Source organism: Xiphophorus maculatus, chromosome 15 (genome assembly GCF_002775205.1).
Source record: "Xiphophorus maculatus strain JP 163 A chromosome 15, X_maculatus-5.0-male, whole genome shotgun sequence".
NCBI classification, from domain to species: domain Eukaryota; kingdom Metazoa; phylum Chordata; class Actinopteri; order Cyprinodontiformes; family Poeciliidae; genus Xiphophorus; species Xiphophorus maculatus.
In genome coordinates, this window is record NC_036457.1 from 11577052 (window position 1) to 11645898 (window position 68847).

The 68847-nt window shown below is 40.9% G+C and overlaps 1 protein-coding gene across 2 annotated transcripts; it reads right to left on the bottom strand.

Moving 5' to 3' along the window:
- Positions 1 to 7249: 7249 nt before the first annotated feature.
- Positions 7250 to 42991, bottom strand: prox1 (prospero homeobox 1). 2 transcript variants are annotated; one of them, XM_023347663.1, is made up of 5 exons: positions 40594 to 42991; positions 36086 to 38119; positions 32475 to 32582; positions 26724 to 26918; positions 7250 to 12043 (listed from the first exon to the last, which is right to left on the bottom strand). In XM_023347663.1, the coding sequence occupies exons 2-5, from the start codon at positions 38051 to 38053 to the stop codon at positions 11858 to 11860; spliced, it is 2457 nt and encodes an 818-aa protein (XP_023203431.1). In that variant the 5' UTR covers positions 38054 to 38119; positions 40594 to 42991; the 3' UTR covers positions 7250 to 11857. The 2 variants fall into 2 exon arrangements, with proteins under 2 accessions (XP_023203431.1, XP_023203432.1); XM_023347664.1 differs by having other exon boundaries at positions 40339 to 42991.
- Between the last annotated feature and the right edge of the window lie 25856 nt (positions 42992 to 68847).

Below are 68847 nucleotides of genomic sequence, written 5' to 3' on the forward strand. Positions count from 1 at the left end.
GGTATATAGAGCACAAGAAGCTTGATTTTATTTGCTAAAATAGCTTTGTGATGTCTAAAGCTAGTTGTGTTTCTATTTTTCAAGTTGTATTCTTGCTTTAGATGTTTGGTGCTGGTAAAGAGCACTTATTACAGTGTTTGCAAAAGTATACACGCCCCTATGAACACCCTGATTTTGTCCCATTACAACTACAAACTTCAATGTGTTTTATTATGACTTCATGTGATTGACCAACTTGAAACCTTACATAAAATGTAAAAAAAAAAAAAAAAAAAAGTCTTGCAGGTGTATTTAGGCTACTTTAAACTAACACCCCTAAAAAACAAAATAGTACAAACTGCCTTCAGATATCACCAAAAGACTAGATAGAGTCCATGATCTCACTATAAGTAGAACTGTTCTGTGACGACCTCAGATGTGTGTTGGAGAACATTTGTGAACCAACATCATCATGAAGACCAAGGAAAACAGCAGGCAGTTAAGCTTTAAAGTTGTATAGAAGTCTAAAGCTGTTATATGTTCTAAAATATTATTCCAAACGTTAAAAAAACTCACAAAGAACTGAAAAAGGTATAGGACAACTGCAAAACATCCTACAAACCCACCTACACTAGCACACTGGGCAAGAAGAGCATTAAGAAGCTTTGAGATGTTATGGCTAAAGTCTGATCAAATGAGACCACAATTTAACAAACAATATGTGGAGAGGAACTTGAACTGTAGATCAGCCTGAACATACCCTCTCCATGGCGAACCATTGTGGGGATGAGTTTCTTTAGGAGGAGAGAGAAGCTGGTCAGAAGTAATGGGAAGATGGACTGAGCTGAATACAGGGTAATTGTGAAAAAATACAAACAAAAGAGGAAAATCAGTTTTCTCATAAACCAATTTTCTCCAGTCAGGTGTGCCAAAAAAGCTTTAGGGATTCTGGACAAAAGAAACAGACATTTAACCATTGGAGACAAAGACACCACCATTTAAAATGATCAAATCAGTTGAACACACAACTGGCAATTAAAAGTGAGAGAAACAAATCAACAATGGTTTAAATTAAATGATAAACATTATAAAAAGTCCAAAGGTATTAGTTTGTGGCAAGATCTGAAAATTGATGTTCACAGATGCTCTTCATCTAATTTAAGCAATTCTGTGAAGACAAATTGACAGAATTGGACATTCATTGCAGTGAAATCTGGTTTTAGAAAGTAATGACTCAGGATGGGTGAACGCCTCCAGATTATGTAAAAAAATAAAATAAAATAAAATAAATCAATTGCAACATTAAATCATGTGTTCAATGTGAAAATACTCTTGCATTCTGTGTGTTTGTGAAAAATCTGTCCAAAGATACTAGGATTGTATTTTTGGGGTCTCTTTGGTTTATAAAAAAGTTGTTTTCCCTCAGAGTCCAGACTTCACCTGTAAGGCATCAACAAATGGTCTGATATAGAATAAATATCTTTTGAATTGTCTACCTTCAGCACTCAATCTCATAGGTGCATAGATTCCCCAACCTTCGCTTTGCTTCTTTTTTAAGTTTACTTCCTCCCGCCTCAGTTTGCCCCCCTCTGACTCTTCTTGGCAGTCAACGGGAAGGTTTGCTTTGGGAATTCACAGCTGCTGTCCTCTCACCTTTACTGTCTAGAATAATTTGGAGAATCAGCACGTGTTTGGCATGTTGTCTCTGTGTGTACGTGCGGTTCTGGGTTGACAAAACAGACAGAAAGTTTATAGAAGAACCAAAGTTTACATCTTTACCTCATTAGCACATATTTCTTCACAAAGACAAGGCAGAAACATAAATTTTAATTATTTTATTCAATAAAGAAATAAAAGACAAAAGCACCCTATTTTGACTTTGATCAGATTTATTCTATGATTTGGCTCAAGTATGTTTGACAGCAATTTGAAATATTCTTGGGAGTAATTGTGTAAAATTAACACTCCTCTTGTGTGGAGGTTAAGCCTTGTAATATATAAATATATGCACAAATATTAAACAGTTCATTCTCTGTTGTACTCATAATTCACTTTGAGTTTTTATCTATGAGATGTGCAACAGGACAATGATCTAAGGCAAAACAGGAAGTACACATCTGAATGTCTCAAAATAATAAAAACAATACAACGGTGACAAAAAGGTTTTGAAGTGGCCTAGTCAAAGCCTTGTCCTGAATTTGCTGTGGTGCGATCTTCATGCTCAAATCTGATCATTCATGCTCAAATTCTGGCAAACTCTTGATGTCAGTTGTTGCTGGTTGTTTGTTTAGGGAGCAATTACTTTTTATATAGGGCCAGACTGGTTTTGAATGCTTTTGTCCTTCATAAATGAAATCATCATTTGTTTTGGTGAATATGAAAGAATGTGAGCATGCTGTCCTCTGCAGCATGATTTCCGTCTCTGGGTGTGTGTTCTGTGTGTGTGCTCTTTATGGTTTGTGTTCCTCAAAACAAGGGGGTCCAAGTTGACACAGTGACAGTTCCTCGCGGAGCAACAGAGGGGCCCTGCTCTCCAACAACAGAGGCTTTGTTGCACTGCTCCTCTTGGCTTGTTCTGGACTTCCTTCTCCCTCTCTTTCTCTCGCTTTTTCCTCTCCTTTTTTAGTGAGCCCATTTTCTTGTCTGAAGTCTTAATTTGGGGCGCTGGCCAGTGGAGAGAGGGAAGTGAAGGGGGACCGAGGGAGGGAAGAACGGGGAAAAGGGAGAGGAGGCGCGGAGTGGTGATTGCTGCAGACGGACGGCCCTTTGTTCCTTCTTTCCCAGGCTCCTCTCTTGAGCCTCCGAGGCTCCAATTGCGCTGAAGCCTTCCAGCGAGAGTGGCAGAGGGAGGGAAGAAAAAGAGGGCACAATGATCTGTCCAACTGGAATCCTCTATTAACAAATATATACACACACACACACACACGCACCCCCACACACACATGCAAAAAACAGATGAAGAACAGGGGGAAGAAAGAAGCACAGATAAGAAGAACTAGTAGAAGAGGAAAACGGGGAAACAGGATGAGAAAAGGCTGAGGGACAGTCAAAAATGTTGTCAAGGTACACATAGTGACCACTAGGTGTCTCCAACACTGGTGTCACAAACGGGTGAGCCAGAATTAACACCCTACTGTACCAGGAAAAAAACAAAAAACAAACAAACAAAAAAAAAACTTTTCAAGATCTTCAATTAAAACTGGATCAGTTTGAGCAAAAAAGGGATTTTTGCTAGAGTTTCACATAAAATAGAAATGGAGCAAGAAAGTATGTAAGCATTTTTCTCATGGTCCACAGGACACACACCCACACTCAAACCCAAGAGTAGGTGATAAAAACCTTAAAATGTCACACAGAAAGGGAATAAAGCCTTTACTAGGGACGACCCAAGGGTGTGTAAGGCCCTAAAGAGAGGTTTATTTGAGGCTCTCACTTTTGATGAAGCTCATCTCAGTTAATATCAACTTGTGAATCTAAGTTTAATCTTTCCTTTACAAGAAACAACTGGAAAAAAAATACTGTCTGTTGGTCTGATTTATAATATGCACTACATGTAACACAAGCTGCAGAAATTATTACATTATCAATCAAACATGATTCTAACTTTCAAATAGTGAACAACTTCCTTAATATATAGAAATAAGGGTTGCAGTGCCTGATCATCTTTGTGTCATAATGTCAACATCATTCTGTCAAGAGGAGAATTTTAGTCAACTTATAAACTTTTAAAATTACTTTAGGGCGTGCTGTGGTGGCACAGGGGGTTAGCATGCCCCACATTTGGAGGCCTTAGACCCGTGGACGTCGCGGGTTCGACTCCCGGTCCCGATGACCTTTGCCACATGTCCTCCTTCAAAAATGGCGCCGGCTCAGCTGGCTGCCTGCAGATGCAGCTCCCATCGTGTGTGTGTGTGTGTTAATCTGTGTATAAAAAATTCTTGCTGTAACTACGAAATAATTTCCCTGCTGGGATGAATAAAGTAAGTTCTTCTTCTTAAACTGAGCCCCTGTTGGAGTATACAGGAGTTTAGATCATACAGGTATTGAGGTAACTAGGTGTAAGGCTTCTTGTTTTATGGCAGCACCATAAGGGCAAAGAATAAGCATCAAACTTATAAATAATAAATACAGGTGATAAAAACGATTCATACCATATTTTGTGTGAAAATTCTTTATTACTTCCTTAAAAAAATCTTTGTATGAGAAAATTATTTTCCATTTGTTTGTTTTTTTCTATTTTAGAGAAATATTTGACATTCACATCTTGCAGAATATCCAGGATGTTTTCTGTTTATTTACGCAAAATAATAATTTTATCTGTTGTGCTAGAGTTGACTGTTCTTTTTTTTTAATTTAATGTGCAAAAAAAAAAATGCTACATGTTAAAAACAGTGGCAACCAAATATGACTACAACCATTTGTGAACCCGTTCTGTATTACTTCAAGTGCTCCTTGGGGCCCCAGACCAGCAGCGGGCCCTAAACTGTTGAAACGTTTGCGTATACGTAGTTCTGGCTTTGAATTTTAGTATCCTCCCTTCTACAAAATAATTTATGAACAGAAGATCTGTCATCTGTTACGTACTAGCTGCATTGAAACGTCGAAGCAAACCTGTCTAACTTGTAAAAAAAAAGGCCTTTTAAGGATAAACGCTCTTGAACCCGAGTGTGCGATAAAGAGCGACCACGGAGGGAGGAGGGGCGCGCCGAGGGACCTTGGGGAGCCGTGTCAACGTTTTGTGTGCCGGAGCAGGGACAAACTTTGGGCAAACATTGGGAAAGGCTGGCAGACCTTTTGAGATAGTCGGCCGTTGATCTGAAGACTGGGAAGCTAAAGTCCGCTATCTCCTGTGTGATACGGCAGCCAAGGTCTTGCTGACACACAGAACAAACATGGATACCTGAAGACAATGACCTTTGAACCACTAGGTGAGCGAGATGAGGGGAAAAACAGGAAGTGGTGAAAGTGACTCTGGTGACTTCCACCCTGCAGGCCAAGAATGAACCAGGTGTAATGATTGTAAGTACATGGGTCACTGTACATAAAAAGCTCACTCACACACACACCTTACAAAACACAGATGTGGTGTGTGGGAGGGCGTGCATGTGTGTGTGTGAGATGCAGGAAGCGAGAAAGTGAGTCTTCAGATGTAGCGACAGATGGTATTTGATTACAGAGCAGACGGTCGGTGTTGTACAAAGATGCTGTCTCAGCCCAACCTAAGGAGCTGTAGCCTCCGGTTAAGGTGAGCGGAGGGAGACGGGCGGAGGACGAGAGGGAAAAGGAACATAGGAGCAAAGGAGGGGGGAGTAGAAAAGAATAAAAGCGAGCAAGAAAGACACAAAAGAGGCAACTCCAAAAAATGAGCATCAAAGCAAAAAAGAGAAAAGCAAGTCAGGAGAGAACAAAGGAAAAAAAGGAACAGAGCGATGGGCTGGCATGCTGGAAAGTACAGAGGAGGTCACGATAAGAAAACAGCAAAATGACGCAGAGAGAACAACACCATACTTTTTTTTTTTAAATAGCCTTTTTAAACAATTCCCAAACTACTAACAGAAACACCCCCCCAAAAGGTAAAGTCTGTAGGCGAATCTTAAACATGTTCTCTTTTAAAAACTTTAAAACAATTAAATTTCTGGACAGCTATCATTGAGGGATCATTATGCATTTTATTACAACTTTTTCTGGAGTTGATAAACGGATCAAACCAGAATATAGTTACTGTCACTGTAAATAAAATGTAATTAATAAGTCTTTGGAAAAACAATACATAAAACAATATGTATCTAGTTGTTTTTGTATGACCACAGTTTTTTGCTCTACTATACCTTCAACAATTTTAGGCGACTTTACATCGATAATAGAATAAAAATAATTTCCTCCCTTTGCAGTAAATAAGTATCAGTGTCATGTCAAATAGACACGAAAATACCATGTCAATCTGTTTTGCTAATATGTGAATAATTATATATTATAATAATCAAATTCTTGAAGTCCATCATTGCAGTCTTTCAGAATAAAAGTCTTCCTTTTAATCAAGGATAAAAACCTATTTCATTAAAAACAAAAAAACTTTTTTCAACTCTTATTTGCCACATCATAGAGGCTTGTTCTCCACAATAACAGAGGGCGTGGTTCATAAATTAAATGCATCGGAGCATTCAATGCTGGAGAAACAAGTTTGGAGATATCAGGATAATAAAATGATTTTCAAAGGTCAGTTTCTGATCTGGATCTGGGCCAAACTGCCAGTCAGTCTGGACCCAGTCAACAGGTGTTAACTGTGGCCAGACAGTGTACAAAGTGTATGGTAAGTTGAAGTTCATTATGAGTGTTATGCTGCTATGACAACATAAAAAATTAAGTACGTATTTATGGTACAAAAAAAAGTAAGAGGCAGAAATTGCCATGAGCATATATCTCAGGAGGAGTAAGATGAATGTTTGCAAAGTATTTTGTCACACAGTCTGAGAAATAAATTGCAAAGTTATGTGCATTTTTGGTGAGTTTGTAGTTCAAATACTCCAGTTAAGATATAGTTAATTGCTGTCAAAACAAAGTAAATCAAGATCACCAACAAAGCATCCTGCAGATTCTTATAATGAGTAAGCAAGAGCACAATCGCATTGCATTTCAAAACATTTAGCAAAAAATAATATATATTATATAACTGATATGATTGTTTAAGATTGTTAAAAACCATAGCAGTAGCCCCATAAAATGTGGGTTCTTTTACTTTGTAAAACAAATTTGAAAACAAGTAACTCTGATAAAATAATAGGTTAAGCAGCTCACTGAAGACAAACAGGCTCATATTTTAACACTGAGATTCTGTGTGTTCTGCTTGGGAATCTGTAATCTGTGTTTGGTGTGACAATGTCTTGTTGCACTTACTTTTTTCATTGTTATGTGTAACAAAAATATTTGGTATTGTCATTAAACTAATCAAGTAGATTATTATGAACGTTTTTTTAAAATCATTATTATGACTGATTTTTAAAAATCAGTCATAATAATTTGGGTAAAGGTAACAGATCATTAAACACAACACTTGTATGTTGAAAGTGAATGTATTAAAATGAAATTATTTCTAGGTGATCTGGATATCTGATTTTTTCCCCTAGAAATTAGATTTAGATCTTTTAAATATTAAGTTAGAGAACTCCTGGTGTAAAATATTGTTTTATAATTGAAACGAATCATTATTTTTCAGTGTCAGTCTTTACAATCTTGTAGATGCTTTGAAAAATAATAAACAAGCCACATGCCGTTGACATTTTCCACTCTCATTTTTTATTTTTGTTTATCTTTTTCTGCATTTAGCACAAGCTTGCATATATACTGCACATACATTCAGTTCATAGAGGGTGAAGGCACAAAAGGCAATTTGACTACTGGTTCTTTGTTGGGCTGGGCCAAAACAACACAGGGGGAAAAATAAAACATCTCAAAAGAAGAAAAAAGTCTTTAAACTAGTTTCAAGCTTTCTAGCTCCACCCTCTACCCAGTCAAACCCATTATCTAGCCAGTTCCATTAAGCTGCCTGATCTTCATTCAGCATTTCCATCAATTACATAAAAAAACTTTGAAATTCACTTTCAAATAAAAAAGGCTGAAATCTTTTAAATTGATTCAGCTTGTTTCAATGCAGTGCAGCTTTCACTGGATGGAAGGAAATCCAAAACGAACAACATGAAATAAATTAGGATAAATTAAACCAATAAATTACACAAAATCTGCAGACACAAATAGACACCAGTAATTGGAGAAAGAAGTACAGCAGCCACGTTATGAGTTTTATTTTACAACCTGTCACTATTCAGACTGTAGAAAAACATGGCTGTTCCAGTTGGAATCACTGCACTAATAATGTCATAGAAAAAGCATGAACAAAACACTATTTACATAAACATATTGCTAAGTTATACAAAGGCTGTATTTATCAATGTAAGCCCACGTCATTATTATTTACAATAAAAGAGGAGCAGTGTAATAATAATAATAATAATAATAATAATAATAATAATAATAATAATAATAATAATAATAGTGATGATGATTTAAAGAAAGGATTTACCACCAAAAGCCTTAAATCAAAATCCTCTTTCAAACAGGTCAGAAACAGATCAGAAGAAATTATCACAACACACACACACACACACACACGCCCACACGCCCACACACCAAAACACATGTTGCCAACGCTTAATGAGAATCGTTTACATGTCAGGATGGTACTCCCAGGGGTGGGGGAGGGCACACAGTGTTGAGAATTGTGTCACTCAGTGGTTCACAGGTTCTCATAATCGGTCTTTTCTTTCACACAGACGCAAACACTTGTATACAGTACATGTCGCAAACAAACGTACGGATGAGCACACAGAAAATCCACAAATATTTACCAAACAATAAAAAAAATGGCCCTACATGAATTTTACGTCTGCCTCCAGCCTCTTTAATCAAAGCATATATGTACAAATTTCCTTTCCATGGCTAGTCTGACTGCAAGGTCCTGTCTATTTCCTGGATTCGGTCTAAGTCTATGTTGGCGACCACCTGTGCCATGATGGCCCCATCGCTCGGTAAAAGAAACCACAACGCTGGTGCAACTTCAAGAGTACTGCCGATGGGAGATGGGCAGTACTCCGCTAAAGGCCTGGCAGGGGTGTGCGTGGGTGGGGGACCCAAGGGGACTGGCTGTTTTTGTATTTTTTGGAGATTTATCCCCACCCCCCCAACTTAGTCTTTTAATCACTCACTCCTCTCTAGCACTCTTACCGATCATATAAAAAATCTGTACAAGTATTTTGTTTCATCCTGACATATTGACATTTGCCACAATAGTTCATACTCTTGAAATGTGCCTAAAATTTCTAAACACATTTCTTTCTCAACAAGATATTAATTCAACTCGTAGCAAGAAAAATAAAGACACATAAAAAATTAAACTGTCCAAAAAAGGTGTAAAAACCTACCCCTATTCCTCCTAGTTGAGAAATTTCCAAGTATTAAATTCAATAAAATTGCCACCTAAATTACCCTCATTAGCTGCTTTATTAAACCTTTTCTTTTCAAAGATCCTTCAGGAACTGAAGATATTTTCATAAATTACCAGAAAATGCTAGAACAGAACTTCAATATCTTTTTATCATAAATATCAAATGACAATTGAAAATGAAAACTTGACAAAAATAATAATGTTTCACAATCGTTAGGCATAGAAACTATATTACATCAGGGTGGAGTTTCAGGAAGGGCAGGGAGGGGAGCGATAATAATCTGCGCATCAGATAAAAGTCTTTCCTTTCTCCCTTTTGTTTGTGACGCTTTAGAGCCCTTGGCTGGTGCTTTGAGACTCAGGCATCCTTCAGTGCGAAAAGTGTCTGGGTCGTTTTCTCAGGGCTCCCAATCTTAAGAAGAAACACTGTCCAGGGAGGAGAAGGAGAGGGGGACATAATGAAGGGAGTAGCTCTAAGTCTTTTGCTGCTGCCTTTTGTCAGGTGCTTTGTCTCGCTTAGACGAGTCAGCAGGTCAAGCAACCTGGTCCTTTTGATCTTTTGTGAAACACAAAGACATCCTATAAGATAATGACTCCAAGGTGAGATCAACAGCTAGCTTGCACGCACTTTCAAGTCAACTTTTTCCTTCACGTTTATTAAGCCTGAGAGAGGGTGGATGAAAGCACACAGTCACACACAAATGAATAACTAAAAATATGTGCAATTAAGGAGGGGGAAAAAAAAATCTGGGTTATATTATCACAGGTAAAATTCTGTGGACCGCCATTTAGCAATCTGGGCACTGTGGTTTTCAAGCAAATTACACTTTGGGTCTGAAAACGAAGCCGCTTTGAGACACCGGGGCAGAGCGGAGAGCTCCAGGTGTGCGTTGTACAACGCTCTGCTCCATTGTCCCTGATCTTTGTAGTGCTGAGAACTTCTCCATCTACCCTCAGGGTGAGTGCTCACCTCCGACCTTGAACTGTTACTTTGTAGAAAAAAGCAAGATCACTCACAGGCAGATGAACAAGGAAGAAAGATGCCACTGCCGCATGTGTCCATGTGTCAGAAATAATGAATGGGTTGGTTTTCGCCTGTTGGATAATTTGTATACCTGGCAGATTTTGGTTTAAAGTAATTATCATTCAACCAAGAAGTTTGTTTATGGTAGGCAGAGTCTCACTCAAAAGAGAATAAAATGATTTAAAAGGAGCACCTAATTAAAACAAAAAGGAAGAGACATCTTTATTTGTATTACATCACACAAACCCTTCTTATAATTGCTGACCAGTTTTCATAGGATTCCGTTGGTATTTGATAATATATCTTTGGTGGTGATCAACTCTGTCTCTAGGAGAGGAAGGCCTTTTAGTTATCACTCTAATTTTTAGATTTCTTCATAGGTTCTCAATGGAATTCAAGTTTTGCCTAAATCTAATTGGTTAACATCTCTTCCAGTCATAAGAAACACGTTGGTAAAAGATTATTTAAAACCAGGAATATGGATAATTTTGACTGTATACACCACAAAACAGTTGGTCAAATTGTTACGGTTGATTTGCGTGTGCACACGTGTGTGTGTTGCTTCAAGCTAAGTTTATCTACAATATCCTGAAATATCCAAGTATCATCTGCAAATAAAGCAACTTTAGCATGTCATTTTCACTTCACATAGGATTATTTAGTAGAGCAGAAGCCTAACTATTAATCAGGCTGTCCTCATCTTATAAGAGCTGGATATAAATAGTATACAAATACAGATGAGCAGTTGTACACTTTCAGGTGGAGCACCATCTGAAACGTTGCTGATTTAAAGATGAGTATGAAGAAAAAAACACAAATATAATGTGTTCACTTTGTATTTCTGTACTCTTTTATGTGAAGTGTTACTGCAACATTTTTTAGACACAGTGTTACTAATTAGGGACATTTTTACTCCAATTAAACAGAAAACCTGACATGATTGCTTTTATGAAGAAACTTGAGCAAAGAAGTTGCAAAGAAGGATGGAGGGAAATATGGTGGAGAAAGTATTTAGGAATCTAAATGCGCTTGGAGTAATATTAATAATAATTTATTTTTCTTCTGCAACGGCATCAAGGGACAAACAAATCTTGAAGTGCCAATCTTCAGCAAGCAAAAAATGACAAATAATCATAAACAACAATAAGAATATTAATCAAAATAATGTACACCCAATAAACACAATGCCCTGCTTTTAAGGGAAAATACACTTCAAAAGGTGGTAGACTTCAGTAGCCTCTTAAAACCAGTCCAAGTTCTGCAGACCAGTGCTGACCAGTAACACGAGTCCAGTTTTAGTCCAGTCAATAAACATAGTAGGTCTCAATTTTGTGTGCATGTGTGTCTTCTTCGTGACATCTTATAAAGCAGAGTCCATTGGGCAGCCAAGCAGGAAACGGTTCGTCAGGATGCCCCTAGAACTGGAGGGATACAGTTTCTTAGTAAACCCTGCCTGTTTTTGTAGTGGTGTAACTGCAAAGTCCCTCCGCACACTCAGGTAGTATTGTTCATAAAACAGGCCATACAGGTGAGGGCTCACACAGTCCAAAAACACCCAGTAATAAAAGTCTCTTCACTTCAGAATGTTAGAAAAACAAAACATATAATAATATATGAACAACAACACAATAGCTAGATCATTTAGGAAATGCCACAGAGGCCTTAGTTTGGGAATGCTACTCCATAACTTTTATACATTCAAAAATAATAATAAAAGAACAAAAAAATCAAACGTTTAGTTAGAAATAATAATAAAAAAAAACTAAGGGGGAATTTTTGAAAAATTCAATTAAATCAGAAACGACAAACAAAATAAGCGCAAAGAGAAGAGCAGAGCTGGAGGTGTAGAAGGAATTTTACTCATGTAGAAGCTCCTGAAGGCAATTTGGGGACTTGAAGATCTCAGGGACCTCGCTGTCCAGTTTGCAGATGACCTTGTAGATGGCCTTCTTCCAGGATGGGTCCACGTCTTTGCCGGCCACAATGGCATTAAAGAACTCCCGCAATGTAATCTCAGCCACCTCCAGGAAACGATCAGGGACCTTAGTGGACAAAGAGAAGAAGGGAACATTAGAATTTAATTTTTGGGGTGATTTTCTCAAGTTGCCTGCAGCATCTATCAGGTTTTCTTCCGGCTTGCCCATCATTTAGCTTGATTCATCTTTCCATAAACTTCAACCAACATTTTTATCTTTATCAACAAACAGCATTCTCATAGTAAGATGCTGCCACCACCATTTAGGACAAAGAGTTCAGTTTTAGTCTAATCTGACTAGAGCGCCTTCTTTAGAAAGTTTACATGTGTTGTGGAAAGTTTTAAATGGGATTGAAAAACACACTTTTCCATTAAGGTCAACTGATGTTTCTGGTTGTAATAAAGCAAAATGTGAAAACATTAAAGAGTTGTAAATACTTTTGCATGCCACTGTGAATTGAATATCTTCTAGGGTAGTGTATCTTGATATCTTCACTGTGGATGTAAAACCATAAATCTCCTCTGTGTACTTCCTTAAAATGCGATTGAGGTGGCAGCCTGAGAAAAAAGTAACTTCTTGTGTATACTCAGGTTCATCACGCTTCTCACTCCCCGCCCCCTCTGCAGCAACATGGCACATGTGACATGTTTATGGCTCTCGCTGCAAATCTGTGACCAACTGAGAGAGCGGAGTCGACTTGAAGAGCGACAGAGAGGTGCTGGCGAAAGAGGAAGTACTAAATGCTCTGGGAACGGGGAGACACGCCGCCTCTTTAGTGTCCCTGACAGCAGCGCTCACCGACACCACGGAGATGATTAGTCTGGCAAAGATCTGTGACACCTTCCCCCAAGCCAACACTCTGTCACACATACACACACGCCCACACACGCCTGCACACGCACTTATGCAGGCGTGAGCACACACACTAGCGCACACACCTTCTTGTGCCAAGGAGATGACACATCCTGTATGGTGACACACACACTTTAGCTACCCTGGTGTATTTGGCTCTTTCCTCGACTCAGAGCTCAGGGCGATGCAGCCTTCAGGGGTCACCTGCTTGGATAGTGCTGACTGTCTCCCTGCCCGCTTCTCTTGATACACACACAGACACATATTGTCCCACACACACACACACACACACACATATATAGATACAGCAGCAGCTAGTCTAAACGCCTGACAGTGCGCGCTCCTCTCCTAGTGTCCTGCAGATACTCATCAGGAGTGTCAGGACACAGCAAGGTTAGTGGACACACACGATGAACACACACATGCAGGGTTTATTCACACTCTTAGACACACATGGGACAGCCCACCCACCCCCTCTTGGGGTGATGAATGGTGTGTGGTGTGTATGTTATTCTGTGGAAGTGAAAAGGTGAGTCATGAATAAGGAGCTTGGATGCTATAACCCAATTCCCTAAATATTGAATCCCCCTGTCCAGAGGAGTGGAAGAGGATATAATTCATTGTTTGGGCTGTTTGTAGCTTCCGAAATACTGGCACAATAACCCTGGCACGAGGGCAAGGTAATGCGTGTGCCACGGCATGTTTGTGCAATTGCCTGCGTACGCTGTTCCCCATAGACTCCGCTGACTGGCCAAAGGAGCGCAGCACCCTGGCCGCTGGATGCAGGCAGTGCTGCATTACTAAGAATATTCCTGCATGGAATTTCTCCTGACGTTTTGACTATAAAAGGACAGCAAAACGCTGACTGCAAGGAGAAAGCAATGTCAAGGAGAAAAGGGTATTGGTATTTCAGATCCTCTTGACTGTGAGAGGGGGAGGGAGGGAGCGATGGTGAGGGAAGGAGGGGCTGAGAAGAGTCTAAGGAGAGAGGGTGGAACAACAGAACAGAGGGAGTTATTCCTGTCCCACAAGCCTTTGTTTTGCCACTACATGTGAGGCGCATATGAGTGAACTGCCCCCTGACCACCAGTGAGCCCTAACTGTTTGCACCCCCCACTCTTTTACCAGACTCTCCGCTTGTCTCCATCCTTCTCTGTAGGGTCAGCTGTTGGGCCTTTGTTCCACAGGCATTGTGGAGGATTATCCAGTGTGGCTGTTCATTTGCTCTGCTGTCCGGTAAATGGGGCCAATCGCGTGGCTCACAATCCTTCATACATATTTCATAGGGCTTTTTAACAACTTCTCAGCAGAGCCCAAAATTAAAACACAGATGCAAGAGGAGGGGAGGCGATAAAGGATGGAGAGTTTTTTGTGAGGTTTGCAGCAGCACTTGGAAAAGGCAAACAAGGTGATTGAGGCCTAGTCCTCTTAACACACACACACAAAAAAAAAAATTCTGGTGCATTTACAGCCTCACATGTGGATATAAACTGAGTCTTAGATGACAAAACTCCCCAAAAAGACAAAAAAATAAATTAAATAAATGGTAGGCCTTTTATGACTTTCTTATACTGAGCTGACACTGTTTGAAGCTTCAAATCAGGAAATTATATTAGAGAAAATAAAGGGTAAATTATGTCAAATAAGACAAAAGTGTCACTGCTTTATTTTCAAAGCTGTTAACATAGGTGTAAATACCAACTGTGGCCAATTGCAGCATTTTTTGATGATAAATACAACATAGTTTTTTCAAAAACAGGAAGGAGCATTAAAAAACGATCTAGTGAGGTGTGGACTAGTCATCCAGATGTTATTAAAACCATGCGCATAAAGGCCGACTACCACAACAACTCTCTTTTCAGAAAGCTGCCAATGTGAGCTCAAAAAGTGACTTGAACCAAAAAAATGTCAGGCAAGACAAAAAACGTTTGTTTTGGAAGAAACTTTTAAATTGTTACTCAAGTCAATAAAAAAAAACGCAAGCATTGGCCAATGAAACACTATAAAAAACGGAGGAAAGTTCAATCAAAACTCAACCCCACATATGCATCATAAAAAAACAAACAAAAGCACTGCTTTAGCCATGCTCAGGATCTTCTGCTATTGGATTTGAACTGCTATTGTCAATGTAGTTGCCACACTGGTTCATTATTTTTTTTATTTACAACCTTTTTGATTAAAATAAAAAAATTGTAGGCACATATTTTTTTTTTAATAAAAAGTTTAAGAAATATATGGAGCAGTGTTTGGTCTTGTTGTGCATTTTTGCATGGAGATCAAGTATTCCCTCTATAGCTATTATTAGACATCCACTTTCCAGATATTATTCTAAAGTGTTCAGTGTCTGACGAAGTAGATATGTGGATGATATTCAAGATAACTTCATAGTATTCTGATTTTGTTATGAAAAACACAGCAATATAAAGAAATAACTTGCCATGTAAAGTTTGAGAAATTACAAGATTCATATTTTTTGATGGTGAGAGCTAACACAAAAACCATTTGAAAAATTCCAGGCAACTTGTAGCAATTAGCTGAAATTGTCTCCCCCTCTGTGCTGCAAGAATGACTTCATTTTCCATTAAGTGTAAAAACGACAACAAATACAGGAAAGAATTTTTTTCAGTCCTTGAGGACTGATGCCCAGCAGGTTTTAAATCTTCTTCTGGTTTAGTTAATTGAAGTATTTGAATTAGCTGTACTGAAACACACCTAGCATCCATCTGAAACCTGCAGGACACCAGACCTCAAGGGTTGGGACACCCCACCGTTGTTTGGGACAACCATCATATGGACTTCTGTCCCTCTGTCCTGTTTATAAAATAAAAGCAATGATTTTCATATGAAAGGAGCCAGATTATGTCCATAACATAGAACTATATGTTGAAAATTACCAGATGAATATAGACTCAATATTAGTGTAAAAAACACAAAGGACACAAGTGACAGAATGTTAAAAAAAACAGCTCTCGTGAAAGCTGATACTTATGCAGCTATTACCTTGTGTAACTTTATATGAAAAAAAGAAGACAAGGACGAAAGGCTGATGAAAAAATCCACAAATGTGATAAATCTGTGCCTTCCTAACCCCTCACATTGTGCTCTATGTTGGATAAATACCAATCAAGAGGGACAGACCAAAGCAAGACAGAAAAAAGAAAAGAGAGTCTGATAGCAATGAGGCAGTTAATCACTCCTTTACACTGTCTCCCCGTCGCCCCAACAACTCTCCCCCATTCTCTCCATCTCTCCCTCTTGTGACAGGTTGCTTTGAGACAGAAGGATAAGCTCTTTTTCAGAGAGAGGGAATCGGATTTCCTGCTTTTTGATGAGATAATAAAATATGACGGAGGACAAAGGGAGCCTGTGGATGGCTTGCTGGGAGCCATTCATTCCAGGAGCAGCAGCTCCTGTCTTAAGACTGCTTAGACAAACGTTTAAAAAGGTAGCCAGAGGCCCCAAAGCCTTCAAATTCAGGCTACTGTTACACACCAAGTGTAGAGATATATGTGTGTGTGTGTGTGTATCTGTGTTTCGTTAAAGCCTGAGAAATCTCTTCTCTCTGGGTGACTCAGGGTTGGCTGTTTGTTTGACCAGCGTGTTTCTCCCCTTTGCTTTTGGGAACTGTCAGGAGATGTATTGCACCTTCTATTTGCACAGTGTTAGCCAAACAAGACAAGACCCTGGAAGATAAGGCTGTGTGTATGTGTGCATGCACAAGAGAGGGTGTTTGCTAGCAAGCTGTTGCCTTGAAGGATGAAATGCAGGGACACAACATAAGCCCCATGCTACAGCCAGGTTAATTCCTAACTCCAACCAAGCCTGGGAATATCAGCACTTCCCATGTTTTCCATACCCTGTGTTTAGATCTGTGTGGCAGGAACATTTTTAAATGATGGTATCCAAGGTTGCTGTGTTGCAAGAAGATTCAATAGTTCACAAAAGAAGCGTAGGTGAACATCTTTGCATCTTTTTTGAGTCAAGCCAGAGTTCTCCAAACCTTCAACACACTCTGGTACGTACAGACTCGTGTACCTCACGTATCTGCTCCAATCAATAATCTACAAAGGCCTTGATAAGCCCTTGGCCCACACTGTCACTTTATGCAAACACAACCCATGTCCCTCTCTTGCTACCCCTCACCATGCTTGTCCCCTGGCCCCTTAGCACTGATAACACTGTGGCATGGCTGAAACGTCAAACAGCCACAAAAGCAAAGCAAGTGGCAAGTAGGAACGGTTCCTGAAATTAATTCACTCTTAATTTATTGATTTACATTCTTCATCTTCACAGCCTTCTGTATTGAAATGATACAATTCAGCTCCTTAGGTCTATCTCTTGTGAGGTCTGTTCTTCAGAGACTGTTGGGACGGGAAAAGGGCCTCAAAGCTGAGCAAACATCAGCCACCCTCACTCCACTGATAGCCTTGAGAATGTAGAGCCTTGAGGGGCTGCCGTTGTGTATATATGTGTATGTGGATTTGTATCTCGTGGAAAGCTTGGTGTGTTTTTGTGTGCAGAAGCATTAGCGTCACATGGTAGTCTTCTCAAGGTGCACCTCCAAGAGAGAGTCAAGGACAGGACAGGGTCAAAGACACTGAAGTTGTTCTCCTTTGTGCCTGGACTTCCACCCTTAGACACATAGTAGTTGAACATGTATTTGGTATCTCTTTGACATCCATTTTCTTTTCTGCTGCACCCTGAGTTTGACAAAAACTAAGTCATGTTAAAATCAAGAAATTTTATGTAATCTTTTGAGATTTTCCATACTAAAAAGCTAAAAGTAGCACATAAATTGTACTGAAACTACATCTTTGCCTGCTTTGCATATAGAGACTGAAGTAGCTGCCCATTTTTCTTTGCAATATTTCAAATTAAGTTGGATTGGGCAGACATTGCTTGTGGACCTCAATTTTTAAGCCTTGTCACATTCTGGACTTTGCTGGGCCAATTCTTTTTCTTCCACTTCCCAATTACAAATCCATTGGTTTGATGTAACACCTAAAATCCCAATAAAACAAACTGAAAATGTGGTTTTATCATGTGAAAATGTTCACGTGTACATACATTTGGACAGGAACTACATCAAAATCTACAAATCTACAGTTTCTTTTTCTGAATCTATGATTTTAGAAAAACTGAAATCAATAGATTTAAACCTTGTTTAGAGACTTAGAAATTCACTGCCTGATATTATACGGTGTCCCCAGCTGAGAGAAAACAATCTAAATGAAGGAGGGGAGACGGGGGTCACTGAGTGCTGGGCCTCTGAGGTCAGGAAGTCAACCGAGCTTTGAGAGACTGAGAGCACAGGAGGCATCAGGGAAAGAAAGGAGCGAGGGAGTCTGGAAGATAGGAGCAGGACATCTGGAGAGGAGGAGAACAGGGGGAGGGATGAAGAGGAGGAAGGAGGGTGGGTGGGTTTGGGAACAACAAAAGATGGGAGATAAGGAGCTGGAACGCAGGAGAGAGGTTGGAAGATGGATGGATTGATGGATGGATAGAGGGAGGGAGAGAGGCTGTGAGGGTAAGTGAAAGATGGAAATGGCAGGGGAAGAAAGGAGAAATAATAAACTGCAGATTGGATTGAAGGAAAGGGAGTTTGGCATCAGCAGGGGGAGGAAAAAGGGAGTATGAAGGGGCCGTGGGGGGAGTGGTGTCTTGACACATCTGCAGCTCTGATGCACGCCCTGGTCATTTTTGGCATGCGTCCCTTTGCCACGCTTCATTAGTCTGACACACACACGGACGGAGACCAAAATGGTCCAGAAATAATGACATAATCAGCAGCTGTGCCACAGAGAGCAGGCTGCCCTGCACAAGGTGACCAGGGACAGAAGGAGGAGGGGAAGACGAACAGAGGAAGAGGAGGAGGTAGGCTGAAATCTAGCACTAACAAAGTGCCGTGAGATAAGGTGTGTGTGAGCAGGTGTGGAAAAGGAGTGAAAAGATCATATAAGTCTTAATGTTTAAGTGTCTCTTTGCTATTTATTTTGCCCCAGGTGCTACACACACCACTCTGGTCATTTAATCACATCTGATTGTGTGAATCAACAGAACACAATGAGGAAAGAATCTGTCAGAATACATATATAATGGGGGGTTTAATAGAAGTGAGATGAGAAGCCGATTACCTTTTTTTAATTTCACAAAAAAATAACAGAAATGAAACAAGAAAAACATCTTGGACATTTACTGTGGAGGCTCATTTAAGATTAATTGATTAATTGTTTATCCATTTTATTCCATTTCCAACTTTATATAGATTTGTCCCCAAAGGCAAATGGGGAATAAGGCTGTTTTTGTAATGACTTTCATCTATTGAGTTTTGGAGGCTATGTACATTATTGGACTTTTTTTTATTAGTTTGATAAGTCATCTAATATTTTAGGTGCTTTTGTTATAACATTTATTACAATCACTTTTTGCAGGAATGATGCATTGGGTGTCAAGGCTTCAAACGTGTCAAATTTCCCTTTGACAAATCTGGGAATGCTCTCGCTCCAGATTTACCAGATTTTGATTTAGATTTTGAACAAAAGATTTTTAAATGGAGTTCAAATTCCTTAAAACATATTTTCTTCAATTTAATCTTAAATAGGAATATTATCAATAGTAGAAAAGTCATTCAAAGCAATAGATTTTTGGCCTTCCTTTTTTTTGCTTTCAAACCCTTAGGGCACTCCTTACTGAATGGGGCTCATTTAAGATGTTTCATCCTTCAGCTCATCATTTTTGTAATATCTATAAACATTAATGTTTGTTGCTTAGCTTTATCTTACATACAAAACTCTAGACTTCCAGATTTTCCAAAACTGTATAGAAACACGGGTTACAGGTATTGTCTAAATCCTCTAACTACTTGCAATCTGTACAAACATGCATTCATTGTTAATGCATGTTCTGCTTAACTTGGAGCTAAATGAGAGGGAAATGAAAGAGAGTGAGATTGTAGTCAGGAGGAGGCAGAAGAAGGTGAGAGGAGAGGTGTTTGTGCTTGCTGTGGAAATAAACCCACTGGCAAGGCGTACTGTATTTGTTTGTATTTTTGGCAGGTCTGAACCTAAATCTATACCGCCAGCTTTATTTTTTCATCTTTCCACTTCTTTCGTCTACCTTTTGGTCTTCAATCGTTCTTCAAAGAGAACCCTAAAGCTGTTCGGTGGAGGAGCCACACCTGTGTAAGAGCGCGTGTTTGTAGGTACTTATGTATCTTTCAAGATGTTTGAATCTGCGTCTTTTGCTTTCGCATCAGAGTGAAACGCCTGTGACCTTTTCACCTCAAACTCCTTGAGGTCAAATGCTGGTCAAAGACACACTCCAAACACACGAACACACACACACACGTAAACGCACCCCAAAGCACACCCCCACACGCCCACCAATCGCGCACACACACGTTATGGTCTATGTGGTGTGAAAATCACAAAAAAAAAGCCTAGGAATGAAGGAGTGGAACAGCAGGAGGAGGAGGAGGAGAAAACAGACATTAGTTTCTCTGGGTGGAGAACAAATGGAGCCCCGAGAGGGATGTGAAGAGGAGGAACGAGGGGAAAGAAGGGGGAAGGAGAGGTGAAGCACACAATGCTATGGGGCAAGGCGGTTGGACAGACAGCATCTGCTCGCAGCTCTCCGAGGCTCTGGGAAAGGCTGGAGAGACAAGGAGAGCAAAAGGAAGGCGGGAGGAAAAGTGGGAAGACAGAAAGGGAAGACACAGGACAGAGGAAGTGACGGTGTAAAATCTTACTTTTTTTTCCTTGTTTTTTTTTTCAGGGATTGTCCAGGGTGCCTACAAAGTCTGGAATTTTATTTCACTATTTTTAAGCATTAGATAAGTATAAAACAAAAAAAGATAAGCGTCATCTTTTCTTTCTTTCCTGCCTTTTCCCACTTTTGTCCTTCCTTTTCCCATCCTTCTTTTTTCCTTGTCATACCTAACTACCATCCTTATTTCCTTGTGTCCACCTCCGTTTCTTTCTTGTCCTGCCTTTATTTCTTTTTCTTGAACAAACTTCTTGTCCTTCCCTTTTTCCCTCCTTCTTTTATTCATTTCATTCTCGTACATAGAACGACCATAAATGACAGAAAACAGTAAACCTGAATTGAGGAACTTTTATCAATTTTACATGAAAAATGTTAAGAAACCCTGTAAATGTCCAGAGAAAGTACATTTCAAAATACAGCAATGACAGACGGAAGGATGCACAAAAGACAACGGGAGACAAAAGGAGTGACACGTCTTTGCAGCAATAGAAAGAACAGCTGATAAGAGAGGACACATGATCCCAGTGCGCAGAAGAAGGCTTCTCACCACTTTTCACGGTGCCTCCCTTTCGCATAGAGATCATATGGACTTCCTCTTTAAACGCCAAGATGTGTGTGTGTCTGCTGTGGGAGGAGCAGCAGCTGACAGAGAAAACTTGGCCTGGTCTGTCTTATGGAAATCTGAGAGTTTCCCAGAGACATCATAAAGAGACCTCACCTCTCTTCTGTGTCTCTAACCCATTACCGGGTCACACACATTCCTGTTTTATGAAAGGCAATGTGTCTGTTGTCATTGAGTTGGGGGGGGGGTTCAAAGACAAGGACGGCAAAGAAAAGGACACTAAGTGAGAATTTTCACTTGAGTCCTTACATGAAAGCAGCGCTTGCTCAAAGTCAAGGCTTTGGGAGGCCGGGCGTGTTGTCGGAGGACTTTGATGACAACTGACGGAGTGAATGTGAAGCGAAGAAGAAAGAGAAGAAGAGAGAGGATAAGGGGAGGAAGAGGGGGTCGCTGAGAAAAGAGGAAAGTAGAGCTGGGGTCTAGGTAATTAACGGCAAGCTCTTTAATTACTGCTGGTGTTCATTGTGCCAGAAGGAATGTGACAATTATGCCATTAAAACTTCCTAATGGAGGGGAGAAAAGTGAGGGAGGCAACAACAGAAGACATGCAAAGAAAAAGGAGGATGAAAGGAGGAAGGGAACAGAAGGAAGAGAGGAGGGATATGAAAAGGGGGAAAGGGGAAACAATCGCGACAAAAGAGAAGCTGGGAGGGAGATGGGGAGCGTATTAGGCCAGCAGAGTGACAGAGCAGATTAGCATCAAACAAGAAAGGCCACGGACGTGTGTGTGTAAGTGTGTGTGTGTGTTTGCGATCAGAGAAACAGAGGACATATTCATTCCAAAGACGCCACCAAGGTGGATGGAACTTTGATGATGCAGAGTCTGGCAAAGGGAAAACTCTGTGTGTGTGTGTGTGTGTGTGTGTGTGTTTGCTTGCTGAATCTGCGTAGGCTCCTGTTTCAAGTGGTGGTGCAGGCAGGTAGGGGAGGAAGAAGAGCAGCAGGAGGAGGAGGAGGAGGAGAAAGGGGAGAGATCCACGGAAAAGGGCCTCGGAGGCATCCTGATACACATGCAGTACATTTCCATCTCCACATTACCTCTATGACTCACACACACACACGCACACACATAAGACGGGAAACATAACGAGTGTGTCCGCGCACATGTGTAGCACACGCAAACACACTGCTCCCCACACAAACATCAAAAAAGTACACACACAACCCACGCACTCTCAAACACACACGCAAATAACACCCACACACACACACACACACACACCAAAAAGCCAAACACTTACACAAAGAGTCTTAGCGCTCACCAAGGCGGTCGGTTCATCAGGGGGGTTAGAAATTTGCATGGCTGGGCAAATTTTCCTTGTGCTAAACTCTAATCAGCTCCTGTATCTCTCAGACACCTGCCCGGCGTGCAAAAAAAAAAAAACCTTAATATGCAAAACACCTTCCCACCCTCCTCCACTGAGGCAGCTCCTCGGCCAACAGAAGACTTATTCACCTGGCCTCGCTAACTCTTTCCCACCCTGCCTGTCTTCTTGCAAATTTTTACATTTATGTATGCAAATCAGCTGTTCCCCTTAAGCCTGTTTCAACAGTAACTTCCTGGTGCCCGGCGAAGAATGAGAGACTTGTTTGAAGGTATCGTAGGAAAATTAGTAAGGGGGAACAAGATGTCTCCTCTGTTTGAGAGGATGTGTTGCAAACTCGATCCCTACAGGTGGACACATCCGCATTTTCTATGGCCGGCAACAAAGTTTGTTCATTTTAAGGTGAAATGCAATCAGTAGTTCCTGTAGGATCAACATTTTCAAACCTAATTTCGCATTTTCATGTTCAAGCTCATGTGCAGGCTTGTATGGCAGCAACATGCAAATGCAAAAAATATAATGTTGTCATAACAGTTTATGTCTTGATTCTTATTGAAATGTTTTCAATTGTTTTAAAAGTCGTCTTGAAAGACGTTAAACCGCAACTGGCCAAAATATAAATACACAATAAGATCTTTGGATAATTAATGATCATTAATTCATTGGTTCAGTTTGTAACTTAGTGCAATTCACTTTCAGAAAGTCAACTAAGTCATCTATTGCCTTTACATTCATGTTGTCCTCTATATTTATTGGTACTTATAATGAAGATGTATGTTTCATTAAAGTAGCCTAATCTCACACTGAAAAGCTTTTTGTGGTAATCTCACAATTAACTTTGTGTTTCTTTTTGCCTTCCTTGCTTTCATCCTCCCCAGACATGGTGGCAGAATAGCCTTCGGCCAACGTCCAGCTTTGTTCCAGTTGTTTTAAACTTTTAAATGATTTTTCTGACTGTAGATGTGTCAGTTTCTTGACTTAAAAACCTCAACACACACATCTGCCTTAAATGAAAGGCCTTTCTCATTTTAAAGAGTGCCTAACAGAAATGGGAGTGTCACATAATATTTATAACCCAGTAAAAGTTGTGGGTGCCACAAAATAACTCAGATAATTTTTTCAAAAAGCTATTTTTAATATGTTTTGCCAGTGTAATAAACGTGGAGGCTGCTGTTTTCTGATGTTGGTTGTTGTAGGAAGAAAAGACTAAAACTTGTTTCCCTGTTGATGTGAAACTATATTAACAGCCAGGTTGAAACATCAACAATTAAACAACAAGTAAACTTGATGTTTGTGAGCCATTGGAGTCTCATAATGCTTTGAGAATAATTTGAAAGTGAATCCTATAAACACTGGATATCAGTATTATAGAAATTTGAGCTAAAGCAGTCCTTATTTTGAAAAAAAAAAATATTGAAAATGTGTCTTTTTGTCCCAGCCAATGATCTTGAATGTCAGGCTTACTTAGCTATTTTTATCAACCCCAACCACTTTTTAACTGCGTCCTTTTCCTTTTTTTGTTTTCCATTTTTCAACCACAGTTTCACATCATTTAGAGGGAAAACATATTTCTCTATGTCTATTCATAAAATTTTTTATAGGAACAGACTGTGACAAAAATGAGCCTAGAATGCCCAAATCAGTGATGTCACACTTGAAATAAGTCCTTATGATGGGTTTTTATTTTGTTAAAAACTTCAAATATGTAGATATCTATCCTGTTTTCTCTAAGACACATGGAATAGTATGAAATATTTTATATTTTAGCAGTTTAATTTTAGTCAAACCCAGAGGTGAGAGACTCTAACTTACTGTCTGTTTAATTTATTTCCCTATCTCACTGAGTTCTGCACATATTTGGGCCCTGCCTAAATAGAAGAAATCTTGCTTTGCCCTGATGTGCTTCCAGTTGATTGAGACCTCATATATACAAGTGCTTCTGTCTGCCAGAGTCTTTCAAAGCCTCTCTTAAGAGGTTTGAAGATGGATGTGGGGGAGAGAGTGTGTGTGTGTGGGGGTGAGTGTTTGGGTGCACACAGAGCAGCCCCAGTGGACAAATAATGATGGAGAGAGACAGAAGGAAACACAGGGAAAGAAAGCGAAGCCCTTTAAATGTGAGAGCTTGCAAAACTCCCACTGCTCGCAAGGGCACTTCGCTCCTGCACGTCATCTCTTTTCCCTCTTCTCTCCTTCCATTTCCCCCATCGGTTTCCCCCCTTTCCCCTTCTCCCTTCATCGGTCTCTCTTTTGTCTCCGAGCTCTCACCCTCCGTCCCCTATCTATCCATCTCCCTTGTCCCCCACTCCCCCTTTTTCTTTCCCCTTCCTCTAGCTAAAACAGTAGGACGCTTAACCTTGATAACAGTGAGATTTTTCCCCCCTCAAAGTGACACACACACTCTCACCCACACACACCGGAGAAGTGCTTTGCCAGCATGCCAGGCCGGTCCAAGGGACGGCTGTACCCTTCGAGGTGAACAGGACACCGGGAAATGCAGCAACAACAAAACACTCACACACACACACAGGCAGCTCACTCCAGGTCTTTCTTAACACCAAGTCCTTTAAAGCTCTTTTGTAACCTGACATTGAGAGGAACGCTGTCCATATCTTTAAACATTTCGCACGCACAAAGAGATGTCGGCAAAAGGAGAAGTGAGGAAAAAAATGGAACATATTAAAGGTGAAGCTACCTGCCAGGAATTTATGACAATCAACGGAAAGCAGTGGACGGTCACACTGATGCTCGTAGGCAAATGAGGACAGGGAAGTACAAGGTAGTTTTTCAAAATATTAAAACATCCCCACACAGAGAGGTAGTGTAAGCAAATAACCGTAGAGAGGAAACTGCTGAAGAAGAAAAGGTGAAATAAGCAAGGTGTTTGTGCGTTTCTTCCTCATCAGAAGAAACATCCTTAAACAGGTTTAAACTAGACTGAAAACAAATGTGAAATTTTATTGGCTAGAATATTTTTAGCCAAAGGTGCTTAAATATTCCTCTGCCTTTCCAGTATATGGTGTGTACATACAAAGTATTTATTGCCCCGAAACTTTACCACAACTTGTCACATTGCAGCCACAAATTTTGAGATATGGTATTGGGCTTCAACGTGACAGACTATCGAAGAAAAACTATTTTTAGAAAATTTATATTTTCTCTCGCTGACTGAATACTGATTTTTTTGTGCATTATTCTTTCCAAAGTAGCTAAAGTCCAGTCTGTTTAGATGGTGAGTGTCTGTTAACAGTAAATTTCAAGCCACAGATTTTCGTCCTGCTGGAAGGCAAACCTCTGCAGTCTTAAGTCTTATTGCTCTTTTTAGGTTTTCTTTTAGCCCCTTCCATTTCTATATTAAATCTGACCAGCCTCCCTGAGAAGCATCCCTGCAGAATGATGCTGTGACTACCATGATTCACAGTAGGGACTGTGTATGGGGGATGTGTGAAGTATTGGTCCTTTGTCCTAGGTAGCAATATGCATTCAGGACAGTAATTTTAATCTCAGTCTCATTCTTCCTCATTTTTATTGTGTCCTCTACAAATAAGACTTAGCCATACAGCTTTTTTCTTGCCGCTTTTCCCACAAAGATTAGATTCGTAGAATGCACAGTTAACATTAGTTCTGTCAACAGATTCTTCCACCTGAGCTGTCTAAATTCGAAGCTCACCCAGAGTTACCTCCTTGTGCCTCTTGATTGCTTCTCTGCTTATTGTTCTCCTTTCCCACCCTGCCAGTTTAAGTGATGGTCATATCATGGTAGGTCTGTTGTGCTCCTTGATCTTCATGATCACAACTATTCTCTAGCAATCCTCACAGAGAAGCAGAATTTATACTGAGATTAAATCATGTGGATTTTTGTTTAAGATAAGGTGACTTCTGTAGGCAATTATTTGAACTGAACTGAGGATATACGCACAATACACCTTATGTTGCTGTCAGATAAAACTCAGCTAAAATAAATGACTGTGTGTGTGTAATATGACAAAAGCTTAGGGGTTTGAATAATTCTGTATCAGACTTGAACTCAGCATAACAAGCAGATCCAGAGTCATCGAGGATACAGTGAGAATGTATCAGAATACACATTGGATTAGGTGTCTGATGAAATTTCAGTTTTCCCCCTCAGGTCCTCCTTCTACCGAGCTTTTTGCTGCAGTCTACATCAAGTCACTGAAACATTTACCTCAAAGTCGTTGGCCTTGTTGTAGTGCATGTTCAGGGCTCGGAAGAGCTCGCAGTCCCGGCTGACGCTCATCTCCTCGGCTCCAGTGACACCGTCGTTGATGGCCTGTCGGGCAAATTTCTCCATCTGGATGTAGTAGAACTCCCTGAAGTTGCTGAACCACTTGATCAGCTGGGAGGTGATGCAGCGGTTAAACTGGAAGAAAAGACAGAGGAGGAATGGAGAGGTCAGCAGAAGACGAGGCCAATGTGTCAGTGTGCTTCTTATAAACAGCTTTTTGACATGAATCTGAATGAATCCTGTTTTATGTCAGGTAGCTGAGGCGTGAGGTAAGGTGGGAGGAAGCTGGGAGAGATAAAAGAGGAGCAGAAGAGAAAACAGGTTGCAGAGTGAGGGACGATGATAGAGATATTAAGTAAGACAGCAAAGCGAGGAGGTTGGCGAGGGAAGAAAAGAATAGACGCCAGAGAGAGTGTGTGTGTGGTTCATCTTCCCCGCTGGGAGCAGACCTACCCCCTATCATAACCCTGCGAGTGGAGGGAGAGGTGGAAGAGAGGGGGTGAGACCGCAAACACATAATTGACCAGAAAAACGATTAAGTCATCATCTGAAGCGCCCTGGCCCGCAGGGGGGCTCAAACATGTACTTAACCCCGCTCACCAATTACACCCTGTTCCTCCTCCCCTCACCGCACCTCCCGTGCAGGGAGAATCGGAAACGAAGAAAAAAAAAGAGCAAAATAAGAAGACAGAGGCGATAAGCGCTGCCGAGGAGGCAATGGCTATTTGATCTAGTGCTGCTTGGGTGAATTCAATAGGGTGAGGTAAACCTATTAGGAGCCTCAGCTGGCCCTGGCTCCTTTTCATCATGACCTCAAAGGGAAAACAACTCTGTCTAAAAATCTAGACAGCTAGTAATAATATTATGTGCTTTGGATTCTTGTTTCACTTTTCAAACACACTTAAATTAAGTGAAATTTCTACCTTGCAGACATCATTCATACTCCCCTCTGCTCTCTCTGCAGCAGAAAGAAAGGGAGACAAAATGCTGCTAAACACTGAGCACACTGCTCGCTGGGGGGGCAGAGTGGTTTGGACATGGAGATTAGACTCTGACTATTGTTCGACAACACAGACATAAACACAGGACAGCAGTACAGCACAGTCAAACCCATGAAGACAGTAGGGAAGGTTGATAAATAGGAGATACGTTTCTTCGATGGTGGTCTTTTCTGGAATGATCTGCAAATTACATAATGGTGAACTGGAGATGAATAAGTCTGTTTGTTTGGCTGGAGTTTGGGTGGGTGTGCATGGGGAGGAAGTGTTGGGATGGTGGCTGTCCTAAAGTGCAGGGTGAGCATAAATAGGAAAAAGAGAGGGCGTGGTTGGGATGGGTGCAGGTCAGCACCACCGGACAATAGCGCGCCGCTCGTGGTGGTAACGGCAGTGGAGTTTGTAAGGGGTGAGGGGAGGATAAGGGGGTCGGAACGTGAGCAGTCAGCAAGCCAGGGTCATGACATCTGAGCATCAAACAAACAAACTACTGACACTTACAAATACATTGGCAATGCAGAGTTATTCTTAAACACATGGCTCTCACTGTGGCAGACAGTCGGAGTGTGACAGCAGAGTAGAGATGCTGAAACACCTTTTGTGTTGTATGCAACATTGACCGTCGCTGCATTTGAAACTCTTTATCCATGAAAGTGTGCTTAGATGCAGACCTGAGCATTGCGCAGTGAGATTATGGACTGTGAAAGTTCCTATTGTTGGGAGACCTTTATTGTCACTGCAGCAGAATGACCCAATGAATTTAATAATGTCAGGTCTAAATACCTTTTACCCTAACAGTCACTTTGGACAAAAATGACTTTATTATGCTGACAGCTTGAGAGAAGAAGTATTGTGGCCGGTGCAACTGTAAATGCTGGTAAATATGCTAAACTGCACTGCAGCCATGCTAACTGCACATCTCACACTCAGGGATTAAATTTTGGCAGGTTCCCCTTACAGCTTCCAGCAGTCTTGGTTCATTAAGTTGCTGTAAGGGGCACAGAGACCCCCCCTGATACCAGCTAAGGATGGGTGTGTTCGCTGTAAAAGGAGGGAATCGGTTCAAAGGAGCACATCACTGCAGCTCCTTAATCAGAGCTGGCAGGGGTCAGGCAGCACAGACATGAGGCACTGTGAGGAAAGTGTGCGCGCTGAATCTGATACAATGTGTTTATACATACAAGAGTGTGTGTGGGTGCGCGCGCTTGGCTATGAGGTAGAGCAGAGAGAGTCAGTGAAAGCGTGTTTCTCACACTCACACTCAAGAGCCTGTGAAAGGTCAGTGCTTAGTGCTAACAGCATAAGATAGAAAGTGGCATGCACACACACTCACATGCATATGTTCTGCAGATGCTGAAGTCTAAAATAGACAAAAAAAAAACTGGGGAATCTCATGTCTAAACTGTAGTCGCCTAAAGAAAGTGCTCAGGTCTACACACATCTCATTATCGGGATTGGTAAAATTGGTAAGGTGTTTTCCTTTTTGCTGTGGTTTTTGGCTGAAAGGTGTTTGAATAAAAAGCAAACGCTTTCTCAACAGTGGAGCAGAAAACACACAGATGACCTCAGAGTGCTCGGCTACATCCAAAATGACCGGAGAAGAGGATAGAAAGACACAGAAGCCTGCCTGGGCCTCCCTCTCTGTCTCACTCTCTGTCATATAAGCCCCCTCACAGCCATCAGGGCTTTCCAACGTTTCCTGTTTTTGCAGGAGTGAATTGTGGGAGATAATCTGGGGCTGTCTATTGGCTGACTGCACACAAAACGCAGCCCTGGAAAGCGGGCTTTTGTTACTGCTTCTGCTGCTGTGACTCAAAATCCAGCCACTGGCTTTTCTTTCCAGGCCTCGGGCCCGCCGAGGTGCACATACCATGCCACAACATCAGCGAAAAAAAAGAAAAGGGAAGGAATGACATACAGAAAATGCAAAACCCTTCCTGACGTTCCCTGCACCATGGCACATAAACGTAAACACAGAAGCTGAGTAGAGATGCTACTAACGAAACGGCCAATGATAGATTGCGTGAGCAGCAGATCGAACACTGAAAAGGGATATTTTTTTACCCCAATTCCCACCATTTTTAAATGTGTTAATCAACACTTTGTACTTTTGTCTCTTTTTTTAGTTTAATAAAAATCAGTGATGCCTTGATGGATCAAAGGAGACATTCTTACAAATCCTTCATTTTCTATTAAATTTCCAAACTGCTCCTTTATCAGAGAACCTGAAACAAATTTTTACTCTGCCAAGTGATAAAGTCCTGACAAAACAAACATTGTTTGGCATAAAAAAACAACAAAAAAACAACATAAATATGTTTTCTAAAAACATGCCAACAAAGCAATATTAGATGATTTATTAAACTAACTAAATTATTTTGAACTGATCTTTGATCTATTGGCCCTTACTCTAAAACCCTGTCTATCTAAATAAAGATATGTTATAAATCCACTTGGATTATAAAAACTGTCATTCATGACACCAACAAGGGTATTAAGTAAAATCTGTCAAAACATTTCAGAAACACTGAGCGGGAAAAAATAGTGTCTTAAAATGAACTTATTCGAGATGAACATCAGCTCCCTGGCCTCCCAGGTCCAGATCTGATTAGACAAGACCCGATTAACCTTAAAAGACTGTTTTTTGAAGACAAGCTTCAAATAACAGCTTGCTGAGAGGCTGTGCTGGCTGAATTTAATTAGATAGTCCCATTCCCATACACTAATTTAAAACCAGAGTCTATTGTCATTTACAGAGAACAAAAACAAACTATGTGGCACTTAATCCCTTAAATATCTTGACCTTATTTAGATTTCTATTCATGACGAGGCCACCTTCATGGGAACGCCTAATGAGTTAGGCAAAGCTGAAATTTAATCTTACTTCTTATTCCATAAATTTCAAGTATTAGTTTGATGGTATTATGTTGATAATTAAAAGAGGGGGCATCAGCACTGAAAGTTGCTTTCAATAAAAGCAACTTTTTTGTTGCCTCTTATTTTCAAAGCTGTCCAATAAAATCCTCTGTAAAGAATGATGTGAGCTCAGAGTCATGGTTCTTGGTGATGGCATACATGAGGGGGCAGCTGGTAGGAAAGGAAGCCTTTATCTTCTGATTTGAATAAGATGGCCTGGATCTGTCGCAGTATTTACCCCGATCATGGTCCAGGAGCACACACACATGCCCACACCCCCGCACGCGCACCCCACTCCGCAAACACGCACAGACACCATCAACACCACAAACTCACCACACATGATACAAGAACTATTGTGTAGTTTTTCTTGTTTTTCTGTGCAGCTTACATATTGTGCTTTGTTTTCCAAATTTTCCGTCACTAAACTCCCAGCGGGGCTAATGTGCATCCTTGCCATGTCTCTAAACCAGCTCTTTGCTCTACACCCCCCATTTTTATCAAACCATCCTCCATACACCTGCTCTGAGAGCCACCATCTCCAGCTCCGTTCTCCTCTCTGCCCCCTCTGTCCCTCCATTACTCATCCTTCACGTCACCTCTGGAGAACTCAGTAGCTCTCCTTTTCCGTTGTGCAGACCTATTCAACTTCCTCTTTTATCATCTTTTGCATGAACACATAAGGTAGCGAGTGAAAATCCACCTTTTTCAAGACAGACAAGTATACATTGTTTGTTGTAACTGAGACTGGAACATCACAATTTCCAATCAACTTCCCTTTTTTGACTCAGGTGCAAAAAAATAATATAAGGAAGAAGTTGAGCAAAGACGAAGCAACAGCTACAGTATATGTGAACGTGTACTTCCATTTACGCAGTGCGTTGCAAATGTTTTCATATCCCTTAATATTTTTCATCCTTTTTTCACATCACTGTCACACACCTCTACGCTTTTTATTTAGATTTTATGTGATAAACCAAATAAATAGCACTTAACTATAAATTGTTGTATTCCTCTTTACTTTGATACCACCTAAAAAAAATCCAGTGCAACTAAGTGGATTCAGAAATTACATCTCACACATGTTGAGATGTGTGAAATCAGGGGACTGTTCACTTCATCTCAATGGAAACAGTGTGGCATAACTGGAATCCCAAACCTAGGAGGTGAACCAAGATGAGAGAACTGTATGTTGTGAATGCTGAGAAGTCAGGCAAAAAGCAATGTAGGAAGAAGTCATGCAAACATGAGGAAGAAGTTGCTCTGGTCAGATGAGAGTAAAAATTTGATTTGTGTGGTCAACTAACACAACACTCTAAAAACCTCATCAACACAGTGAAACATGGTTGTGGCAGCATCATGATGTGGGAATGTTTTTATTTAGTAAGGAAGGGAAGCTGTCAGATAGGCAAATAGATAGCCAGTAATCCAGGAATAAAACCTCCGAGATTCTAAACAAAACTTGAACTACCATGGAAAGGCTTAGATCAAATAATAATTATGTTAAAATGGCCCAGTCAAAGTTCAGACCTTAATCTAAGCAAGAACTGGTTCAGATCAAATGTAACTGACATTGAGATATTTTGCAAAGATGAATGAGCAAAATATTGAGACTTTAAATGTGCAAACAACATTGTGTACGTCTATCACTGCAATAAGGTTATACGATATCGAAAGGCACCTTTTATGAACTACCCCAAAGCTAAATAAAACAAATAGGTATAAGACCACAGAAGCAGTTAGAACAAAAAGAAAAGGTTAAAAGCTATCTCAGACTCACCTTGACGTCAGAGAAAAACATCTTCAGCATGTTAGAGCTTGGGTAGCGGGTGTAGAAAAACATGAGTTTGGCCTTCTTCAGATGATTAGGGGAGAGGCCCTCCTGGATCTGAAAACAGCTGCTGTTAAGGATATTAACAACTGTTTGGAGGCCAAGAACCTCTGGTATATCAAGCAAACATAGGAATATTACAAATACTGTTTGTATTTGCTAATGACTCAGTGTAAGTTTGAAATGTACATTTGGATGAAGGGTAACCAAATTTTCTCATGACCGTGAATGCAGAGCTGCTGGAAGGGGTGAGCTGAAGACAGTGCACTGAAGCAAAACCATTTGCTTGGAATTAGCATCGTCTGTATCAGGTGTGAGAGCGTCACGGTAAATAAAGCAGTACAGCCTGTGCTTTTACATAAGAAGGCTCATTTCACTGTCAAAGCAACCAAGCGCCTTTGCCTACACCCTGCGTCAAACTCCTCCCAAAAAAAGGAGGAAGAAAAAAGGAGACATTTGCATATCACAGACAAAGACAGCAGTTAACGCCAGTGGCGGGCAAGAAGGCCTAATGGCTTGGCGATAACACATGCCAAGCCTGAACATGACTGTCTGCTGCTGGCCACATCAGCTACAAAATAAGGTCTAAGAGATCCCAAACACTGTTCCAGGCAGTATGAAAAACCTTCTCGCATTCACGTATTCAAATAGAGGCCTTGTCTTCCTAATGGATCCCCTGGATTGAACAGCGGAAAGGATGGAGATAGGCTGTTGGGGGCACCTTGAGGGATAGCATGGTTCCAGCCTTCAATTACATTCTCCCTCCTCCTCCCTCTGCTCCACCCCTGGCCCCCAAGCCTCTCAGTTGCTGCCAAACCCTTGGAGGAGCAAAAGAAAAGAAGGAGGAGAAGAAGAGAGGCACTGAGGCTTTGGACTCGGCCAGCGATGGGAAGAGTGGAACACATCTGCGCCACTGAACGGCCCAAGCCATTTCCATGGTGAATTAACGGCCGTATAATACATCTGATAATTTCAGTCTGGAACATAAGACTATGAAAAGGGAATGGGGGTGGGGCTGGGTGTGTGTTCAAACCTCAAACTGGTTTAATAAGTCAAATCAAGGTGGGGGGTGACTTAAAACGACACAGAATGAGCAACACAAAGTTTTTACATTTACACTTGAGTGGCTTTCTGATGTACAGAGTGGGCTGTCACCATTAAAGTCAGTCAAGTGTCCAGATGTAGCTGTAGCTGTAGAGTGGGAAGAAGGCATCAGCTGCTAGATTGGATTGCCCTTGGCCTTTGGGCTACAGAGCAGAGCCAGCAAATCCTGAACCACGCTGGGCTCTGGCTCCTTAAAGACCCTGTCTACTTTGTCTGATTCAAGGGAGTGGGGGACAGAAAGTAGCGAGGGTCTTATGGGGGAAACCCTGGCAGGCTGGGGTTACTCAGCCAGACCCGGCCAAAAGAGCAGCACTTCACTTTCCACACCACACCATCTGCTCCGACCAGGGAGGATACAATGAATTCTCAGACAGAGAAAGAAAGAAAGAAAGAAAGAGAAAGAGAACTTGTTCTTGAAGCATAGGTGTGCTTATAATCAGACTAATTTGTTTATACTTTTTCAATTATAATTACACACTTCCCTTTATCGGGCATTGAAATTTAACTTCCTCAGCCTTCAGCTCAATATCATCTCCCTTCAGCTACCAATTAAAAAGCCTCATACTTCCTGATTAGACATTTTCATTCCCAATTCACTCACAGCTTGCAAATGTAATTGTGATTGGACTTCAGGGTGGTGTGCGAGGCCATTATTTTGTCATGATGGTAAGCTCACACCAGCTGGCCCACTGTTCGCCTGCCACATCTGACAAGATATCATCATTCTCACATCACTTCCCTAAAGCCCAAAGTCATGAGGGGGGAAAATAGCTGCCACACTTCTTAATTCCAGGTGTAAGGACAAGAACATTTGGAGTCGAACTCAGAACAAATGTGATAAGTGATAGCGACCATCTGCTCCAAAATGCTGGTGAACTTGAACGGACCTCACTAAATGTCTGACAAGCTGTCATTTTTTGTCTCACTAAAAAAGCCAAACTTTTCAGTGAAATATTCATTAGGCGAATCAAAAACAAAACCTGAGAAAATGTGGACATGTTCTCCCTGTCCCTTCCATTTAGGGTAATACATCTGTTACTGCCCTGAATTTATAAATGCTACCATGAAAGCAACAGCATCTGGCATATGCGCTTATTGTTTGATTATTTTTTACTTTCTCTTAGTCAATGCATGTCTCTCTCCCTTTTTTCCTTTTCATCCCTCCATCGGGAGCCAGTAGAAGCAAAGGATTATGGATCTCTGGAAAGCGTTCACCCTTGGGTCAGAAGACAAGACAAGGCGAGGTAATGAAAGATAAACAGCTCGCTGCAAACACCTGTTAACGTCCGCTTCAAAGAAAAGACGGAGAGGTGGGAGGGGGGAATTTGCAGGGAGTGAAAACAAAAAAAGAAGTATTTGGCTGCCAAGCAACAGCCGAAGGGCCCCCCGGGCTGTTGACAGATCTTTATGAAATGAAAAAAAAGAGAAAAGAAACGACAATGATTGTGGGCTTTTACAACAGCGATGGATGATAAGAGGAACACAAGAGAAAACACAAGCAATCATAAATATACATCTTTACCCCAAGTCCTCAGGCAAACCTTTTGTGACACACACACACACCCCTACACGCCCGCATACCATACACACACAAAAAAGACTAAACATTCAGGTGCACATAAAGAGTAAAACGAGATGTTCACTTAACTAATATAAATCCAACAAGGAAGAAGCTGTAGGATTAATTTCTTAAGCCTACTATAAATGTTAATGACTGGAAGACAAAACTCTTTTTGGGCAGCCGGTGTGAGACAAATCAAACTTTCATAAGGGTAAGGGGGTGTTGAATGCTAAGGTACTAAGGAGATATAAGGGTAACAGAGAAGGGACTGAACATTACTGTTTAAGCGATTAGCCCTGTGTCTACAGGGGATTCAATTTGAGCCTCCCACAGGGGGAAAGCCTCTTTATCCACAGGGCAGCATCAGGGCAAACTAGGGTTAAACTATATGCTATGCTATACAACATCCTCGGGTCCCAAGTTTCAGGATGTTGTCTCCCTCTTTTAATGTAATTTTTTAATAAAAAGAAAATGTGGTAATCACATCTTCTTGCAATAACGTTACATACCAAAAGAAAGCTTTTAAAGTACTTAGGATTGAAGATGGAAGAAAATGCTGTTTTTGCTGCGAGAAGAGGTACGGGTATAAAAATAAATACAACAATGGAGAAGAGAACAGTAGTGGGAGGGAAAAGTGATTCATCAACAATTTCTCAGTTTCTTAGGCTAGTTTCAAACAGAATCAAAAGGATTTGATTTTTAACTCTTGGTGTATCAGACATGGTTTCTTGTAGGTCCATAAGGGCTGCTATCACCTGAGAGCAAACTTTCCTCTCTTACATAGGTAAAAATTAGTTCAAAATGAAAAATGCAGTGTGTTACAAGATACGTTTATCTTTGGCTTTCACAATTCTAAAAATCTACAGCCCACCTTGATTTTTTTTTAAAAGGATACATTGCTGCCTGAGTAAGGTGAGATGTCAGCCATATCCTGGAGATCACTGCACTCTGACTTGATTAGGGATAAGGACAGGCTTTCGGCTGTGCTGCCAGGGTGTGCTGGTGAACAAGAGCGATGGTGGTGCCCCAGGTGGTGACCTGATGCCATCTTTGTTCTCAAACTGGTGGTCTCTCTGGGCAGGTCCATGGAGTCTGGTGAAGTACGGTCCTTGCCTGGGTAAACTGTGGGTGGGCCAATGGGAGTCTGGAAGGGGTAACCCATGAGTGGCAGTGGAAAGGGATGTCGAAAGGAGGGAGGGCTGAAGCCCATGGAGGCAGAGAGAGATGATGGATGGAGAGCTGGATGGTGGCTACCACCATGTGCACCCACAGCTGAAGACTGGTGGTGATGCTCGCTGGGTGTCTTACGTACTACTAAAGGCAGTGCCTCAGTTTGGTCATTGGTAGGACCTGGTATGCCAGGCATGCTAGCAAAGGAATCCAGTGGATTAGGAATGATGACATCACCAAAACATTGCAGCCTCTGGTTGGTGGTGTGGAAATTTGGGTTGTCTCCATTGACAGCAGCAGGAAATCTTTCAGGTGGTATAGATAGAGGTGGAAAGGCCTGCTGAGGAGTAGGGCGAGGAGGTTTAGCAAACACCTTTACCACTGTGTCCACCACCTGGGTCATGGCTGAGTTGAGCTCTTGCTTCAGTGTTTCTGCTAGCTGTTTACCTTCAGCATGCATGGAGGAACCTGGACCTCCCTGTCCTTTGTTTCGGCTGAGGCCATCTCTTCTTGGCTTCTCAGTGTCGGCCAACAAGGCCTGTTCCTGAAGCAGAGCCCGCGCCCTGTCAAGGAAATGGCCTGGATCCAAATCAGCCATCTCATTGTCAGAGCGCAAGTCATCTCCACCCCGGTCATCTCCACCGGTGTCGGACCTGCCTGGGCTGTCCTCGGACATGTTTCCTATGTCATTGTGAAGGTCAGTGTGCTCTGAGTCATCGGTGGAGTCATAGATCTGAAAGAACTTCTCCTGGAGCTGCCGTAGTTGCTTTTGCATGTCCTCCAGCTGCAGCTTGAGCTGCCGCCGCTCCTCCTGCTTCTGTTCCTTTCTCTGACACACCAGCTGGGTGAAGCTTTGCTGCTGCTGCTGAGGCAGTCGCTGTTTGCGCTTATTCTCTCGGCTACTACTGCACACTTCACCTCCCCGTGGACTGCTTGGGGCTTGCTGTTGGGACTGACGAGGTGGACAATCCAGTTCTAGATCCCGCTCTCCATCCATCTCATGGTCACGCTCATGACGGGAAGCAGCAGGCACCACCACGCTTGGCGAGTGGCTCATACCACGTATAATGTTCTCTACACGGGCCCGCTTGGCACGCAGGTGTTCATCATTGAGACGTTCAATGTCAAAGGTGGCCAGCCCAGGAGGACGACCAAATGGTGACAAGCACTCCTGAGGGGTGCTGTCTTGGGAGGAGTTACTGCATGCATCTTCCTGAGGGGCATCAGAGCTAGCATTCGAGAGCCCTGATCCAGGGAAGCCTGATTCGACTCTATCTCCTCTTTCCCCTCTCTCAGGTCCGCCTCCATTTTTTGCAATGTTATTCTTGAGAAGCTGAGAGATAATGGTAGTGCCAGGGAAGGGCATCATGGCATCCTCATATGAGTTGGCCCTCTTCAGTAGCTTTCGGAGTACATTTGATTTGGACTCACTGTCGCCTGCTGACACGACGCCAGGCCCACCATGTGGCTGTACTACAGAGCACTCCATGGAGTCGTTGTCTGATCCGTGGTGAGAATGGGAGCTCAGAGAGTTCATGGCACTGAAAATGGCTGCTTTGGCGCGGGCGATGTTATCGGTAGTAGCTGCTGCGGTGGAGGAGGCTGTGCTACCCACTGTCCTCTTGACACCAATGTCCACACGTCGTCTCTTGGTCTGTCTGTTCAGGAGGGAGTCGCTGTCATGGTCCGGCATCACGGGCTGCTGCTATTGGGCCATATCCCACAAACCCAGTCCTCTAGGGTCAAAGCCTCTGAGTATCTATACAGGGGAAGAAAATAAATGGCATGACACACTAAAGTGAAATCTCCCGAAGGCCTTATTTTTTTGGTAAAGGTAGCAATTTGTCATTAAGCACACACACACAATCTAAAACTGTAAACTAGTTGAAATGAACAACTGCATTCACAAATTTTAGCAATAAGATGCTCAAACCTTAAAAAACCTTGATTACATTAAGATAAGCATGATGGGGTCAGATTTAGGCCTTGGCTCGACATTCCAGGGCAAAGTCCTACATTTTATCCTCTCCCCTGTTACACGTTGCGCGACACTGAACCAGTTCCCACGGAATACAAAGCTGCATAAAATTATGATAATTACTTAAGTACTTGTCCTCATTTCCATGATTGTGCAGTGTAGCTCACATACGAGGCAGAAGCTCACAAATTCAAATAATAAGAAAATAGGGTTGGGATATATTTTTTAATGGTATACAGATAGAGGAAAAACATATTGTACACAAAAAAGACACACTACTTGACTCTGCTGAGTAAATGAGCTTCATCAGCTTCAAGAAATTATTTTAAACTGTGCCTATAAATTGTGCAGTTTTTAAAAACAAGTCCTGTGTTCACTCTGATCAATATGGCCATCATATCTTCAATAGGGAGAATGACACAAAAAAGAAGCACAAAATAGACCTATTGATTTTGGTGCCAGCGTGAGCTCACTTCTGTGTTTTTTGTTTGTCTTTTCATCTGGCAAGGGCAGTTAATTCTGCTCAAATGAATAGGTCACACGGGTCAACTCTGGCAAAGAGCAACTTAAAGCGCTCTTACAAAAACCCTAATGCCCCTCTGAAAGCAAAACGTTTTGTCAGTACAGGTCTGCGCGAATAATGCTATGTAAGCAGCGGTTGCAGAGTCTTAGTCAGAGACACGTCAGATGTTTCTTGTCTTAATTTTAAAGAATTTATGGGAGGATATTTAATGTGCATGGAAGTGTAAAAGCGAAATGTAAAAATTAAATATGTAATTTTTTTCCCCGTATGTCTTTAACAGCATTAAAACAGCAGACGCTTATATTCATTTTTCTTTTTACTTTCGTAATAAAAATAAAAAATCGTTCTCTACACCAAATTTCATGCAAGGTGTGTTCCACAATTTAGGCTGATTATGAGTAAAATCTTTATAAAAGCGTGAAAGACTTGTGAAGTTATAGAAAGTGAGCTACATTTACATCAGTTATTATTTTTTATATGATGCAGTTAATTTTTTTTATAGTTTTCGGAGGACATTTCCTAAAGCACCAGTGACATTTACGCAAACATTATAAAATAACCAACGTTTTGACACTTTTACAAGATAAATTTAAATGTAATGGAACTAATCCACTAATTTATACTTCACACACCCTCTCAGAGCTGTTGGCGTTGTTGTACTCTGACAACGTCACATACTTATTTTCTTAAAAAAATTAAAATAAAATTTAAAGCCTCCATAAAAGAATAGAAAACAAGATTTTCTGAAAATGTCTCCATTAGCAAGTATTTTAAATGAAACCATTTGACAAATGGGCAAGACTTATGTCTTGAAAGCCATTTACAGCAGCTCGGAGAAGAAGCAACACACATAGGATTAAAACTTGACTGGATTGCTTTGGGAACTTAACAAAGAGCTTGAAATAGTCACCAGCACCTGTCTTTTTTCTTATGTTGAAGCACCTGTCCCACATTGCCCTCTCCCTTTCCATCTCCCTAATACAGAGATGGCAAATACAAAGGATTTTGGGGGAGGTATTTTAAAAACTTTTTCCTCACTAAAAATGCTACATTTCTGGCAAAAATATGTAGACGAACCACCATACTTGTAAAAAATAACGTTTGCCTGAGTCAAAGTGAAGTGACAATAAAACAGGCTCTGTATAAATAAAACTGAGATATGGGGATGTCTTTGCTCGTTCAAACACAGGAGTTGCGCACACTGTTTCCACACTGGTTGGTCATCTTCAGAACAAACCTCAAAGAAGATAGAAAATAAACGCAAAGCCAAAAAGAAGGCGCTTAACGCTCTCTAATCGTCTGCGCAAAGTTCTTTCGACAAATAAAAAAACAGGGACAGAATACCACACACCCCACGGGACAAAGAGATCAATCTACAGACAGGTCAAGTAGTCTAAATCAAAATTTTCGCCTTAAATAAACACGTTTGAATCACGGAGTGCTAAATAAATAAATAAATCACACTTCTGAAACTTACTTCGCAGAGTTGCAAATCAACTCGATCTCTGCTTTGATGAGGAAGGCTGGGCTAACGTTCGCAAATCATCCTCACCAAAAAACACTGGCTGCTCACGCAACTCTCAGCACACACCGAGCTGAGAGAACCAAGTGCAGCCCTTATTATCGCACCTATTCAGTTCGCTGGTGGTTGGCAGAATAAGTGATGCTAGTTTAGAGTTCAATACCTGAACAAGAAAAGTGAGGGAGCTTATCCGAGGACAAGGTTACTTACCCGGTCCAAGATGAAGATTAAGGGGGGACAACCTGAACTCCTGCGGCGGCGAAAGAGAGAGAAGCGCCGCGGACTGCTGTGCGGAGGAGCTGGAACAAAATATGAGGAAAGGAAGAGCTGGAATAAAGTGAGCGGCGCGAACTAAAAGAGGCAAAAACATAAAAAGAAAACGGGGAAAAAACTGGCTCTTGCGCGTCCGTCTCTCCTTCTATCCTCAGCTGTGGTCGAAAGAGTGAGAGACCTTGAAAGAAGACAGGAGAGAGAGGGAGAGGGAGAGAGAGAGTGAGAGAAGCTGTGCGTGTGTGCGTCTCTGAGGCGCGCTGGATGCAGAGCGGAGGACTGGATGCTGCTGGAGCGCTCCTCCGCCACTAAGATTCACTTTAAGACACGGCTGAAGGAAACAGGAAGACGTGCGCGTCACGAGCGCCGTGATGTAACTGTCGCAGCCTACCAATAAGAAGCGTCCGCGAGGGCCGGGGGAACAACACGCTGAACTTGACCAGAAGAACGGGACTTGATCGTGCAGCCAAAGTGAGGGAGTGGGAGGAATAAAAGAAAGGAAATACAACTTATTGCTTATCTGTTTCTTCAGAAATGCGAGTAAGCATCGGCACGCTCAAAAATTTTATATTTTATCCGCAGCAGTTAGAGTCTTTTGGCGTCTAATCATCTTTTTAATTGCAAAGGTTCTAAAAAGTGAAAAGTGCCTAAACTGATTAATATCAACAAATTTGTTTAAATAAAAAAGCGAACCACAAACGTTAGTATTGAAATGACATACAGTATCAAAACACAACTTTATATTTTTCCAAAATAGTTATAAAAAATACGAATACCTAAATTTATATTCTGTTTTTATTGAAATGTTTTATCTTTCAGTTGAGTTCAGATCTTTTGCACCAAAATCCAAAATGAAAGTATTCTTCCCATCCTTGAATTCTCTCTTTGTTTGCTGCTGTTGATGCTTATTTCTAATACATTTTCAACGTTTCACAAATGTAAGGAAGTTTTTCCACAGCAAATCTGGCTGACGCGCGTTAGCCTGGCATGCTGAGACCTCAGAGTTTTCCTTTTGGTTGCAACAAAAAAAAAAGGCGACAGTCCGAAAAATGAAGTAGCAGGGCAGCACAGAGGATTCGCGCACTTTTTGCTTTGGGATTCCGATTAACCCAGAGAAATCTATATAAGAGAAGAGCTAAGAGTCTCTCTGGAAAAAGGAAAAGAAAAGAAAAAAAAGAAACAGCTTGGCTAAGTGATAAATATATTCCTGAAACGTTTAACTGTCAATGTGATCCACAGCCGCGAACCGAAATATCCCAGTGAGTAAAGACCATCAAAAGTGCTTCATTAGTAAACTTGAAAATATTGCTTGACTGGATGCAAATTATTCTTTTTTTTTCTGTTTGATGAATTGCTGGATGTTCCTCATCTCTGCACCTGTAACTCCCGAAGCCTGCGGACGGTGACATTCGATCTTTTCCATGGTGGAAAAAAAAAATGTCGCTTCAGATTTATGACTTGATGACGGCTGTTGCTTTTTGGTCTTCCTTCATTCTTTTAAACTCGATGCCCAAATTTACAATGCGGCTTGTGCGCTCCGGAAAACAAACGTTTGAGTCCTTGGTCCTCGACAACAGGTGATTTCGCCTAACTGTTGCGCGGCGTTTGCCGACTTTAATGTGCAAGAAATTATTTTTTTTAATAAAATGTTTATTTTGCCTAGGACTCTTTTTTTTCGGTGTGGCCAGAACCATTTATTTTGAGAAACTATTATTTCTACATTGAAAAAAAATATTATGCAAACTAATATAAGCATTATTACTGATTTCTTTTATTATTAAAATGGTCGTCAAAAATTTTTAAGAAACAGGAACAAAACGTTTTCCCTTTCTTGCACTGTTTCTTTTAAGTTATCAATCCATTTGCTTTTTATTTCCAGCTTTTCTTTCACTTTTTAAAAAAATCATTTGCACAAGCAGGATCCTAAAGTACTTAACGAAAAATCTTATTTTCCATGTACCCCTCTGTCAGGTGCCAAAAAGGAAAAGGCGAGTCTCTTTTCCATGTCGCAAGCAAGTGGGATTTTTTTTTCTTTCTTTCTTTTTTAGGACGCACAAAATGCAACGAAGTCAGCAAAAGTTTAGTGTCTGGAGTGGCTTTTCCAAAGCAGGTGTCCCGGTCCCCTTACTCCCCTAAACTGCTCCGTGGCTCGATTTGGCCCTCCGGCTCCCCTGGGTGCCGTCGATACGCACACAGGCTGGAAAAACAGGGCCGGGACATTAAAGAAAAGCTTGTTTGCAAAAGGAAAGGCTCGGGCGAGGTGAAGAGGAAACGTGATGGTTTTAACACTGGCTGGCAGCTCTTATCGCGGCCCGTTCCAGGTGGATCAACCCGCCGCATTTATTCCAAACTCACCCCCCCTCACCTCCACGTTTTTTTGGGGACGAGCGCAACACACCTCGATGGCCGAGACTGATAATGCGCAGCGGCATTCCGCGCTGATGGGTAAATTTACAGGGATATTTATTGGAGCATCGTCCAAGCAAATGAGGAAGGCCGTGAACACAGTATTTTCCCCAGAGATGCTGTAAACTTACTGTAAATCAAATTTAGAGTAGTGATGAACAGGCCTGCGGCGTAAAGAGTATGTATTTGCGCCACATAATTTGTATCAATGACGTGTCAGATGATGATGATTATTATTATTATTAAAATTATTATATTATTTTTATTATGAGTAGTAGCAGTACTGGCAGTATGGCTGTCTGCCCAGGGCAGCTCTACCTAGAGAAGACAATGATGACAAAAGGAAATAAAAAAAAATCATAAAATAAAATGAAACCCATTTGGTATGGACAGTGTAAACACAATTAAAACATTGTTGTCTGATTAGCAGCATCATGTCGTTAGGTGCTACATTCAAGATTCTTTTTCATTTTAATTAATTAATTTATTTTTTGAATAGTTAGAATTGTCAGACCAGAACAATGTTTTTCAGTCACAAACAGAAACGTTTTCAAAAATAATCTGGGATTTCAAACTGGTTTTGTACTTGTGACGATACAAAAAGGAGCATTTATAGTGGTTTTGGCACTAAAACCATTTTAGATTGGCACACTTAAAAACCTTTCAATATCACAAACTTTTATGTGTTGTCAAATGTGTTTCTTAATTTTATCAAATATTCTATCTATCTATCTATCTATCTATCTATCTATCTATCTATCTATCTATCTATCTATCTATCTATCTATCTATCTATCTATCTATCTATCTATCTATCTATCTATCTATCTATCTATCTATCTATCTATCTATCTATCTATCTATCTATCTATCTATCTATCTATCTATCTATCTATCTATCTATCTATCTATCTATCTATCTATCTATCTATCTATCTATCTATCTATCTATCTATCTATCTATCATAGAATATGAGTCACATATAATAATAACAATTACTATTATGATTATTATTTTTTATGGTTTTGTTTTCTGTTGGCACTCTCCCAGCCGTTTGAAGGCAGGAAATCAGCAAAGTGTAAGCAAACTTAGTGAACATTATTTGGAAGAGGAAGCAATCTCTTATAAAAATGACCTTAATCAGATAATGACTTGATGAGCTCCATACAACAGTTCCATTCCTTTTCAGAGAGACAGTTTTCAGAGAAATGATGGCGAGATAAAACACACAGAGAGAAACACACACAAACATATACGCAGACACGCAGCCACACACACACACACACACACACACCCGTACAGTGATGGTAGCGCTAAAAGCTGTTTTGTTCCGGTGAGGTCTCCGGGTCCCTGAATAAAAAGGTTTAGGAGACAGGACCGAGAGGAGGAGGAGAGGATTTGAGTGTAATAAGTGAGTAGGAGTCTGAAGTCCTTGTTGGACCTCGTGTCCGAGACTTAATGTATTCAGCTTTCGTTATCCATGACAACGATGAGGATGCTGGAGAAAGAGAGATGGCCACTTGTTTTTTTGTTCTCCTTTGGGTTGTTTGGAGGGTTTTTTTTTTACTGGTTAAAAAAGGAGCCTGCATGACCAGAACATAAAATAAGAAGCAACTATTTTGTCTTGTTGCTGCAGTGAAATAACACCAATTTACATATATGTCATTATTACCTTCAAAGCAGAGATGATTGGCAGATTGTGAATCCCCACAACTCACATCTCTCTTTCTAGGCTACAAATAGTGGTGATTTTGGCTTATGTTTGTGTCTGTTTGTGCGTATGTGTGTGTGTGTGCGTGTGTGTGCGTGTGTGTGTGACAGAAAGAAAGAAGAGAAGAGGGGTGCGGGGGGCATCCTCTGTGGCCTCTTTAATGGCTGTCCACTGAATGAACACACACTACAAATTCAAATATGCTTTATTTGCATGAATGCCTATTGGCCATCGCTGCAGAATATAATACATGGCCTAAACATAACCTCACAATGAAATATGAGAGCACGTCCACCCCAAAAAAAACAAACAAACAAAAACAAAACCAAAGCATGTACACAATTCTTTAATGACACTTGTATCTTCTTGTCCAAGAGACAACACTTTGCAGCACCTTTCAAGATTGGAAACCCTGTGATTTCAACATTTTAGATAAAAACCTCAAAGTTGAAAAAAAAATTATGTATTATGTTCTGTGAGGAAGTAATGGACAATCAAAGCCACATTGTGCAGTGTGGATGATGAAAATGCAGCAGTTCCGTTAAAAGCAAATATCAATGGTTGCTACCAAACATCCTACACTAATTTAGAATTTAACTAAGAAATCAATGTAACAGCTTGAATAAGTTTTCAAAAGGGGATAGGCAGGAATTATGCATAATCCTTTTTGGGGTTGGGGGCTGTGAGATTGATCATGGGGCTGCAGGTGTTTCGTTGAGTTGGGGTTGTATTTAGGGGGAGGGGATTAGGAGTAGAAGTGAGTAATCAACTTTAAGAACAACTGGCACACTATTGTGGACAAAAACATAATGTGTATAAACGAGTAACTGACTTACAAAATAAATAAAAATAAATACATAGATTAATTAATTAAATGTTACAGATTTACAGCTTCTTTAAGTGTGTCCTCTATTTTTCTAGATTCATAATAAAAATATTTTATGTATAAGAGATTGCCTGACCAGAGGGGCAATTTTTATGGTGTCCCCCAATGTCACTAAATTACACTTGCATGTGTGAATTTGACTTTTCTCTGTTTCAGGTTGGAAATACAACAATTGTCGATGAAGGTTGAAATTTGAGATTGTTTGAGATTGTTGTCATTATTTCTTGCTAATAATAATTGTTGCAAAATTAGCAAAGTCACAGACTATCTTGTACATAATATTCAAAAGTCCAAGCTAACAAATCAGGCACATCATTAGCAGCTCAGCTTGACTGCATGTTTGACATTAGCATTAGCTGTATAGCTGGATTTGCTAAAGCTTAATATGAAATTGAATTCTTTAAGACTTATAACATTTCCTCTCTTTTACCAAGTTCAACTTTTTATAACAAAACCTACACAGAGATTTCAGCCTTGCTGTTCTCTGCGGGAGACCACACATCAAGACGTGGGAAAAATCTGTTTTTTAAAACATAAATAATTTTAGCAGCTAACACTTAATATTTTCAAAAAATCATTTTGATGGCACGATAGATCCCAATTAACAGAAAAATGACAAAATTTTAACTGTGGCCAGTGTTTGCCATGAAACGACAATTTCTTTTAATCATTCTGCTACAGTATATGCTTTCTAGTTTAATGACTGAGCTACATCATCATATGAAGGCTTGACATAGTTACTATAACACAATGTGCCATTTTTGTTTAGATAAATATTTTTTTCTGGAATATTTTAAGAAATCATAAAAACAGAGATTCTTTATTCAAGATGTCCTGTTGGCAAGAATAAACAATCATAAAATGTATCTGTATCTAAGTATCAATCTAAAGTAATTTTAATGAAAAAAGGAAACATGTGGTTGGGGCACCAGAATTGTCTGCCGCCCAGGGCTCCACGTCCCCCTCAATCCGGCCCTGTTCATATGCCTTACAAATAACTGAGAAAGTGCTTAAATCTCTGCTTGTGGTGGAAGTTACACCAAAGTCAACTAGAACGTAGGGTGTGCAAAAGTAAACTGACACACTTCCAGACACACGCAAACACACACACATGCAGCGCCTTGGAGGTGCTCGGGCGGACAGACATGCTGGGAAATCGCCTGGAACTGTATTAAGCCCCACGTCCTTAAAACAAACAATGGCACCATGAAATAAGGGCTTATGTGCTCAAAGTCAAAGAGCCCCCTCAGCAACTCTCCCTGTTTATCTCTCCCTCTGTCTGACACACACACACGCACCCCCCCACGCGCACGCCCCCCCCCACCCACACACACACCATTTCTTGGGGGGGTTACACTCTCGCAGTTCCACTGGGGAGGAGGAGGGGTCCAACTTTGCTCTTATGAACTCTCACCTGTCAACATGGAGGAGAGGATTTTACTTGGTAAACACAAAAGGACTTTCGCTGTTTACGTCGGGCGGTGACTTGGCCTGTTTAAGCCACTGCAAGGCCACAGTTACACAGCTACAACTCTGTGTGATGCTGCTGCTTCTCTCGAGAGCCTTTCGAGGCCAGGTTAAACCCTCTCAAAAGTACATGCAGTAATCTCTGTTTGTGGCTCCTGCCCAGGGTGTCATTTTTTCAGTGGCGCCACCAAACGGGGGCTGGGAGCCATGGCTTATTACTATTCAGTTTCAATATTTATTTAACAAGGAAGTCCCTCAAGATAAAAATCCCTTTTTATTCAAGGAGGACTTGACCTAACCGTTACCATAAACAACATTATTTCTTCCTTTCTAACAACATTTGTTTATAACCTTTATTCAAACAGGAACTCCAAGCATATTATTTTAATGCATAAATGTATGCATATGACATTTTAATATTGTAATATTTAGTTAAACTCCCCACTAAAGTGACCCTTTTTGAATGGGCTCATGTGTTTAAGTAAAGTGTTTGGGGTGTTGTATCCATTTTTAAAGGAGACAAAAAAAAATTTTGGAGGTGAGGTGAAGAAAGGTTCTAAGGAAAGTTTAATAGTTTTTAATTTTGAGTTTGGTGAATCATCCCCCCAAAATTAAAAATAGTCCCCGTCTGGTCGAATTTACAAAACTCTCTTTAGTCTAAGTCTAAATCTATAGTAATTGATCAAATATTTTCAGGAAGTGTATCCATCAGTTTGATCAAATCACAAAATGTTTATGTTTGGTGCTGTCTTTTCTCTTTATAAGCCCTCCACTACAGCAGTCATTCTCCTGCCTGAGTATGGTGATGAATAAAAAAAGAGAGCCGAAGAGAGAAAAAAAGAGGCAAGTGGTGCGGCAGATAAGCGGCGGTCTGTTTTCACTCCTCTGATCAGTGTAATTATATTTGTTGGCGTGGAGGTAAGTGGCCCTCCCCGGGGGGCGCATTGTACTCCGCTCACTCCATGTCATAAAATAAAATTACAAGGAAAGGAGAAGATATCCTTACAATAACAGAGGCGAGCCGTAAAATCAAAGAGTGGCTAAATTAAATCTAAAAGGGAGAGAGAGGGGAAAAAAAACCCTCCTGGAAAAACACATCAAGGGCTATGATGGACAAGGGCAGGAGGCTTCAAATAAAACACAGGTTAATGAGTTTATAATAGCTTATATGACTACATGGTTGATTAACAGGGGCGTATGCATTCACTTTAACAAAGCTTTTTCTATTTAAAATGAATTAAGCCGTGCTTTAGTCCTCAAATTCTGTAAAGAGATACTTTTATAGGATATTGAGTGAAATGTAAAAAAACTATAGCTTTAAAGTGGCTCTCTCACCTCATACAGAACAAGTTTAGATCTCTGCAACAGTCTCATCTCATGTTACAGCAGTGAATGTTCACACTTCTTGTACCTGTTGGCACCCTCTTGTCTGGTATATGTATCTGCATGAACTCTGACCTCTGCTATGGAGCTTTGACCCCGCAGTACCCGACAGGACAGCCTTTCTCTGGTGACATCTCTCTGACCTTTCGCACCAAAGGAGATCTGCCGCCTCGGGGGAGGTCGGGACGAGGGTAAGAGTTATAATTGGTCTGTGAATACGAATGCAGACAGACAGAAAACACAGACATTCAGATTGAGGAGTGTGTTGCTTGATAATTGAATAGAACTCATTTGTCAAAGTGAAAGCTATTTATTATGACTCCAGTGTATGAGGCTGACAAGAAATTACTGAATTATCAAAATGTTGTACATATGACTCTGATACGTTTATTTAATTGATATTGATCAGATGACAAGAGTTTGAATTAAAACAAAATATTTTCATGCCTATTTATTCTTTGCACTGTACAATTTTACTGACATATGGTTTAAATATTTTAATGTTTGAATTCGAACACATAACCCTAAAATAATCAGGACAGTAACCCTTCATGACTTATTTAGTAATTTACTATCCTTTATTTCTATTTAAAATATATTTTTTAGAAGAAAGTCTTGAATCCATTTTGAATGACCTCAGTGATTAAAAAAACAATGCTTTTAACCACAAGATCAATATTAACAAGCCATCATTTTTTTATTCCCTCTGGCATCATTGGATGATAGCACATTTAGCCCGAGCCAAGTTTATTGGCACTCTATGTAGAGATATGTTAGGACTCTTTTCTACAGTAGCATAGCGTAAGACTCAAAATTCAACCTTGACTTTAGGATTTTTATTTGAGAAAGGCAGAGATCTCACCTTAGAAAAATATTACAAATGTAGTTTTCTAGACAAAATGTTTTGAAATCACAGCTGACAATTAATGGTTTCTGTGTTCTTGCTTAATAGCAGCATACTTACATTTAATTATGTGAATACACAAATAACACATAGTTTAGAAAAAGTTTCCTCCTACAATTTTCCGAAGGCCAGTGAATGAGACAATGCAACGGCATCTAATCCTTTAGAGTAAAACTAAAAACCGTGCCAAGACTGCATGCCGGTACAAGTTGCTGCTTCATGCTCTTTTCTGCTGACATTTGTTTTGGTTTCCACTTAATGGTTGTGATGCATTTGTTCCAGAAGCATGTGGTAATGCTATCAACACAAGAAAACAGTCACTGTGAAGGCTCATGCAATATTTTGAAGTTGGTGTCAAGCAAAAATCTGGGCCACATACATAATAATACATACATAATAACAGAAACATAATGATTATAGTCCCACGACTGTGCCTTACCATAAGGATTTAGATACTTGATGTATGTGTGCCGCTTGTAATTAATCAGAGTAGCTCCACTACCTATCCTCTGTTGGGGCCATGCATGAACAAGTTCCAGCCACAGGTTAGATGTCAGCAGCTCATAAAGTTCTCACGTGCTCAAGTACACACATATGCAGAAATGCCTCAGACAAATATCCACAGTGCATACACGCAAGCTTAGGTTAATGTACACTAGCACGCTGGCACACACACACACACGCGCGCACACCCCCACAGAGACGCACACACTCCCGGCACTTTCAAAGACTTCCCTCTGGACAGAGGCGTCTGCCAGCGTCGCTATAAATCAAGCTGAGGATGGTGCTGAGGGCAAGGCGCACCTTGTGCACGTCGCCCCCAATCCTGGGCTGAATAAACCATAACATCCTGCCTCTCGTGCTGCCCGACGCCCTCTGAGTATGACCTTTGAGGAGACCCCCCCACCCCCCGCCATCACCACCACCACCTCTATTCTGGATGCCCCTAACTGGCCTCCTCCTTTCCATTCCATCCCCATCATTTGCCCATCCTCTCTTCATTGCAACTTACTATAAGAATAACTTATTAAGCTGTAGGAATTTCAATTTCATTCCCCTGTTGGAGTGGGAAACATTTGTCCGCAGTGAATGCTCTCCCCTCCCCTACTTTGTTTTTTGTCACTAAAATGACTTCCTGCTTTGAAGAGGGGAATGAAAAAGAGGAATAAAAAATGTGAAGAGGAGCAGTGCAAAACAGCAGGAAGCAAGTGGTTACCAGGAGGATGCCAACGCCCTCATCCTGTCGTGTGCCTGCTTGGCACAGGTGTTCAGAGCCAATCAGCTCTCTCTGTTCCTTTTACCTCAGGGTGTGCCGAATTTGGCTGAGGAGGTGCACCTTTCCTTCGTGACCCTTTCCAGAGGAGGTGTAATATTTCTGGAAAGAAGGAGAGGGCTGCACAAGCCATCCAACACATAAAAGAGAACAAAGGATGGGTGAAATTTTGAGTTATCTGCTGATTGTTTCCCCTGATTTTTAGTGCTGCAGAGGGAGAAGCTGAGCAAATAATTCACATAACATTCAATTCTTGCCACCCCAATGAAAGATCTTAATATAGAAAAAAATGTCTGGAAGAAAACACCTCTGCTATCCATTGTTTGCAAAATCAATATTAACTTATTTCCTGTACAATTACATATACACGTCCTTAGAAGTACTTAGTCTTGCTCCGCTGATATGCAACATGATTTCTGAGTAAAGAAATTTGTGATTTGAATTTTGAATGCAGCAGATTGTTTGTTTAAGCTCAAAACACATGCAGATAAATGCATGAGTGAATGCAAAAAGGTATTTGCATGTCAATGCATTCACACAAAAGGTTGGAATCTCTTCCCGACACTTGACTTGAGACAGGATAGTTAGACATGTTCCTTATGTGTGGCAATATTGTCAACTTTTAAACATTTTACCAGCCACAAAATACATTTTTACTGAATTTGTGTGTGAAAGTCCTGCAAAAGTTGCTTATAATTTGAGAGCTGAATTAAAACTGATAAATGATTGTTAGCATCTATTAAAAATGAAATCTGAAAATGCCCCTTTTACTCTGACACTCCCATATACAGTACATTAGTGCAACCATTAGCCTTCAAAAGTATCCCAGTTGGTCAGCAAAATCTACCAGTTTGCGTTTTGTGTCGTGAGTACCTAAAAGGTTCGTTGGAGAACATTGAGAACAAACAATACCATGAAGACCAAGTGTCCTATCAGATAGGTCAGGAATAGCACTATGGGGAGGTCTCAAGCAAGGTTTGGTTATGATCCAATCATCCAAGCATTAGACGCCTTGCTGAGCACTTACTGAGCGTCTTCACAATTGTGTACTCTTTGCAAAGATGCAAAGAGTACACAATTGCGAACACACCCAAACAAAGAACAAAAGCATTAATCAGTGAGCAGCTAAGAGGCCAATACTAACACTGCGGGAGTCATAGGGATCCACAGAGTCCATTATTTCTGCCATTCCCCCAACTAATTAAACTGTAACAAATCGTCTGTGATGCTAAGGTTGGAAAATGCAGTGCAGTCCAGCAAACAGTTTGTAACCCAGTCTCCCTATCCTCAGTGACAAACATGGGATTCTCATTCAAATTCTAATGCACTGAACAAGCATAAAAGCAATAGAAAACTTGTTAATGGACCAACTAACAGGTTAGTTATCTCTAGTTATCTGTTGTACCCCCTTTGTAATGCTGCCCTGGCAACTACCCAAATGGCCTATTTCAAAAATAGCCACTGGTTGTGTACTTAATCTGGACTAGGACATAGCACATCTGTGGAAGAAAGTGATGTGGGTTCATTAAACCAAAATTAAATTTTTTGGCTTACAATCAAAACTATGTCTGACATAGCACATCTTCCTGAACACACTATTTCCACCGTGAAACGTGTTGATGGAAGCATCATACTGTGGGGCCTCTTATCTTGAGCAGAAGCAAGGCAGCTGGCCAGGATGTTTGAAGTTAAAAACTGGGTAATCATAGAATAAAAGCCATAAGAGGATGAAAAATCCTTGAGAATTTCGTCAAAATATTGTTGAGGGACCCTAAACATTGATGCACACCGCATGTTTTCTTTAGCAAGTTATAAAACTGAATTATATTCCTTCTCCTCCACAATGCTGTGCTTCTTTTAGTAAATGTTTCACCCAGAATCCAAATACAATCTTTTTTTATGCACTTCATAAAATATTGCAATTTATAACTTGTCTGGTCAAAGAGAAACACACAGAGAAAAGTAAAATGAATGCCTGTGAAATAATAACTTCCAATCACCAATACATAATTTGTATGACTGGTGCACCGTAACTTCATACCTCAACCATGGCCTAACTTCACTATAAAAGTGCTTCAGTGTCACACAGGCAGGTAGAGATCCAGTTTTAGACCAGAGCAAAGTCCAGTAATAGAAAGCTGTCTCTTTTGTTCCACTGATATAAATAGATATAAGAACAATGTTTCCTGCTGGTCCCTGTTAATACATGGAGGTGGAATATATTTGTTGTGATCGGTGAACATATTATCTTCAAAAGAATTACAAGAAGACTAGCAAGTCTCGTGCTTTATAAAAAATATTAAGCTTTTACTTTATGAGGTAGGTTATGTAATGAACCACAAATTTGTATATAAATACTTTGACTTGTGACTTTGATGTATTGGTAATACTGATTTCTTTATAAATCAACTTTATAAGTTCACACATTTATCAACCTTACTGCTCTATAGTGTCAAAATTACATTTATTTCTCTATGTTTTGGAACATTGGCAATACAATTACAGGTTGCTTAACTCTGTTTTGCTTCTTTGGTGAAATCATCCTGTTTTACTTTCTTAAAACACTAAGCTTTATAATCTACATTCAGGCTATTTAGTTATTCTTTCTAAGTGGCAGAATGATGATTGAATCAGCCAGCTTCCCCTGCTGCATACACACACACCCACACACTGGTGTTTTCAGTGTCTTTTGCTAAGCCAGCGGACAAGTGCTGCCCGGGGCTGTTCCTGATCCTTCTGGCCTCTTCCTTACAAAAATCTCCTCTTCCTGTTCGGAAGTTTATTTTGATCGGCCTGACTGTCACCGACGCTTCCTAAAGGAAAGTGACAAAGGCTTTATTCGCCTGCTGACCTGTGAAGACAACAGAGGAAGCAAAGAAAACAGAAAATGAGTGGGTGTGTTAGTGGGCAGTGGTAGCCTGACTAAGGGTTTCTTTTCTCTCCACTAAGGAGACAACGTAGTACTTGTGTAATTAGGACAACCCTTTCTGCATGTGTATCATGACCCAGTCTTTATCTGACCTTGCCAACATCATCCTTATTTCCTGTCTTTAGCCCATGTTTGGAGTTCCTGTAAGCAAACCAAGCTCTGAACAACAGAGGCCAACATATGTAAGTAAGATTATTGAGCCTTGAAGAGCTAGAGAGAGGGAGAGAACAAAGTGGATGGACAGAATTATAGAAAGATTATGTCCATCTGCTGTGATGATCTCCCTCCAACTTTATCTGGCATTGGCCTTTTCTCAATCCAACTCTGGCCCAATCAGCCCCACAGGACCTAGGAACTGGCCTTGTCTTGACCCAGTTTTGGGCTTCCATTCCGGGATCGCTGACATATCCACCCCCTCCCCATTCATCTGCTCCCTTCTTCCGGCTCAGGGTTGTTCAACCAAGTCCTGAGATTATGAGATGGTCTCCTAAGAGAGACTCTGCTGTCCACTGATGTGAAGATTATCCTTTAAAAGGAAGGGATGTTGGAGATGGAGGACATCGAAAAGAAAAAAGGATGTGCATAAGAGAAGGGTTTGGGGGATGTGGATGGAGTGTGATATTGCGAGGACAGTTAGCGATACAAGGAGAGAGCAAATGAATCATGCAGTGATAAAATGAGTGTGGGAGAGGGTTAACACAAAAGCGAGAAGAGAGAACAACGTGAAGGGAAATACCTAAATGAAAAGCCGAGGTGGAGGTTATTCGCTCTAGCCAGAGAGAGAGGAGGAAGGTTTACGCAGAGAAAGCAAAGATGGAGAGATAAAGTAATGAGGAAGCAGGAAGGATGAGGACAAGTGTTGGATTAAACTGGAAAAACAGTTTTTGTGTTTGCAGCCTATCAGAGCAGAGTAGTAACTATAGGTACAACTATTCAGTTACACACACTTGAGTGACTCAAAACTGTTGAACTTTAGTAGTTTAGTAGTTTTACTGCTCCATCCATTTTATTTTCACTTGAATAGTGTAATTTTGAAGTAAGTGCTCTTAATAGAGCGCAATTTATGGCTACTCTTTCTACCCGTATTTAATTCATTAAACGGAGAACAAGCAGGTTTTAACCAAAAATGCCCCCACACATTCACAGTTCAACTTAAAGAGACTTTTCTTATTTTACACAATCTGCTGTACATTTGAAGGTTACGTGAATACGTAATAAACAGTATATATTTTTAGTGGAAGTACTTTGCAATGTTCTAACATGTTTATGTCCATGTTCAAAATCAAAAAACATGTTTCTTAGATTCTCTCCGTATTTAGCTGCTGTTGTCCAGACCTACAGACTAGTCGCCCAATTCTGGTCCAAGAATAACTTTTCCACATTATGATGCTCCCACCACTAAGCTTCACAGTGGGGTTGAAGTTGAGCAGTGGCTGTTTATCTCAAAAAATGATGCTTAGGGCTTGAGCCAAAAAGTTCTACTCGAACCAAAATATTTAGTTTCTCCTCATCTGGCAATTTCTAAGATATTTCTTTGCAAAATTGAAGCAGGTTGCCATATCTGTTGTATCATGAAGGTGTAGATTTGACTGATCTTTCAGATGGTTCTCCATTCTTCTCCTGGGAACACTGGAGCTCTGCAGAATTACTAATACTGACTTGTATAAAAGCTAATTCAGATTCTAAAGTTGTTACACTATCGTCTGCATAATGTCCAAAATCCTGTCATTTCTAATAGTATCTGAGTAAAATACTTGATCTTGGTTTTCTCCATATCTAAGCTGGGAATCGGTCAGCATCATTCTAGGGAGGCTGAAGGAGGAGAGGAATGAAGAACAGAGTAGAGGAGGAGGAGGATGAAACTCCCATCGCCATGTTAATCTCCTCATTTTCATTTCTCCTACCATGTGTGGGATTAGAATGATTTTATTTAAAGTGTCAGCTTGAGCTACTGGATTGAGAAATCTGGATTTCATGGGGATTATTGTTACAGTGAAAATGCGCACCCACCCACACTCAGAGAGATTTACCTTCTCTGTCCGTCACTAATGAACTGCTTGACCAACGAAACGTATTTATTTTGAAAGTCAGTGTAAGAGACAGTCATTGTGGTATGCTAATAAGAAGCATAGAACTGCTGTCCATTTATCTTACAGAAAAAAAACATAATAGCTTCTTTTGGATATTGATTTGTATCCCATGTTATACCACACTTTACTTTTCTTTTCCCTCTCATTATCAGAATACAATTGTTCGTTAACCTTGGGGGAGCGGAGTGAGATGAGGACTTACCAAAGCTTCACCCTTCTGTCAGATTTAACCTCTAATCTACATTAGTATAAGGCTTTCACCACTCTAGAAAAAAAAAAGAATAAAAAACCAGCATCACCTTTTCATCCTCGGTACAAGCCTTTTTATTCCACCTCTTCTCATTACATTAAAGGATGAGGGAAGCTGCACGGAGCACTGAGCGGTATTTAAAGACACCATCCCTGTCATTGTTTTAATTTCTCTTTATTTAAAGGATGCCCTCCTCCCATTGCCACAACCTCCCACTGTTTAATTTCTCTTTAGCTGAAGACTTTCTCCCTTCATCTCACTGATTGATCTCTGTCTTAAATGACATTGCAAAGTTGATCCCCGCAAGGTTCCTGCATCAATGGTGTCTGACGGAGATAGCAGTGTTAGCTGTAGATGACATAAATCACTTAAAATTCCATATTATATTCCATAGAAACATATTTATATGTTAATCTTTATGTATATATAAAACTGATTACATAATTATGTGAAAATGTGCTGTACAAAATTAAGTTGAGTATAACTACACAGCCAGGAAAACATAAAAATGCAGATGATGAACAAGTAGCTGCTATGTGTACTCAAAGTGGAATGTGTCTTCTTTTCCAGGAAGAATTAAGTCTTAATTAAAATTTCAACAAATATCTGTTTAATTCTCAGGTGTCAAGAGCAAGACCTTTTGATGGTGCTTTCAGATGTTTTTTTTTTTACTATATAGTTATTTTGTAGAAACTTTGGATGTAAAAGATAGGAAGGAAGTCAACGTTTTAGAAACCATACAGATAACAAGCCAGAACTTTAAGCACAGAACAGTCTCACTCTGGATGACAAAAATGTCACTTCGTTTTCCACATATGATCAGTTTGCCTTAATGTATCTGGAGCTAATGAATCGGGTACACCTTGTGCTGGCTTTTGGGACATCTTCATTTATATTAGGATGTAGGTTGTTTATGCAAAGAGTGCATGTATAAAAAACATTTCTAAAGCCAGAGTGTCTGACATGACTGCAAAAGCTTTACTCAAAACCAAACAACTTAGAAAGGCATTATTGTGATAAACAAGTAAATGTGCCACAAAGGAGCAGGCCTTTGGGCAAGGTTGGAGTTGTGACACATTGTCTAGCCAATAAGAAATAAGGTTTAATGTTGGCCAATCAGAATCAGACTTATTCTTCTGGAGGTTTGACAGCAACCACAGACATTAACATGTTGCATGGAGGTTATCCTGAAGCACCAGCAGAGATACGCGAGCAGCCATTTTCAGAGCCAGGTCTTGGGAAGTAGGTTAAGCAGGCCTGGATCACCTCGCAACGCTCCCTCTGGGGGTGGGAGGGATGGGTGCCGGAGCTGGATAACAGAGTGGGAGGGTGCAGGAACCGATGGAGAAATGTTCCAGGGGACATCTGTCACACTGAGAAACTTGTTAGCTGCTCCCCCCTGCTTACTGTGCGACCCACAAATTCTCTTGCATGAATGATCAAGAACTATAAAAGTTATAGAGGGGGACATTGCCCCTGTACGCAGCTAGAGAAACCCCATACTAATTGTGGATATGTAAAATAACATTAGGAAAGCCGATAATACACAGTCTTAGTCACTGCCAGATATGTATTTCTATGCTGTGCTGTTGATTAAATGAATCATTCCAGCTCTTTCTCGTCACAAATTATTGTTGCTGTTTTCTGAGCAGACACGCTGCCGAAAAGCAGCCTGCATTTTGCTAAAGTGCATGCATGAGAACATTCCTCTCCCTCTCGCAGGTGTTTAAGCTGTACAGTAAACAAAAAATGCTTCGGCACACATAGAAACACACACGAACACAAAAGCCTCATTGTGCTTCGCTGTGTGTCTGCTAACCCATCCTTTTTAATCTGGGATTATGCTATTCCCATTGGGACGGCAACGGAGGAAACAATGCTTTATTTCATGGGAGGAAATGTGCAATAATGATGTTAACACCTCAATCTGCCTTATTTAAGCACTGCATACGATCTCCCTGGCTCACTTAGGAGCACACAGACACATAGGAAGATACAGTTTTGGTATACTCCCGTCCGCTCCATTTATGCAAAACTTGCCAGACACTAATTTAAGCCACTTAGAAACTAAATCCAATACAATTTTTTAAAATTAAATTCTATTCTATTTTATTCAATGTAAAATTATAGAAGAAAAAAATTATGCATGTTTGTGTGATTGAGTTGATGACTTTGGGATGCCTTATGAATACATAACGTAGTTGCTCACACAGGGTGTCATCTGAATCCAAAATCATCAATTAATACACTATCATATCACTTATTCTCCATTGTATTACACTTCTACAAGCTGTATATGGTTTTAGTGCTTTGAATGTGCAGCCTCTCTAATGTTATCTTCATGGGCAGATCTTTGGAAATCCCCCTTTGTGTGTTTAAATTCAAGAAAGATAAAAAGTACATCACGTCTAAGCAAAGTCATATTTTTCAAATCTATTATAAAAGTAACTTCACTGTTAAAGCTAAGTGTGAGATTGTAGTGGATCATACTGTGAGAGCCTGTTTTTCTGATTCTGTAACGATGAGCTGTTCTGTGAATAAGACCTCTGACGATGGCTGTATTTTTAATTTTTTTTTTTATGGCGAGGCCCCAGGTGCTGCCAGCATCACACATGAACATGCATGGCTCTGCCGTGTGCTGGCACAGACACAACGGCCATGAGAGAAGGGCCAAGATGTGTAAATGCATTCAAGTGTGCATGCATGAAGACTGGTCCATCAGAGGATAGGCCAGAATTACTGTGGAAATTAGAGTAACAAAATTGCAGTCCATTTTGTAACATGAGAAATATAAATGCTATTTCTTTTGTAAACTGTATTTTCCTATACACAATTTTCACATTTCAACAACAAACTTCAATGTGTTTTTTTGCAACAGTATATGCTAGAACATCTAATAGAGATGTATAATTGTAAAAAAGAAATAAATGAATGCAAATTTCTTAAAATTAAATATCCACATGTTTGCTTACTAGTGATCTCAAACAAACCTATGAAGCCATCAGAAACAGGTGGACTTACATTACTCACAGGTGGACTGGTTTTTATTTAGACGCAACACAGAAAATGGTTCTTATTACGATTGCAAACCAGATTTTTATCTGTCAGGATTTCTGATCCTTTTCTTCCACTTCGTACAAGTTTTCCTTCCATTTAAAGATAAAAATCAGAACAGCATAAAATACTGTAAAGTGACAAAATCCCTGAAAGTTCAAGAGATATGAATACTTTCACATTAAAGTTTCTCTTTTGATCAATTATTTTCTTTCATCAATAAGATCTACAGACAGCAAATTATCTATTTAAAAAAATTTGGTGACAGGGATGCAAGATTAATGCAGGGGCTTCTTAAAGACCCATAAAACGTCTTTCCATCATTTACTTGTTACCATGTACATTAAAGCCTTTTAATTTGTGGACCCTTTCAGTACAGGAACTAAACTGTTTTAATCGCATATGAACATGAATGTAAGCATGTGCATGTGTGCATACTGAATGTATGTATGCCGCCATGTTTGTATGCGTGTGTGTGTGTGCATGTTTCTGTGTGTGTAGCAGCTGCACGATCAGTAATCACTTAGCAGTGAGCTAATGCACCCTTCTTAACCCAGGGGCCTCATAAGACTGAATCTGGCCCAACCCTCTCACTGCTATTGACAAATCCATTACCCAAACAAGGACATCAAATGTCAGTGAGCACACACAGTTGTACACACTTTCCTTGAAGTGGGTTGATTAATGCCAAAGTATGTCGGTTACAGCAGATGTCAAAAGTATTCACCAGTCAAACATTTCCACGTCTTGTCAGTTTATAGTATCAAACTTTAATGTATTTATTAACATTTTGTTTGATAGGCTGAGAAAGGTGGTGTATAATTAAGGTGGGAGAAACACATTAGTGAATACAGCAAAGCTTAATAAAACAAAATAAAACTTTTTGGCTAATATTCAAAGTTTACTTTGGTTTAAAAAAACTAACCGTGCACCCTGAACACACCATTTCCACTGTGAAGCATTGTGGTGCCATTGTGGTTTCCAGCAGGAACAGGGAAGCTAACAAAAGTTCATAGAAAGATGGATTATGTAAAATGCACTGCAGTCTTGTAAGAAAACCTGCTGGAAGTTGCAAAAGACCTGGACTTAGATGTAGACTGTATGTTTAGCAAAACACTAAATGTACAGCCAGAACTACAATGGAAGGGTTAAGATCAAAGCATATTCATATGTAAAAATGGCCTAGTCAAAGTCTATACCTGAACTTTGTGGTTGGGACAACATGTGTTAAAAGTTCAAGAAGTATAAGTTTTGCAATAAAGCAGAACATATTTTGTAGAGAAACAAACTTTGTTTTACATTTTCCTTCTTAAGTCTGTTTTTTTTTTCCAAAGAAGCAGGTTGTGTGTATCTTTTTAAATCTTAATACTGTTTTAAAAGGAGTAAGTAATTCTAACAGATTTTTTAAGAATAATTATTGTAAGATAAAAGAGAAATGTTCCACTTTTTTCCTCCAAACTAAGCAAGCAGCCCTTTAAAGTAAAAGAAAGCCTCTCCAAAGGGATCCTGGGCTTTTTGTCAAGGCCTCTGTGACCAAACCGCCGTTCTACAAAGCCGTACATAAATAGCAGCTAAACTGTGCTGAAAACAGCCCTTCAGAAGTGTCACAAAGACTCAGTCGGCTCCCCACGGGTCTGATGGTAAGCAGTGCCGTTTACATATCAGTGGTCCTTGTGGCGTGTACAATGATCTGGCAGGTTGGCGGAGCTTTGATGCTCCGTCACCTCGCAGGTCGGGTGCGTCGATCCCCAGGGTGCCGCTGCTTTTTGGGCTTGCCCGCCTGGGTGACAAGGGCCCCCCTCCATCACCTCCACCCTCTTGGAAGCCTCCCTCGTGCCTGTACCCAGCAGATGGCCTCAAAGAGGAACTAGAGACAACGGGGCCAAGATCCAGCTCTCGAACAGAGGAGCAGAGAAGCAAATGGCCTGTTAATATTTCATACAAACACTCTCACTCATCTCCAAGCGAGAAAACGGACATGACTGAGAGCGCAGCATGAATGAGAGTGTGAAGGGGGCAAGTGTGTGCATGTGTCTGGGACTAATCAAAGACTTTTTGATGAAATATGAATAGTTTTCCCACTCAGAGGTATTTCACAGCTAGACCCCTTAGCAATCACACTTTTTTGGTGACAGGCTTCGAGCATGTCTTTAATGGAGAGAGTGACAAAAAAAGGATGACAAACACATGAAAACATTTTTTTTCCTTTGACACACAGTCACCTCCCCAATTACTCTCAGCTCCAGGTCCTTCCTTAAACCTCCTCCTGGATCTCGAGAGTATAACCTGCAAGCTAATAGCCCCTAACCTCTTTTGCAGATCAGTGGAGGTTATGCTATTTGCTGGTCAGTAATTGCCCTCTTCATCAGTATCCTGTCTGCACAGGCAGCAACGTGGGCAGCCCTAGGGTCCTCCTGAAGTCATTAATGCATGATTAGGGCCGATGGGGAGTGGCAGTTAGGAGGTTAAAAAGCCCCTGACAGTCCTCATCATGGACGAGGAAATTCTGAGACCGATGAAGGGTCCGCGCAGATGGGCGAGCGCAAGCGGCTGCCAAGGCTCTAACTTGTTATTCCTCTTCACCTCCAAAAAAATTGAAGCCACACAAACAAATGGTGCTGACATGAGCATGCATGCAAACAGATGCAACGCTGCATACATAATACACAAGCAGGAAGTACATTTTTTGCTTCAAATTCTCCATTTCCTTTCTTTTATGGCAAGAAATTAACTGTGCAATAAAATCTGCAAATCAGGGAGACCTCAGAGAGAGTTTAGTACAAGTAAATGAACAAACGTTGCTGTTAAACTTGATGACAGATATTGGACTTGAAATGACGAGTGGCCTTGGGAATAGAAAGCTGACAAGTTAAACTTGACACAAGCAATCTAAACTACAACAAAAAGTGGGCACCTAAGTGCTCAATCATGTCGGCGCTTTAGGATTCCTTTAAGTTGTCATCTTTAATACATGAGACAATTTCCAGTCCCGAGTGTGCAACAAAGTCATTAGACTCGGTGGAAAGATGAAATATAAATCAAGCGTCCCTCTCTGTCCCCTCCCCAGTGAACAGGTGGCTGAGTTGAATGAGAGGGTGCGCTAACTTGGCTGTCACTGTGTTTTCCAACAGAACCGCTGCCTTCTAAAGCCAAACCACCGTGAATTATACATCTATGGCAATAATTCTCTCAGAGGAAAGAGAGAAAGTGAGAAGTGAGGGGTGGGGGAAGAAGGGGTGGTGGTGGTCTGAGAGCAAGAGATTAATGGATAGATCGGTTGTTTTTGACGCAGCAATCCTTGGCTTCACTTCTCGTCCAGTGCTTATTGGCTTTTCAGAGCACATTTATTTATTTCGTTAACAAGAGAGAGTGGCCACGTCGCTGTCACTTTTTTGGCTTGCTCAGTGCCACAGCAGGCCTGTCATCTCCAACACTGCACCGTGCGCCTTTGAACCCTGCCACGGACTACAGAGCAGGAATATTAATAGTGCAACAAAGACGACAATAAAAATAAAAAGCATGGTTCTATCAGACGCCAAATGTCAATGACACTTTAGTGTCCAGCAGGCTCACCTGTTGTGGCAATGAATTGCCATTTAAAAGAAACTTATTTTTTCAGGTAGATTCATAAGGAGATATCTATTGTCTTTAGTCCTTAATACATTGAAAACCAGCTGATCAGGGAGAGGCAGTTTTGCTTACCTAATGTAGTCTACCATGTTAACTAGAGTGCATTTAAAAAGTAATTATCCCCTTTGAATTTTTCCATATTTTGTAATGTTACCACAGTAAATTTTAAAGTATTTTAGTGAAAGTTTAGGTGATTTGACAGACACAAGGTAGAGCATGAATCTCAAGTTGAGGATAACTGATAAATCTTTAAAAAGGATTTTGTTTAATCTAATCTGCAAACGTACACATTAGATAAGCCTACATAAAATCTACTGCAACCAAATGCCAGCAGTCATTTAATTTGTTAGTCCCTCCTGTTTGTAAATTAATGTGTAATATGCTCCATTTGTGAAAGTAAACAAAAACTTTAAACATCCCACCTCCAAACTTAATCAAAAATATGAAAATGGAAAGGACACAAATCACATATACAGGAATGAAAACCTGCAAGGACACTCAAATAACACAGTGGAATGATGGCTTGACAGAAAAGTCATGATCTGTCAAATATGGAAGAGTGTCAAGAAAAAAGCGATCAAAAGTCCAATTTGTCGTTTACCACAGATCATGTAAAAGACACAACACAAGTGTGGAAGAAGATTTTCTGGTCAGATGAAATCAAAGTTGAAGCTCGTGTCACAGTTGATGTGCAGATGGATGGAGAACAATGTAGAGCAAATGTAGAAGAAGGACGTATGGGATGGAGATTCATCATTCATCACAACTCTAAACATCCAACCAGAACTGCGATGAAATTGTCTAGGTTAGAGCATAAAATGGCCCATTTAAAGTTCATACCTAGAATATTAGCTAAGTTGGACATTGAGGGTCATGCACTTGACAAAAAAAGAAAACAAAATGAGGAATGTGTGAGTTCTGAAGGTTAGCAGTTTTGTCAAAATTGATTACAGCATTTTGGAAATGGAAATTGCAAATGCCACTCCGGTAAGCTTCAAGAATGCTTATTTAAATCTGAAGTAACAAAGATCAGAATGTTAAAGTCAACACTTCAATGGCTGTAGACTTTGTCTTTCTTAGATTTCAAAGTAAAACACAGAGACAATGTTGAGGTTAGATAAAACTCTGGTTAAGCACAATCCCAAATGAATGGTAAATCAAAGGACTAATCTGTATTCAGTCTCCAGAGAGAACTTCCACAAAGGACCATCTGCAGCTTAACCAATAAACTTATGCAAGTTAATTTCAACACAGCATAGCATGTTCCAGCATAATCTGTCCAGGAGGTTGTGACCTCCACATCCCCTGACTGTGGAATAAAGAGGACCTCAGGTCAGGATGACAGGAGAAGTCTTCTAAGGAGTTCATGTTACCACATGTCATAATAACAAGAAGCTACTGTTCCCCCGCCAGGCTCCTTCCCCTTTTGTCTTGGAGGGGCTCTGGACAGGGGCAGACAGGACATGCAGGCAAAGCTGAAACTGAATATTATCATCGGGGGGAATCTTGTTTCATGTTACTGCGCACCCAGCCAGTAGAACAGCTAATGGGACCTTCGTCCAAAAGGAGAGATTCATTTTTAGAAAAATCAGAGACAAACTCTTACAAATCAATCTCTTTCAGTGTCTGCTTCTTATCTGAACTGTGTTTGCTGTTGAATTTTACGCACATTTTACCTCCTGTATATACAAGCCAAAGCTTTGACTGCTTAACTCCCCCAGCTCACCTCTCCATGGCGATTGAGAGGTCAATATCTCACTTTACCACCAGCTACACTTTCCTCTGTCACTCATGACTCCCATCCCATTCAAATGGCAAGTTAGTCCAACAAAGGAGACCGCGGGGGACCTGCCTGAGCCTTCCGTTTACAGACACACACACACAAATACACAGAACATGGACAGTGTGCGCTGCGGCGCTGCTTGGAGCCTGACGGGTGCTTTGTGCTCATCCATCAGCCAACCCCTGAGTCCTGAAGATACCTTCAGTCAACGCGGCCAGTTTCCTGAAAGGAGGGATTCACACAGCTCTGAAATATTGATGCCAAAAGGGCACCTGGAGAACGCCGACCTTTTGACCTCTCCTTAGACGAGGATAGAAGGGGTGTGAGGTGTGGTTGGATGGAAAAGGGAGCTTTTCATGGAATTTGCCTTGCTAATGATGTGCAGGCGCAAGATTCGCTGGCATTGATGTGCATTACTTTAGCAAAAACTCCAACAGAAAAGTCTTAAAAAGAGGACAGATAGTGTGGGGTTAGTCTTTGACTCTTTAGGATAGAGAAACAGAGGGATGTGAGAGAAAGATGGATGAGGAGAGAGAGACAGAGGAGAGAAAAAGGAATGGCTCGGAAGTTTGACATTCCTGTGGGCGATGTGTGTCTCATCAGTTAACACGTTTGGGTTCTTTTAACGGGAGTCGATACCCCCTTCCGCTTCCCAAGCACTTACTGCGAGCTGAGCCAGGGTTAATGCCATTGAACGGGGACAATGGGACCTCTTAAAAGGCAGCTTTTAACTGGCTCCGTGCGCATGGATATCAATAAAGCTGATAGTTTTCCATGTAAGGAGATCAAACACACAGAGTTTGGAGGGGGCGGTGGGGTTCTCCGTAAAGATGCAAATAAATAAATCAAATGACCAGGGGGAGTTTGAGTTAAAGGCATTTATGTGTTGTTGTTTTGCTGTTGTAGAATACTTTTATTTTACGCTTGTCCCCCTTTTTCTTTCTGTCTTCTCTCTTTCTCTTTGCTCAGACACACATGCTCCCGCGTACGCTCTTCAAGTATAAAGCGCACAATTCAAAGGCAAACGGGTGCCTGTATCACTGCTTCAGACAAAAGGGCCGGCTCTTCGGAGATAGAGGGGACATCTGAAGCAGGAAGAGAGAGACAGGAGCAAGGGAGAATGAAAGAGAAAGAACGAGGCGGGTGAGAAGGGGTTGGCGAGACAGAGTGGGGGGGGGGGGAGAAAGAGAAGGAGAGAGTGAGAGAAACAAGGGAAGAAGAGAAGGAGGGGGGGCGATTGCACGCTTTCAACTGCCTTTTGTGGGCCTCTCTGCAGATGTCACCAGCTGTTCCCCCGCACGGAGGGTTCCAGAGCGTGGAACATCGCCTCCGGCCCCGTCCTCGGCCACCTTTCAAGTGTCAATCAGACGGGAGGGGTTGGAGGGGTGACTGAGGGGTGGAGGACCGGTTGAGGGATGCACGAGAAAGAGGGGGAACTATGGCGTTACGGAGACGGAGGGGGCCAACATGCCGAGCTTCGGTCACTGTCCTGAGAACAGGGCCAGTGATTTGCCATTGATTTAGCCCCCGCCTCACCAACAACCCGCTCAATAATAGAGAGGATGGAGCCAGCCGTGTGCGGCATGCAGACAAAAAAGGCCCGTGGGCAAGGTTAGCTGGAGATCACACGGCTGCAAGGCTACTGCTTCCACAGGGCTACTGTTAGCCACAGTGTTAGTGATTAGCGATAGCTGATGGCCCCCAACCCCTCCTACTCATCAGCACTCCTTGGTTCAACAAACGCTCTACCGTGAGGGTGACCTACGATTAGCTAGATGAGTATGTTTTAATGGGAAGGAGGGGTCTCGTGGTGGGAGAAAGAAAAGTTGTCTCTGTGAGGGAACACACAAACATAAAAGCTCCTGACATATGGTGTGATTGACACCGAGGCAAACATTGTCTAACAAGGACGAGAAGGTGTGCTTAACACCGCTTAACCTTGGAGCGTCTAGTCAGTTAGCATAACTCCAAGACACTTTTATCGACAGCATCAATTTCTACTGTATTCGTCTGCGTGCATAACCTTCTGATCCAGCCGGGGGTGATGGCACCAAGACCTGCAGCACTGAGTCTTTTAATCACACTGACAGGGTCAGTCGTAGAAAACCCACAGACAGGAACCCAAACAATTCTTTCCTCTGTTTACACTGGCAGAAAAGTCAAAAAAATGGAGCTCCTGACACAGCGACTTGATACAATTGAAAGCCTGAAAAAACACCCGATTGCCTTTTTTTTATTGACAACCTAGAGAGTGAGGGTAAAACACTTTCAGTGTATCTTATCAGCGAGCATAAGTAGACCTATTATGCACACTATTGCTGCTGCCCCCATGATAACCTCTATGCCGAGGCTGTAAAACAAAGGCCTTTGAAGACGAGAGGAACCGGTGGATTTCATGTGATTTATGTCCTCTGAAAACACGATGGCTGAGCAGAGGTTCCAGACCATGGTTGACCCGAGGGCTTCCTGTCACCTCTTCACTTGTCAAAGTGTATGTATGTATATTTCTGAAGGATAAGTATGAGCAGAAAAGCAACCGGTACATGAAGTGCTTTACAAGAACAAGGAGAAAAAGTTCTTTAACTGGGGCACCAGAATTAAAAATATGATTCACAGTTTTTAGAATCAAACGAGAAATGCTAAGATTTGTCGCATTGTTTGATTTTAGAGACTCCAGACTGGCTGACCCAGCAAGCTACACAGTGAATGAGGGGAAGTTGTTTATATATAGAAGCTGCTTTTGGAGTAATTTTTATAACTTCTTGCAGCTTTTTTTTGTGTGGCTTTACCATCACATGTGAAAGTACAGTCAGGCATGTTTAAGAACCTGGCAAATGTAAAAACACACTTTACACCTTTTCACACTTTATCATGTTACAGCTACAAAAACTTCAAAGTAGTTGTGTTCAACCCCTTTTACATGAAATTCAGTGCCTTGAGTTGGAAATCACCTAAGCAGCAATAGACTTAAACTGTATGTAATTTGATCTCAGTATAAGTGCATCAGTACTGTAAAGGCATTGAAGGTTTGTAAAAGCACATTAATAAACAAACAGCAACATGTTGAGCAACAAACACTGTAGATAATAGAAAGATTTCATGCAGCACAGTTCAATCGATCGCTGTTAAAGAAGAGGGCATGACACAACAAAAAACGAGAAACGAGAGCAGCGAGGGGAGCATAAAACACATGAACAAGGGTGACAAAAATGTAGCTAAACTTCGTGGCTAACATGATATATTGTGGAAAATTGAAACTGTACCCTCATGGTCACAACATTATGGTGCTAGAAAGCTGCTCTTGATTGGTGCAAAGTCCAGAACAAAATTTGATTGAGAATTTGTAGCAAAGCTTGAAACAATCTTTTTTAGAAATGTTTTACATATGTTTTCCAGCGGATGGTTTGCAATTTTACTGGAATTGAAAACCACATTCTGACATGATTCAAATCTCTTGTGGTCAGTGTAAGGAAACCTCTTATTTTCACATTTTGTGAAGAAGAACTGACCCCTCTTCAAGCAAAAGTAACAAACGGAGGCCTAATAGTTTGTTTTCAAGACATGTAGCAAAATACAACTTCAGTTAAGGGAGCAGAAGTTTTGCCAAAGGGGATCTCATTTAGCATAAATCAGTTAAGTAATAAATCAGAAAAGCGTGAACATCACCTTTACCCTGATGTGCATATACTCTGCAGTCTCCCCACTTAAAAAAGCATAAAGAAAACCATAAATCAAGTAAATGGCCTCAGCTATGCTGCCACACGCCACCCACCTTTCTCCCCTCCTCATCCCATCCCCTACCCCCCTCCTGCCAGACCGTAACCCCTTTCATCCTCCTCGACCTTCCACCCATCAGAGTTCATCAAACGCGTCAGAAATCAAGAGTAACTTCCTCAATATTTCCTCATCATCCACCCTCCATCTCCTGGATTTGAAGCCACCAATGACCAAACCCAGCACCCGCCTCCAGTCTGAGGTCCCGAGGTCACCTCGAGTTCTTGTGTCTGACGGGATGATTGTCTTTGTCAAGCTCCACCGACTGCAGGAGTCTGCTTTCTTGCTCGCAAAGGTGGCCCCGTGGTCACTGAGTGCTGTGTTTTTCTGATCCCGTCCTGCAGCATTGAAAAATAGCAGGAAACGTATATCTGTCATTGTCCATTCAGAAGATCACCTGTAAGGAAACGAAGCGGCCAGCAAGTGCTGACACAATCATCCCTGCGCTTAGCAACACATCCTGGTTCCGGCCCAGACGCGAGGGACTGTACAGTACGTCTAAGCTGCTCCACTTCCTGCTCCACCAGAGGTTGTGGAGTGGAGAGGGGGGGAGGGGGTTGTTGGGGCACAAAAGTGATGGACAGCAGGTAATCACAGCCTGAAGAGGAAAATTTTGAAGAGAAAAAAATATTTTCAGTTTTGGACAGATAAAT

What these genes read in the sequence shown, in the direction of transcription:
- prox1 (XM_023347663.1), bottom strand. Translation starts at nt 38,053, where the DNA reads ATGCCGGACCATGACAGCGACTCCCTCCTGAACAGACAGACCAAGAGA. An exon ending in CACCTTACTCAGGCAGCAAT is followed by an intron (nt 32,583 to 36,085) that starts GTATCCTTTTAA and finishes AGCTGTTTTCAG; the next exon opens with ATCCAGGAGGGCCTCTCCCC. An exon ending in TGTTTTTCTCTGACGTCAAG is followed by an intron (nt 26,919 to 32,474) that starts GTGAGTCTGAGA and finishes CTTTTCTTCCAG; the next exon opens with TTTAACCGCTGCATCACCTC.